The following is a 70,586-nucleotide window of genomic DNA, read 5'->3' as shown; positions in this document are numbered from 1 at the left end:
CGCTCCCTCGCTCCAGCTGCTGCAGGAGAGAGGTTTCATCCATGAGCAGGAACAAATATTTATCAGACAGGCTTTCCAGTCATACGGTCCTAATCCTCGCAGCAATGCGAAACTCCCAGGATGAGGTCATGGTTGTTTAATCCTAAACTGTACTCTTTTTCTAGAGGCCAGATCAGGTAGGTGGGAGATGGAGCGGGCTTATCCCCTCCTGGGGCTCGCCGAGAGCAAACCGCAGGGTTTGAGGGGCAAGATGTGCAAACACACACCCACGAACACGCACAAAGGCTTGCTCCAGAGAACAACAGGGCTGCCAGGGCGCAACACTGAATTTCCAGCACTGACACCCGGCACCCGTTGCTCTGAGTTTTCAGAACTTGTTAAAATCCAATTGTCAAACTCCCTGAAAGTGCCTTTAAACAAAATCCCTTCTCAAAAGTGAAAAAAGAATGAGATAGAACGTGTTTTTAAAGGTCATGAGAAGATCCTCCGAGCTGATTGCTGCTGGGAATACTGTTTCAGGTGGTTGAGGTATCTTTAGTTTGCTCGTTAGCCTTTCACTGGCCTTTAGTGATTTACACTTTAAACTGAAGAACCAGGCAATTCCCTGGCCATTTTCCTCCAGGGACTGTTGGGATCAGGAATTATCCAAATTAGGAATTGTATCTGAATTCCGCCGAGATTTTTAGCTGACAGACTGGCTCATGACTCCCGGACAGAACCTTATTATTTTAGCCCAGATAGTACTAAAAAAAGACCATCTCAAAAACACGAGGCATCCAACGGCATAGTTTAGGACTGCAAGTTAAACACACAGACCAGCTATATTCTTTCAGTTTTGTCCTTACATAAAGAGAGGCGTGCCATGCATATGATAATATTCCAAATATGGTGTGATATTAAGTGAAACAACTCAAAATATGTTGCTCATCAGGACACAATGTATAGCAGCACTATGTCTAGGGATGAGGTTATCTCGAGCAGGACTGAACCAAGGGAAGGAGCACAACTGATGTACTGTGTGTTGCATTTTCAGCTGGAAGGTTCCCAAAACCTCAGACAAGATGAAATTTGGGTCGCTCCCAGAAGAACCTGACAGCCAAGTAATCAAGGAGGTTGGAAAGTCAGGTCATGTCTCTTATTTTGAACCAGCCTTTCACTCTGCAACTTGATGTAAGATTGAATAAATCCTGAGCGTGACTAACCCAGAGCAGCCTGTTTACCTGTGGCCAAGCACTTCCCAAGAGGGGAGCTCGGGTCTCCCACAGCCCAGGTGAGCCCCAACCACCAAGCACGAGATGTGGCTTTGGGAAATCTCTGTTTCTCTGCACAGCTCTTTTCCAGAAATCTTTGAGTTTATGTCACACCAAAATGAAGCCAACAATTAAAACCTCTGGGTTTCTGTGTCTCCCTCATGTCTGCGGCAGCAGGAGGACTCTCACCTGAGGTGCCTCAGGTCAGCGATGGGGTCTGCTTGGGCCATGCTCATGAGCAGATGCACAAGGTTGCTGGGCCAAAGGCAGGGTCACAGGCAGAGCTTCAAATGCACTTGCAAAACCTGGGTGAGAGTTTGTACCAGGTGGTGGTTTGGGGTTTACTTAAAGCTCTGCCCACCTCCTCCCCAAGCCCCAAATGCTCAGTCCCAGAGGGGAACGTGGCCAGGGAGCCAGCATGGGGGAGTCCCTGAGCCCCCCACTGCCCCACAGAAATGCAGACTCTGGGGGGCTGAGCGCATTTGGCTTTCAGCGTGTTGCAGTCACCTCTGATAAACAGCAACAGAAAGGAAAAGCAAGAGAAAGCGGTTGATGCTGCAGAGCTGGGTGGTTTACCCTCTTTCCTGAGCAGGTCCTTTATTTATTTCATGTGTGGCAAAATCAGCCCTTGGATCTTCAGTTTTCTTTTCTTCTTCTACCTCATTCCCTTTGAATCCATCAGCCGGGGAGATTAGCGGTGTCAGAGGAACCAGACCTTTCTGCTAAATCCCTTCCAGATGTCCAGAGCCACAAACATGTCAGTCATTGACAAGAGCCTAATGACAAGTTGCTCCCTGTTCGTTAGTGATGGCTACTGTTTCCTGGCAGAAAAGCTTTTTCTTCCCCCCCAGAAAGCTCTGAAAGCAGTTTTTGCAGGGAGGGTTTCTTCATCCGTCCCCAGGAACAGGGCTGCTCTCTGACGGCTCATGAGATGCTCCCTGTCCTGACTGCTGTTGAGAGATGCTCTCAGCTCCCCCAGCGCTGCCACCAGAAAACCAGGCACCACATCGCAGAGGCATTTTAGGATCTGCAGAGAAACGACAAGTGCCAGACCTGGATGCAGCTGGTGGCCTTTGACAAACCTCAGGCCGAGAGGTTCTCCAAAAGCTTGGTGGCATTAGGCAGTGCTTTCTCTCTGATGGCATTGCCAGCCCCAAGGAGCCAGGCATGAACTTGAGCAGATGCTGAGGTCAGGATGGCTTTGGGAAAAAAAAAACAAAAGTAGAAGGGCTTTCTGGGACCAGTTCAGGATAGACGAGAGGGAAATCACCTAGCTGTTTCTTTCTCCGAAGCAAGGAGAGCCATGTGTTGATGTTCCTATCTTGCTAATGGAGAAGGCCAGGAGCTGTGTGTTGAGGGGCTCTCTCAAGCACAGAATTCAATGGGATTTTGGCTCCAAGCCTGGAAGCCAGGTGCTTTCCTTTCTGCTTGCCCAAAGACACATCATGGTTTTCTCAACCTGTTGCAATACATTAAATTTCACACCCTTCTTCGAGTGTATTTTAATCAGTCTGTGATTGCTACGTTGGATTTGTCTTATGCCCCCAGCTCCTGACAAGCTCAGGAGGTACTTTTCCAAGCTAAAAGCATTCTCAGAAAAATCAATACTACCCATTGTGGAGATTCCTGACGTTTGTATTTTCCCCTCCTTTCATCTCAGTTAATGGATGGAATTTAAAAAGTGCAGCTGGTCAGGAAAGGCCGTTTCTTCCACGGAAAGTGCCAGTCTGCTTGCTGGGATGAGCAGGCGGGATGGGCTGATGCAACATCTTTTGCCATGCTCCCAACCACACCACCACAAGGAAATGATATTCAGCAGCTCATCCCACCTTGGCACAGAGGCTGCAGCAAGATGCCAAGCCAAAGCTTGTACTGAAGTCTCTGAGAAGTGCTCTTTTAATGTAGCTGCTTATTAACATGACCCTACTTGGGAAGATTTCTTCCTTTATCCTTTGAATTATGAAAACCATTTCAAAACTTGATCTCCAAGAAGGTTGGGCATTGTGTCAGCTTTAAGATGCTGAAAATAGTGCTGGGTTCTTTGCAGGGAGCAAAAAAACCCACTTGGAGTCTGTCATTTGGATTTATGAATGTAAAGTCTGCTCTTTTGACATAATCTTCTTGATTTAAGCTTGTGGTTTCCGCACACAGTTTCCATTAAAATTAATGTAAGTCATCTGGGCAAATCTCTCCCAGGTTGACAAGATGAAAAGTTCAGCTCCTGGGGCTTTATTCCTCATTTATGGGTCCAACACTGACCTGTGCAGGATCCAGCCCACAGCCTGGGTTGGATCCTCCTATCCCTGCTCGGGGACCCTCAGTGATCAGGTATGACGTGCCTGATCTGGACAACCAAAGCACCAGGGAAGGTTAGCAAATGCCTCTGGAAACTGTGCTGCTGAGAGCAGAACGAGCACCAGATACATGCTAGATAAACCAGAAAGCCAGACCTTGCTCACCTCTTCATGCTGCAGAGCTCTTATGGGTTGAGATGTTCTGCCTGGTGTGAAACCAGCTTCAGCCATCAACATCACAGCAACTTCCACAGCAACCTACCACAAATGGGTGAAGAAGGAAATAGAGTAACTCATCAAAAATCCCAAGCAAGGAGGTTTGGTTGCAAAACAACACAAATGTGTATTGTAAAAGACCATGCAGATATCTCCTCAAATACATTAGCGCCTCATTTGAAGTCAAACCCGCAGGTTTTGCAGAGGATCACCCACATCACACCCATTTGAAAAGCAGCTGGAGGCCAAATCCTTCTCAGATTCAGGTCATCCATGTGACCCCACCATGGCCAGCCCAGGGGAGCATTGCTTGAGAACCAGCCATCCCAATTTCCCCAGATAAAACCACTAGAAGTTGCAGCTCTGTTTGACGGAGAGCCCACAAGTGCTGACTCAGCTCATTGCCTCCCACACAGTTCCCAGTAATGATTTATGTCCTTTTTTGTCCACTGCTATCACATTCTTGACCCTAGGCAAGGGCCACTAGGTTTCTCCAAAACAAGACCTGTCTCTCCATCCCAGCACATATTAGCACGCATTCGCTGGGCACTCAGAAGCAGGGTGCTTCACGTTTTCCCCAAGGAAATTGGGAGAAACCCATTTCCCAGAGCCCTCTTCCTCCTGTCCCCACCTGGGAGGTGAGTTCATTTCTCCATCCCACAGCCCCCAGCCTTGCCCCACGCTCCCTGTTCCCTTCCCCAGTGCCCTGGGGAGGGATGCCTCTCATGGAAATTGTTCCTTAAAGCAAACGGCCTTCAAGAAAACCTCAAAAAAATCCCACAAACCTGCAATATTGGGGCTCCCCTGTGCTAACATAACAGCACTTCTCCTTTCCTTTGAGCCTTTTGCATCCCCAAGCCTGCACCCACCCATATCTACCACCAAATGCCTCCCAGTTGCTCCATCCTGTAAACCTCAGGCTGTGTCCTCCGCCTCGTCCTCCCACAGCTCATCTTGGTGATGGAGAGCAAATATCTCAGAGCTGAACTACAGCTCAGCTTTTTTCCTGAGGTGTATACAAGTATGGTGGAAAATACAAATGTAACCTTCTTCCTCCCCACAAAGGACAAACCCATGCAATTCTTTCCCAGTGAGTGACACAGCCGGTCCAGAAAACACAGCACCCTTCAGGCATTGGTTCCAGTTTGGGGAGGGAGGTGGGATGGAAGGACAGAAAAACAGAGTGAAAAATGAGACAGGTGAAACCAGGGAGCAGAGCTCTCTGCAAACGTTTCGCTTTGACACTTGCAACGGTCATGATTCATTTTCCAGTAACTTCATACTGCTCTTAATCAAAATATTCAGTGCAAAAAAGATGGCATTATGAGCACTTGAGGATTTACAAGAAGTGTTCATATCGGAGCACCCGTGTGTGGGGAACCCTGCGGTGGCTGCGACTGCTCCGTGGGCTGGGGACAGCCTGCAAGCGGGGACCACTCGTCACCAGGAACAGCGGCCCCGGCACAGGTCCTGGCCACAGCCCCCCAGATTCGCACCACACCTCAGCACATGCCTGGGACTGAAAACCGGGTAGATTACCTCCACCGAGTAAATGTCTTGGATTCCTCGGTCATAGCGGCAAGAGCCTGATCTGCCCATGTATGCTGATTAATAGATTAATGAAAAACTCCATTACATAATTGGAAAATATTTTTTTTTTTAAGAATGATCAATTAAGTATCTATTTTGTTAAAATGTTGGAAGGCTTTAAGTAGCCTAAAGGAGGAAAGGGGTGTGTGTGGCAGTACTGACTTTACTAGGAGGAGAAGTCCAATGCCATTTCAGTAACTGAATTTAAATTAAAAATTAGAAAAGGAAGCACAGTCTGTACCTACCGTGGGCTATTTTATTTCTCGCCACTCTGCCTTCCCTGCTATCCTTCAGCTCCCTTGCCTTTTACATGGCACACACTGCACTATTGTCTCCTAAAAGCCTTAGTTCAGCAAATGAGAAACATATTGCAGAGTCTGACGTAATTGCAGGCCATGATTCATCCGCATCCCGGTACCTACAGTAGACTCCTTGCTGCTGTCGAGGGCTGCTTCTCATTCCCAGCCGCCGGCGGAGGCGTGGAGGGGACCCGAGGCTGCCGCTCTGGGTATTACACGTGGGAGAATGAAATCATCACGGTTAGCACGAACGGTGAGAGGGGAGATGGGAAAATGTCACAGCTGCTTATTGCTGTGCAATGTCTGGAATTAACCTATTACATCAAATTGTCACCTGCAAGCATAGACCCAGCCCGTGCTCTCCACTATAAGCAGGTTCACCAGACTATAAATCCCAACGTAATACCAACACTAACGACCCAGCAGCACCATGAAATGGAGATACCTTTCTGATGCTCACCAACCCACATTTGCTGATGGTAATCGAGTACCTGGCCCAAGCACTGCCCGAGACCCTTGGGCATCTTCACCGAGGATTTTTCATTTTTTATGGTTAGAAATTGACTTTCCTGTTTTGCCTGCCTGCTGGGAAAAGTCTGGCACTAACACTAGTCCCTGATGCTATTGCCTCATGTTCTGCTTAGACGGTAAAAAGCAGAAAAGGAGGAAGAAAAAGTCTTTCCCATTTAAAGGGGAAAAGAATGAATAAGCTAGTGATGAGAGGTAAACTGAAAAGTGTAGAAATTGTGAAATCTAATCTGTAAAACACTCATCAAGAAAATTTCCAGCTGCGTCATAGCTCAAATTTCACTTTATCTAGCAAAAACATTTCCCTTTCTCCCAAGGCCTATCATGCTTTTCAGAATAAAAAGAAAATGAAGAGCCTAATGTGAGAAATCTGAGGTAATGTAAACCCCGCAAGCTCTTAAATAGAGACCTTTGTTGGTATTACACAAAGATAAATGATTCCGTATAATCCAAAGCTGGTCTGTACTCCTGCTAAGTACCTTAGTCTTGGGTAACTGTAGGAATAAAGAAATATTGTATATAAATCTCTCCATAATATTTTCATGGAGAAAAATAAAGTGCAGTCGGTTTCAAAGAAGACCAATGAAGTTGCTCTTTTCTTCTTGTTTTATTATGCAAGTATGCCATGCAGGTACTTGGACAACAAATGGTTTGTGAAACGTAAGAAATATAGTCGTTGGCATTAGAGTAACGAGAGCAGGATTTTTGATCAGTGCTAATGTATTATTCTTTCATATATATATATATATATGTACACACACATATATATATATGTGTACACACACGCATATATGTTTGCAACGTTACCATAAATCATGTGAAAACGTAGAGCAGATGTTCTGTAGTAGCCAGGATTATCGTGCCTTGGTTGTGCTTTCATGGGAACCGACCCGCGGCGGGCTCAGCAGAACATGCCTTGTGGATAGAGTAATGGGGCTACTTGAAAAGAATATTTATACATGGGGCTAACCTAGCTTTTTTAAACACGAGAGGTGACTCACCTTCTTAGTCTGCTCTTAGATGAGTCAGACTGTATACAGATGGTTTCATTAGGAGAATATTTTCCAGTAATTGGTCATTTGTAATTGTCTGCACATCCAGAGGACAGGTTTGCTCAGCCGCTTCCCCAGCCCGTGCACAAGGATGCAGCGGGTCGACCAACAGCCTTGTGTGAAACACTGCTGGACCCAAAAGATAAAAAGCCAGAACAGACAGAGTTAAAAAATGACTGGCCAGAAAGAGGTTTACACCTTAGTTTCTGGTGGGGAACTGCATATCAGGTGGAAACTGGTCCTGTTTATCCCCACTGTGCTCAAGCAAAGCAATTTGTGTATCTGCATCCCAAAAAGGCCGCCTGAGGGAAGACCAGAATAGCTGTTCTTCTGCATAAGCTGCCTAAATTATGCTTGGTTGGCTGCTCATATTTGTAAGGACAACACAGTGACTGCTGCAGAGATGTATCGCTTTGCCATCCGTGTTTCTCTACAGCAGAGGTTATAGGGATTGAAATCATAATACTCTCTCTTTATATATAACAATTTATGAGCAACTATGGATTAATGCAGCAAAACCCTCAGCATTACCAAATAAAGTACAGAAACAAATGCACCTTTAAGTGGCATCAGAGAGAATATAGCACAAAACAATGTAAGAAATATCAAGATCTCTTATAATCCGTGTTTCTTAGATTTTTCCAGTCTAGAGTTAATCTGCCATTGCAGCTCCCACATTTGAAAAATGATCAAAACACCATAACTGGAAATTTGTAAGGAACCAGGCACAATGGGAGACCAACAGGCAGGTCAAATACAAAGATTTATGTATAGAAAGAGAGGTCCCAGCTGTGATGGGCAAACAAAGGGGTCACGCACCCCCAGCCCCTCCGCATGCCGGCTTGGCCTTTGGCAGCATTTCCAGCAACTTTTTCCCTATATTTGGGGATCTTCCCTCAGAGCATGTGAATTTAGGGCTGCCAAGAGCACACTTCTGTGAGACACCTCGCCACGGTGGGGCCCATGGTGCAAGAAGAGGCCATCTCGGCAAGGTGAGGTGGGGCCATGAACAAAACATAGGAGACATTGCAACACCCCTGCAAATATTTTCCATATGTCGGAGCAGACAGTCAGCAATGAATGAAAAAATTAGAAATTTCACATGTGTACATGCTTTGTGTTTTTTTTTTTAAAGAAAACCCCCCCTAGTTTCTGTGCTATGCTTGCCAAGGGGCAGCTCTAACTCATCCCCTTGGCCATGTCTGTTGAATTTTCCTCTCTACAATTTGCTAAACAGCCGGATTTCCATGGTTACCACGGCTCGCTACCGATACGCCTCAAACATAGTGTACATTTTTGCTGGGGAGACACAGACACCAAATCATTCCTGCACAACAGCCCAGAGCGGTGGGCTGCAGCTGAGCCCCGTGCTGGTCCCTGCCTGGGGCACCAAGGTGACAGCAGGGACTAATCCAGGTGCGGGGTGATGGGAGAGAGATGCTTCATCCTTGCTTCTCCTTGCTCTGGGGAAGAGACATCACGCAGCCACCCCACACAGCTTTAAACATTTGACCAGGGCCACAGGAGACCCTGGATCCCCTTTTCTGGCCTAAGCCCCTGTACATGCACCAGCATCTCCAGCTAAGGTCAGTGTGGCCAACTCCCAACATCCAAATCTTTGTCCCCGTTTCATTTTTGGTACACATGTGCCTAAACACACACACATGCATTGCATCGGTGGTGGGTTCATAGGAGGGAATTACTATGTTAAATTCAACTTTTTTTTAAAAAACCCAATGCAATAATTAATTTCCACCAAGAGATCATATATTTTCCTACTTTTGATGTCCAATAAGCTCATTTCAATCAAGAGTTTGTATAATTTCCTGCTTTCGAAGTCTAATGAGTTAATTGCACAAAAACCTCTATAAAGCACAGAACTCGTTAATAAATGTATAGTCCCTTTGTCCAAGACTTCCAACTTTAAATCAGACGCACAACAACCAGATGTTTTTCACATTACTGCATTTCAAGATTTTACTGGAAGTGATCTCATCATACGTACTTAATGTAGGTGTCCAACTGTGCATGTTATTCATATCACGAATCAGACCTTGCAGCTTTAGGACACTGTGTGGCAAACGTAAGTATTGTTTAAAGTGGATAAAATTTATGCTAAGCTTGCCACGGGGATATGAAGGAGACCAAGTTGGATACAATATGCTGATTTTGATGAGTGTCAGAAGTGAGGAAATTATATCATTCAAGCATTTGAACTTATTGTTAGGAAACACTGAGCCACTGTTTCTGGGAAAGTTATTGAATTTAGCCAATCGAGTAAATCAAAGACTTCTCTGTTTTTGTTTGAAGTCAGAAATTAACTGCAAATGCAAAAGATTGAGACCAGGACAGAGACAGAGCTGAAAAAGAGATGTACATTTTTCAAAAGGAACAAAAACAAAGGCTCACTTGCAGGGAGGGGTGGAATAACGTTTCAGTAGGAAAGCATTGCTTCATCATTTTCGAAGAAAATATATACAGTTAAGTTGCAATTTGAACTTTTTGCTAGGAAGCATGGCGAGCCGGTGGAGCAAGGCTTCCTTCCCTGAAGGGATAGGGAGCACAGGATGCAGCTCAGTCGGCGCGCTTGCACGCCATGGTATTTCCCTAATGACCAAAGCAAGCCGAAACCCACTATGGACTCCAACCTATCAGTACTAATTAGTCTCCTGTTAATTTCAGCAAGAGCTGGCTGAAGGTTATTCAGGACTGTTTATCATCAGAGCTGAGCAGTGAGCAGCCTTTTGCCCAGGGCAAACTCACACCTCCAGTTCATTGCAGAAGAGCCCTAGCAACTCGCCTCCTCTTCCCCCCTATGTCTGAATAAGATTTTGAGTTTCTCCAAGACTGTAAGAAGTCTCACAGGAAGGTCTCTCAGGGGTCTTCATACTCTTTTTGGTTCCTTCTCCCACTGAAAACACCATCAGAGCTCTAACCGTGCAGACCACCCCATGGGGCATTTGCTGAAACAGAGTTGCTGAGGCACTCACACACCATGGCTCAACTCTGAACCAAGAGGCCAAGGAAGAAGGAAAACAAATGTTTAATTCGAGAAACGGGTGAAATCATCTCATCTTGCCCTCCCCATGGATTCATCCCAACCTGCTTTGATGCCATCTTCCTACAGAGATCAGGTTCCTCCATACTGCTCTGCCACAGCTTTCTGGGACATCCTCAACAGTGAAGGGAGGGCTCACAGCCTTTCTACAGAGAAGTGACCATCAGAAATGAAAATATTGCCCCTTTCTACTGGGTCAGCTTTGACTCATAGCACGAGTAATGGGGAAACACGAATACTGACCAGCATCTGGCTGGTTTCCTCTTTCAGAGATGTGGGAAGTTCACCCAATTTCTCAGCCCATTTATTGGGAAGGAAAGGAGGAAGCAGAAATGACTCATTTTCTCTTTCTACCAGGAGAACAGCGTTGAGGAGCTGCTGAACTTGTGCCTCTTGGTTGCAGCCAGATCATCTGAGCCCAATGCATCTGAGCAGGTTCAGTGGAACTTGTCCAACTCCTGGTGTAACAACAAGGATCACGTTGGCATATAAACACAAAGAAGTGTCACATTTAAATGAGGTAATTTTCTCCTTTTAGAGAAATAATAGGCTTTTCAAACACCTTAGCAAGCCCTTTAGTAATGTCTAGAGACAGCTCAAAATAAATAGATAAATCAAACAGCCATGAGCAGGAGAACATGTGGTCCCCGGCTGCACCCAGACCTGAGCTGATGTCCTTGGCATGGCCCTAAGGCATCAGTGGGAGCAGCAGGTCTGGATCTGGGTGCCGAATTGCTCAGTGCAGTTCCCACAGGAATCAGATCGGTTTTTGGCCCTCATTAGATTAATGCACATGGCTGTTGGAGCAGCCGAGGCGATGAGGGGTGCTCTGCCTGGGTGCAGCCAGCACACAGCCTTGCCAAGGTCTTGGCTCTCTCTTCCTTTGCAAGAGGAGTAGATTTGGCACATCGCTCACAACACACTCACCGATATCCCGTCAATAATCTTCGTAAGATCTGTAGCTCATTATGAGGAGAGTATAGACTTGAATTAGGAGGCTGAATCCAATTAGGCTGCACTGAATTGCAATTCTCCAGGTCTTAAAGAGACCACGAAAGCCCGATCCTATTTGAGATGCGCTATTTACATGTTGGATGTTTGCAAAGAGCAGATTTTGCAAACCTTCAGATCATTTTTGCAGCAGTCCTCATTATCTCCATGCCAATTTCTGTCAATCATAACCGGCACTATAAAATAAATAAATCCCCATATTGCTGTAAAGGGGTTGGGAAGCTTCTGGAGGCTTGGCACTCGTGTCGCACTGCTCGCCAGTGGGTGAACCTGGCACAAAAGCTCATTGCTATGAGAATAACAAGGCCTTGATCAACTCAGCCTTCAGCATCAAGCCCTGGTCTGCAATCTAGCAAAATTATCCTCTGCCACTGCTCACCGGGCGCCGGCACACAAGGTGTGTCTGGGCAAGCATGTAGCGAGGCTGCCCAACTCGCACCAGCGCTGCTCCTGCCCAAGCAGGGGCAAAATGCCCACTGGCTTTTTGCAGGACCAGTGCTTGGGTCGATTTTTTTTTATTTTAATTAAAAAAAAAAAAAGTGTCAAAACAGACTGCTGGCCAAAGCAACTGCTTGATCCCTGGCAATTCTCCGGCACTGCTCGGCTGACACTTGGTGGCAGAGAAATTATTCACGACTGGTTGATACAAGGATTAAAACCAAGCAACTTCTGGACTCAGTGCTACAAAGGAGGGTTTCATAATTGTGGTACCAAGTTCCTCCTGCCCAACTGTACATATTGTGTGGGCAGTTTTTAAAGCCAGGGAAAAAGCCAGGGGAAAAAGCTCCTGTCGGTCTACACAGACTCTGGAAGGAGCAACCGTTGAGCATAGAGAGAGGTTTCATACTTGATTTAAGGCAGACCTAAACTTACACAGTATTGGCACTTTGAAAGCAAGAGCCCAAATATTCAAATGATGCACAGGGTAATGCTTTCCTGTGGCATCTGTGATACGAGAAAGCAATATCCTGCCCTCACTGCAAAAACACTGGGAACAGCCCACCCCAAAAAGCATTACAAAATTTCAACAACCCCAACACAATTTGATACGTAAAGGCTTTGCAAAAGCATATAAAATTAAATATAAAAGGCCACTTATAAGCCTCCTGACTGTTGCCCATTTACAAGTGTTCCACAGTTGGATGTCAGAGTGTTTTGTGAATTACCTATAATAATGCTATACTTTTGTCTAAAATTAAGTAGAGATTGTTTTTGACATGGGGTTAAATGTTTTCAGCCAGCAAAAGGGCCCTGCAATCTTTTTGCCTTTTAAAAAAGAAAGCAGCAGCAGAAGTGAGGGCTGGAGACATCCTTTCCCCAAAAGCCAGCGGTGCCGACCGGAAAAGCCGCTGCACCCTCTGCCGGACACTGCCCAGAGGAGACCTTCAGCCAAACTTCAGGCAGTGCATCTTTTATGTGCTGTCTTGTATAAGAAAAATTCATTTTTCCTTGTCAACTGTACAGCCACAACATGGCTCAAAGCAACTCTCACCCCAGTTAGAGATGACCAGTGGTGCAAGTTGTGCTCTGGGTACCATAAATCCAGCATCAGCCGCAACTAGGAGTGAATGGGCAGCCAACAAGTTTGTTTCCAGCAATAAATAAAAGATTTTTTAGTGTAGGCTTCCAAAACGGCTCAGCAGACAGCCTTGCAGCAGCATCCATGAGCAAATGGGGGAGATGCATCCAACATTCTTGGTGTGGGCACATCTGGGTCAGAAATGCCAGAGTGGGGCCAAGCACCCCTCGCTGCCCAAGGAGCACCCACCAGCCAGCTGAAATGGCCCAGGCATCCTCCCTCCTGCACCAGGTTTTGAGGATCCACAGCCCTGTGTGAGCTGGACTCACCCCAAAGTCCTTCATGGGATATGGTCTATTTCTGAGGGGCAATGGGGCAAAACCGAGAGGCATCATCCAGCTCCTGAGCTGGACGACCACGACCCGAGATAAAGCGCTCTGGGTTTTCCACAAGAAACCATTAGTCCGTGAGGTTTTCCAGAGCCACAGGTCTCCCCCCATTTCACACTATGACCAACTAAACCAAAGCTGTGAGTCCAAGAAGGACCTTGCGAGCAAGGAGGAATTTCTTCTCAGAGCTGCAGGAGCATGCAGACTATCTGCAGACCCTTGATTGTTTCTTGAAAGGAATAAAGCTTCCCCAGCCATTGTTGCATCAAAGCAACAAATCCTAGGGAGGTTTTAATTAACCCTCACGCACCAACGGAAGGAAACACTTAGCAGGAAAGACTGTTTTCCAAGAGAAGCCATACAGGAAAGTTATCAGCAACCCAAGCGATAAAATACAAGGGCAGGAATGAACTGTGGATCTAATAGCACAAGGAGGAGTTATTTACAAACCCTCTCTTAATGGGGCAGCATATTTATCAAACCTGAAGTACGCATTCAGCAGCCGGGAGCCGATACCGCTGGAAGTGGCATTGAAGGTATCGCAAAGCAGCTGTGACACCTCAAATGCATCAACGGGGACACTGGACATGCTCACGTCCTCAACTCTGAGGTTAGTCACCCAGAAGAAAAAGTAGCTGCTCGATGCTCCTTGGCAGTGCTTAAATTAAATAGGATGATTTTTCTGGTTTAAACTAGAATTAATTTGGATAACTTCAACAGCAAACTCTGGCTTCAGTGTTTGTGGCTCTAACCTAGGATGTCTCCTCACTCAGAGGAACCTGGGCTCATTTTCTGGCTTGTCAGCATAACCACATCACTCCTCTCTCTGTGGCTCCCCTTCTGTTATGTCAAACATGTCGATTCATCTCCATCTCAGGTTCTTCACAGCTCATCCCTACACTGACTATCTCCCACATCCTGTCAAGCCATCAGCGCCCACCTCCAGTATGCCAGCATTGCTTACCTCTGCTGCCAATGGCAAGCTCTCCAGCCTGTCCCCTGCCCTGTTCCCTGCTTGGCTGCATGCAGAAGAGCTCTTCCCCATCACCCAGTGACCCATCTCAAGTTTGCTCCTCCATGACACCTATGAAAAAGCAGGGTAAGCCCTTCACCCATGGTGCTGCTTTCACCCTCCTGTGGGTCCAGCCCACTCGCCCTGTGCACAGATCTCCTCCAATGGGCTTTCGCACAGCCCTCAGCACGAGGGACCAAAGGGGCATGACAGAGATCATCAGCCATGACCGTGGAGCAATAAATCACCAAACACACCAACAGGGCAAAAAAATACTGTGCAAACATCCAACTTCTGGCTTTTTTTCTTTGCTGGGTGAGCAACAGTTTAACGATGCCTTCCCATCATTACCAAGAGACTTGTGTTAAACAACCAAATCAAAGCTCTTGAGCCAGCGCTGCCGCACAGCTGGATTCATGAGCCACAAACAGCCTTGGCCAAGGCACTGCCTGTGGAGGCAGCTCTTCAGCTGCTTGCCTCCACTCTGACAAAAGCAGGTACGTGCAATGGAAGTATGCATGTAAGAGAAATGATATTTAGACAGACATCTATATTTTAGCAGTAGCAGACTTTTCTACTTTGAATGTCAATGCAAGCCGGTTGTTTTTCCTCCATATCCGTTCTCCAGGCCCAGCCCTCTTCCATGGGAAGGCTTGGGCAGACGAATGGAGAGGCTTCATCGTAACAAACATTTAAGCAAATGGTTAATTTTCCCGAATCAGGACCGTAGACTTTAGGAGGGATTACTTGATCTAGAGTCAGCAACTTTTTCCACCAACACTAAAAATACCCTTGAACGAGCTGTGGAAATACGATAGCTTAAACACTTAGCAGTACTTTAGGCTAGACAGTGGTTTATAATTATATGGTTTCCGTTCAGAGACCTGCCAAGGGGCTGTGTTCCCACACAGTCTGTATTTTAGTGAGGGCAGGGCTCCGCCAGCCCCAAGGTAAGGGGGATAGGCAGTATCTACCTTTGCCTATCAACAAAACCAGCCTCAAATCCTACACATTTTTCATCTGCAGCTTTTAAAAATCCAACAACAGTTCCTCTTAAATTGTGAAAGAAAGTCTGCTGAATGCAAAAGAGCAACAATCACCACAACAGCTGTATCACTTCTTTTTATAGTCATCTTTATGTGTTTTCATATTTAAATATCCAGTACATTGCAGTTCTCCATGCTGCTAATGCCAAAGCATTAAGTTGTTTGTGGTCTGATCCTGGAGGCTGGAGTACCCGGACAGGGGAGACTTGGGATCCTGGGCACCACATGACTTGGTTGGGGATTTTGAATTAAACTATTTGTGGTGAGATAAACGTCTCTCTTCCTTCTTCCAAATGAGAGCAAGTGTGTGGGAGCACAGCCCTGGATGGTGGGAGGTGCAGGAGCATGTAGATGTGCAATGAAGAAAAAGCAAAGCAACTTGTCCGTTTCTGCCCACAAACTTCTGTTAGTAGCAGCCACCAGGTCAACATTTCATGTCAGATAAAGTCCCCGGAGGAGGTGAGGGACTCATTCTGCACTATGCACCCCTTCCTCAGCACACAGGCCTGGGAAGGATTGCACACACAAAGCAAGAAAGAAAAAAGAATCACAAGGCATCTCAGCAGCTAGTGGCTGCCCACACCAGTTCATCTCAGTGAGCATCCCCATAAGCCCCAGCACTGGGGCTGGGCTGCCTTTAATCAGAGAGGGAGCAGTACAGGTGGCAAATATGTGCACACACAGACATTTTATCTCTACCTACATACGCAGATATAAAGATGCAGGGATATGCGGAAGGGATGCGGAAGGGCTGCTTGGCAGGACTGTATTTACCTGCTTTCCATCAGAGGGCAGTGGCAGCTCAGCCCTTTCCCCCGGCCCCTGCACCATCCAGCTCAGCTCAGGAACCCTGCAATGCTTTGGGGGAGCAGCGCTGCCCTTCCCTGGTCCTCCCAGGAGGGAACTGGGCTTGTTCAGCCTGAAGAAGAGAAGGCTGCGAGAGGACCTTATAAATGCCTACAAATATCTGAAGGGTGGGTGTCAGGAGGATGGGGCCAAGCTCTTTTCAGTGGTGCCCAGTGACAGGACAAGGGGCAATGGGCACAAACTGAAGCAGAGGAAGTTCCGTCTGAACACGAGGAAGAACTTCTTCCCTCTGAGGGTGACGGAGCACTGGAACAGGCTGCCCAGGGAGGCTGTGGAGTCTCCTTCTCTGGAGATACTCAAGACCCGCCTGGACAAGGTCCTGTGCAGCCTGCTGTAGGTGACCCTGCTTCGGCGGGGGCGTTGGACTAGATGACCCACAGAGGTCCCTTCCAACCCCTACTATTCTGTGATTCTGTGATTCCCGTATCCGAAGCCGAGACCTAGCTGGGACCAGGTTTCCACAGGCTTCTCCTGGATCAGCCCAGCTGTGCTAAGACGAGCTCTTGCTCAATAGGTCTTTTGGAAGGAAAAAAAAAAACCCAGATACTCCCAAACCCAGCGACAGGACAAGAAAAGAGACAAAGCCACTGATGGAGAATACACAGAGGGTGACCATTACCCTGGGGCATGAGGGGCTGATGCACCGCAGAGGGGAGGAAGGGACACAGGACCGTGCAGCTCATCCCACGCTGACGGGGACCCGGGACCCCAAAGACATTTCTTTCTGGAGGAGCCGACAGGCAGCTGTGCACAGTAAACTGCAGGGTTTAAAGCTAACAGCAGACTAAATCAAACACTGGGTGCAAAGCCTCATGAGCTGCACCTCGCCGGGGTTTGGAGGGGCATCTCGTGGGACGGCCTGAAGGCAGCTCCCTGTCGGCTAGGGAAGAGCTGGGGAGACAAGTGCGCTTCCATGATTGCACACGGCGTCTTCAGTTGCTCACATTAACTGATAAAAAACCACTACACGTTTCTACAAATTGAAACAAGGCTTTTTGAGGAACTGCAAACCCCTTCTTTTCCACAGCCTGAACGTTTCTAAACTATTTCCCGTGAAACTCTGCAATTAAGTCTCTCTCTAAATTACACTCATTAGTTAAATTGGGTTTCATTACCATCCTTTCCCTCAGTGCCCATTACACCAGCTGGATGCTGCATTTCAGGAATCCATTACATGCTAACAACAAAAATGTTTCCTCTTGAAAAAAATTAAAAAGTGGTTTAAAAGACTTTTTGGTGATAAACTAGTTCCTATTTCTTTAAAGGTCCAAGATGGTATCAGAGAAGGGGAAACAGATGAAACAGCTGCTTTTGGATAGAGTGCTCTCTAGAACGCTCTGTTCTTCCAATAATTTTTTTAATAACCATAACTAACAGAAGAAATAAGTTATTATCCACATAGACAGCTTTTTGACTAATTCAGGCCCTCTTTTATACACCCAGCAGTCTCTAGGAAACTCAGGCAACACAACCCAGCACAGCAAGGGGAAAGCGTGCTGGCACACAGGATTAGAGCTCATCACCTTGAATGACTCACAGGTGGCCTTTACCACCATCAAAAAAGAGAAGATAAATAAGACATTGATAATAGACATCTGCAGTACCATGTCTCAGGGCTAATTTCCCTTAATCCCATGTTAGAAATTAAACTAGAATCTTGCAAAACCTGGATATTTCCAAAACCTGACGTTTAGGTAATCAAACTGCCCTCTCTTCTTCACTGCAATCTGCCCATACTCAGGGATTTCACTCCGTTTTAATCTGAAGGTCTTTGAAGCATATTTAGGTGTTTCAGGTTGTACTAAGTGACAAACAGAAGAAAGGGACCAGGCTTCTCTCTGCTGGGTTTATAAGTTGGGTAGTTCCAGTAAAGCAAAAACCAGAGCAGGCTGGGAGCTTCAGCATACCTGCATTACCAAAAAGCTCAAAAATGAAGGGGTGGGAGAGGGCAGAGCATTTTTAGTAGAAGTCAGTTGGGCTGAGAATTCACAGTCTTTAGAGAATTGCCAACAAACTCAGTCAGGCCTTGGTACTCGGTAAAACAGAAAGGAAACTATTGCAGCTATTTGCATCCCTCCATAGCAGGGGAGAAGAACCCTCTCCTATTGCTGACAGGCCGAGTCAAACACTTCCTCTTCTGTGAAAACTTTATTGGATCCCAGCATGGTTACAATTCTGGAAATTGCTTTTAGTGAGTTTGATGAGTTTTGGAGCTAGGATTTAATGTCATTATCTTTTAAATTTCATCTTATCTGAATTACCTTTAATTTGACTGCACTGTGAAGCTTACTTGCATGAGTAATTTACCATTTTGCTACTTATTCACTCCTTTGCAAAAAGACACCACCACCCCCCCCCCGGTGTTACCCCCCAACACAGCACAGTGGGAATTCACAAACCCCAGGGTGCCCTGCAAAGCCTACAAATCTGCAGTGTTTGGGGCGTTTTTAGGTCCCCTCCCTCGACATCCATGCTATCTAGGCTCTGCAGCTGCTGCTAAAGAGGATTGCCTTTCCCACACACATACATTTTGCCTCTATTTCTCAGTGGCTCCCAGCACCACGCAGGATTAGGAAAAGCCCTGTCCTGCCTCACTTACCTGCTGCATGGCTTCCTCACCTCCTCCCCAAGAAGCCCCTCAGCACCCACACTGCACAGACGCTACCCTTGGGGTTGCTCATCCTGTCCTGTTTTAACTCCATCACACACCTGCCATCAATGTAAAATTCAGCAACTGCCACCTTTCTGCAAAGAAAAAACAACATTAGCTGCAGCTGGCAACAAGCGAAGTGTGAAGAAATCGGTAGGTTGTGTGCACTGCTTCAGTCCTTGAAAGGTTGTTCAGACACAGCATGAGGCTGTAACCCCCTTGGATTGCAGCGTGGTGGGCGCAGAGAAGGCGAGCGAGGGATCCGCTGCTCTCACACAGTTCACACAAAATCTACACTGATCACGCATTACCTCCCTGATCTTTATCTCAAGGTAAAACATCAGGAAATAGTTCAGTCTTTACCATGTTTAATTCACTCAATTAGCTCTGTAAAAAATTTTCAACTCTGTTAGCAAAATTAAAACAAACCCAAAAAATGTCATGGAGGGGTGCAGGGAGTCAAGCCTTGCAGACCTTAGCAGTCTTCCCATCTTCCACACACCAGAGGCAGCAAGGCAGTATTTTATTAAAAGACCCTGGAGAAACAAACGTCCAACCCGGGAATCCAGGTTTGCAAAAAGCTCTTCACCCAAGTTGCCCAGTATGACACAAGGGCAGGTGCATATTTTCTACAGTCCACATGGCCAAGTGCATTGGTGACACCACGAATTTAGGACATGAGCAGAAGTTAGCTGCTGTGGCTGCTCTCGTGACTCAGGGAAACACCAGAGATGGCATGGGCCAATGGCCAAGAGACCTTGCTGTTGTGTTTGCAGAATGCCCTTGAAGCTGGTGGGTTTTCCTGTTACATCTCACCATGGCACGTTCGCCTCTGCTACACTAAACTGAGCACGCAACTTGAGACTGGATGGGCTGTGAAAGTATCTGGCCTTCAGGACATTCATTAGTAACAGAATTAGGAAAAAAAGAGCTCATTTTCTGAGCTTCTGAGGAAATGCACAGAATTACTTCACTGATTCTTTTGTCCTCTTTGATCTGGATTGGTAGGTGTCGAACAAAATTAGTAATTAACAAAATGAATTTAAGATAATGCAATTTATCTGGATTGGTTTGGCTGAGTGCTGGGAACGAGAAGCATTGCGCAGAGAGCTAGGTACTGCCATTTTTTCCCCTACATACTCTGTCTAGGCATATTGCTTCAAAACATTACTGTCAAATAGATTTTTCCCCTCTCTACATATAAAATCTGAGGAGCAGGAAAACAGTAAACCAGGAGTGTTTCTTCTGGAGAAAAAAATCCCGCAGGGATTCAAAAGGGAGTGTGGGGTGTAGGAAGGCAGTGGCAGGTTTAAAACCCCTCGTGTGGCAGGACCGGCATGTCTCTCCCCCTTGTCTTGCTGGTTCGCGGTGGGCTCTCTGGAGCTAACATCCTGACGGGGTCACCTTCTTTGCCCACGAAATACAGCTTCTGTGGAGCAGCATCCATCGGCAGCACACGTTTCCATCTCTGGCAAAGATGGGTTTGAATCCTGTGCAGCAGAACTGCTCTTGGTTCGGTTTCGGGATGTAAGGCCGGTCTTCACCCATCTGGTGCCACAAGAGGGACGGCAAGGGCACAGCATCCTAGCTGAGAGCCGTGACCCAAAGCTGTACCTACCTTGGGCTCTCGGGTTTTATTGCACAGGGAAACAAAACAAGCAGTGGGTCCCAGTGGCACAGACCGGGTGGATGAAGAGCCGAGAAGACAAACAACTTCCAGCTCCTGGCTGTAAACCAGGGCACTGCGTTCCCTCCCCTCCCAGAAACAACACTCGAGGTGGCCTCGTTCGTGCTCCAGTGTTCTCTTCTTCTTCAATTTCCTGTAATTTTGCCCAGCCACAATATTACAGGGTTTATAGCATTTTCCATTCGAGCTCAGAAAAGATTGTAAACATGTGTCTCTCCCACTGTTAACGTTCACGGCTCATCATCAGCAACATGACAGTATCTGGGATGCATTAATGAAGTTGGCTAATAAAAATGGGGTACAAAGGTCTCATTTCACAGGTTGCCTAATCCAATTTTTCCAGCATGAGCTTGGGTGTGATGCATGGTACAGAGCTGTGCCCACCTGGCTGAACTCCTGCTCCATGAAGCAACAGCCATGGTGGGAGGGCAAGGTATCTGTCTGCCCAGATATTTTTTTAAGTTCATTTGAACTCTTTTCCCTTTCTCTGCCCAAGTTATCTTGTTAAACTTCAGGATTGTGCAATAGGCAGGAATGAAGAAAAAGTTACAAATTGTCCTTAAAATTTGGATTTAATATTCATGGTTCCTTTGTAAACAAAAGCAAACCAACCCATGTAGCCGCTATTGCTAAATAGGTCGGAGCCTCTGCAGCGCCAATTAGCCAGGCTGATGGCACACCTCGAGGGCTGCTGTCAGTTCTCGCTGCTGGCCTGAGTCCGCAAGCGAAAGAACTGAGGCCACGTACATTTTCTGATTGGCTGGAAAAATTTGGATACAGCCTCTGTTGGGATGTATAAATAGAAAGCAAAGTATTTTAGACCTTTCACTTTGAAAGCAGAGCTCTCAAGGCACATGAAAATGCACGGAGTCACAGCAGTCGTCCTCGCGATTGCGATCTCCAGTGGTGAGTTAGCTGAATTTTGGTAAACCTTGCTCATTATAACTTGCCTTCTTTTTCTTTCTCTTCTTTTTCCTTTTTTTTTTTTTAATGAAGTGTATCTGTACAGATTTAGCAACTGATTTGTTCCCTGCCATTTTTTCCTTTTGAATATAACCACTCTGCCGTTGCATAGAGACCTCCACGGAAAAATTCTTCTTAGATATGGTAAAGCATTGTGGCAAAATTTTGTTGGAGTAATAGTGTTGATTGAATAAGAAAGACACAGCTGAGGCATATCAATTACTAACAGCATGCATGTTTTCTTAAAAGCCTTTGATTTAAAGTTCGGCCTGCTGAGCACAGAGTGTTCCCAGAGATGTTTCTGTGTTTAATGTCATCACCTTTGATTTCACAAAGAATACAGAATACATCAAAATAAATGAAGACTACCTAGAACAAAGGGTTGCTTTGCTTGAGGAAGGCGTTAGAGATTTCCTGCACCCTTTTACCACCAGACCTTCAGTGCCAGCACATCATTTCCCCTGCGTGTGCTCCCAGCGCCCATCGGGCTGGTGCCTGCCGAGCTGCTCCCACACGTGAAGAAACCTCAACTTGCTCCTTCTTGCTCGATCAGTCCCATTCTTGCTGGAGCATCCCATGGGAAACCCCAGTAGTTTTGGTGGGGATAGCAGGGCTGTTAGAGGGTCGTAGGAGGTACCAAGTCAGGGGTTGCCCTTCCCCCCTTCTCCCCTGTAAATGTCTTCCCTCTGTCCACGCTGGGGCTGTAGGATCAGCGAGGGTTTGACTGTGGGTGACGATAGCTGGAGTCTGGAATAAAAACATGGGAGGATGTTACCCTACTGACTTCTGCTTTGAAACAGTGATATAGAAACACCGGGAGATAGAAAAACAATTAATAAGAGGTAGAGGACAGCTTGTGTTTGTGACTGGATCCCACATTAGGGAACAGGAATGGACTTGGTGGGTCTCTCAGCCTTGTTTTTTACAGTTAGAGTTCAGCATCCGAAGATCCTGGGTGGCTGAGGTCACCTTCCAGGCAGAGACACCCCAGAGCTCCAGCCCAACGCCTGCCCTGTGAATGCAGCATAGCACATCTGCCTGGGGCGATGGGAGAGGAATGGCTCACTCCGTGATGTCCCCTCCAGGTCTATTTGTTCCGCATTTTTGCTTTGAAGTTGCTGCTTTAAGTACCATCAAACGTCATTGGACAAAGTAGAAAACAAAAAAAATGCTGTTTTATTGCATCCCTAAAATTAACTTGCATTAAAAGGCGAACAACTTTCTATTTCCCTGAAGCCTGATCCATGGTTACGGCAAAGTGCAAAGGGGCCTTAATATTGATTAAACAACACAGGCGGGGAAATCCCTGTTCTAGCTTGTAGGTCTCATCTTCTGTTCTTCTCTTTTGTTCTCTTCTAGCTGCTTCAGCACAATGGGCAAAAATCTGCTCAAGTCAACCTGCAAACAAAATCAGAGGCTGTGACTCCCAGGGCTGCGGTGGATACAATGACCCCAGGTCCTGGGCTGGGATGATGGGGGATGGCTGCACTTGAAACTTTCTTAAATAGAAATAAGCACGATAAAATGGGAGAGAGGAGGGTTTCTAGCTGGCAGGGCGCACCGACGCAGGCTAACCTGCCTTGCTTTGCTTCTTCAGAGGATCGAAGCAGCACAGGGGAGTGGACGTGGTGTGCCAGGACGGCTCGGTGGTGTACGCGCCCTTCACGGGCAAGATCGACAAACAAGCCAGGCCCTACGGCAACGGCAACGCCATCGACAACGGACTCCAGCTTTCAGGATCAGGTACCGGAGCTGAAACACGTGCGTCTTGCAAAGCCTGACTGCAAAGTGCTCTGATTCGTTTATAGAGCTGTAAACTGAGCCAAAAACCGTGAACCCAACCGGAACCGCAGTGCGCTTGCACGTGGATCCGAGGGACAACTGTAACTTCAACATCCAGGTCCTGTTCATGCAGGAAAATGGATTGAAAGGATTACAGCATTTCACCTAGATTAAAAAAAAAAAAAAATCAAAGGATGAAGCTGGTCTCTTTGCACATTTTGGACAATTAAAGGATCAGCCTCTGCCTTGCTCCTGCAGTTTCACCCACCTTAATCCCCTTCCCCACCCTCTTCCACGTTCGTTTCTCTCTTTTCCCATTCTCTCCTCTGGATGCTGTAGAAGCATCACAGCTTTACCCGTAACTTCTGCTGCTGCTGAATCCCTTCTCATTTTGCTGTCATTTGTATTTTGCTACTGAACATTCTGACACTGCCAGGCTTTTAAACCACTGCAGAGGAGCAACAGTTTCCCCCTCTCCTCTCTCCCCTGTTAACAGGATTCTGCATTAAGATGTTTTACATCAAACCCGTCAAGTACAGCGGCCCCGTCAAGAGGGGAGAGAAAATCGGCGTCCTGCTGCCCATGCAAAGGGTCTACCGGGGAATTATGTCCCATGTCCACATCCAGAACTGTGACTTAACAGATCCTACGCGCAATCTGTAAACGGGAGGCTGCGCACGCGGGGCAAAGCCTTCAGCCCCGCACTTGTGTATTCACTAAATTGCTTGGGCATAGGTAGTCACTCTAGTATAAAGTGGAAGCCACTGAGCCTCACATAGCTGTGCCACCAAAAAGTGTCCACGAACAGAACGCTGGTGGTTATCCGAACAGCAGCAGCCTCAGAGTAAGGCACAACACGTGCTTCATAGCCGCTATCGTATCGTGCTCCTCACTGCGCTGGTAGGTGAAGGCCGACGCGGTGGGGAACGGACGAGTGGCTGGCAGGCGCGGGATCCTCGGTGCTCAGCAGCACCGCAGCGAGCCCTGCTCCAGCTCACTCGTCTTGGACTGCTCTGCTCTCTTTGCAGACAAACACGAAGATTTCTTCAGTGAGCCAGAAATTTCACTTGTCCTTGCATATGGAAAATCCCATTATTAAAGGGCTGCTTCACTACAAACTGCTTTGAATTTCTTTGGTGCTGTCACAGAGTTTGGGCTGGGTTTGGCACTTTTAGTGCAGCTGGGGAGAAAAAAACCCATACAAAGCTGAAACCCATACTATTCTAATGATTGCAAGGTTTACGGACACATGCATGGCAGGTACCATCTATCCAAAGGCTCTGGCAAGTGCCAGTGGACCCTCCTGACACGTGACATCACGTACACAGCAGAGTCACAGTAGCTTTGGAAAGGCTAAACAGCAAGACAGGGATTTCTCCTGGACACCATCACGCTCAGCTCATTCACTGCCTGTTGGCAGCAGCCCCAACACTGCCCATTGCCCGCTGCCCTCTGGCTCAGCCCATGAGAAGACCTCGGTGGGACTTACACAGCCAGGGAAGACACTACTGACATGAAAGGGGCAAATCAGGGAACTCACACAAGAGCAAGAAGTCAGCACTCCCCAAGCCACCCGCCCTGCTCTCGCTGTGCTCCTCGCAGTGCTGCACGCTGGCCCCTCTCCATCTCCTCGCCCGCTCCCCACCACGGGGAAGGAAATGCTGCAGCCGCGGCTCCCGGGGCTCTGCAACGCCGGTGGCTGTTCCATATCCTTCGGTTAGAGTGTGCCAAGCGGCCCGTTCGCGTCTTTCGCAACCGCACCTACCAACTGTTCTATTAACATCTCCGTAGCCCAACACAGGAATCCCACCAACTTTGGGTCAGAGCTTCCTCAGGCCCAAAGGAAGAGCTCTGCACCCTCCAGCTCACCCAAGAAAGATGGGGAACACACGGAGAAATCTCAACAGCTAGATCATACGCTTGAAAACTGTTTCATTAAATGTCCTTTACCAGAAGTGCATTAGAGATATTATTGTAGCAAATGGCATCTTGACATGTTTTAGAAAGAACAGAGCCAGGTACAATGCTGTTAAGATGTCTTAAGGACAAAACAGAAATATGCACATAGCGATGAGCAATTTGCAGTCAGCTCTGTAACACAAAAGAGATGGAAAAAAGTTGCTAAGAACAGGTAACTTAGAGCCATTTTACAAAATACCAGACTGCAAAGGAGGACTCGGAGTAAAGCTTCTTCAGTGTCGGTGCACCTATAACAGTTTCTAGCAAGGGTCACACAAGGGGTGAGCAGTGTCCCCAGACCCTGAATAACCACTGGGAGCTCTTACCAGCACCTTGCCTCGTTTGCAAACCTGGGCTCCATTATCTTGAGAAAATTCCAGCCAAAAGCTCCATCAAAACTAGACTGAGGGGACATAGCATTTGCAGAAACATTCATTCAGTGGCTACGAGTGTGCAAGCAGTTTTTTCTTTCTGGTATGACGAGGGGGAAAGCCGCAGGGGTAAAATCAGCAAAGCCATTTGTAATAACCCCAGGGAGGGCTAAAAGATTGTTTGGGGGTTAAACATTGGCTGTAAAAAAGCTTGGAACCACAAGCAAAAAATCTGTCTCCAGCTGCTCGTTCCGTGGAGATTTCCAGAAAATGCAGTGTGCAGATGCTCTTTGCAAACCAGAAGGGTGGCACAGACACATCTGTTCCTCCTCTGAAGAAAACCTGCAGGACTGCCAGAGCTTCCTTAACTTGGAATGTCAGATAGTTTGTGTGAAAGCTGCAGGACTCATTTTAATTTCACATCAACTAAGAAAGGCTCATAAAGAAAATCTAAGTCTTTTCTGTAAGTAGTACAGAAAAACTCAACAGAAAGAACAACTACAAGAGACCCCAACCAGCCTGCTTAATGGTACAATAACTGGCACTGAGCAGGGACCAAGTGAACGATTATAAAACTTACTTGTTCTTCATTCCATGTCAACTGTGCCATGCAACTGCGGTTTACAACTGTTTGTGTCACAAAATGTTTTAATAAGAATTTTGTCAACAAAAATTAGGGGTTTGGTGAAAAGACTTCATGGATTTAAATACAGACTGGGTGAACATTTCAAATGAACGGGGGAAAAAACAAGCCTCCTTGCAAAAGCATCCACACTTCTCAGCCTAAGTGAAGCTCATGCTACCCCAAGCATTGCACCTTCCTCTGTTCTCTGTCACTCTGCTCTCACGGGCACGTCCACCTGGGGAGGAGGGAAGCACTGGAACGACCAGGGAAGGACACGGCCGTCACCTACACTGCAGTTTTGCCCACCTGTTCCCTCCAACTCCATCCTCTGGACCACATTCTTGCTTCCCAACTTTTGGCCTAAGTGTGCCCTTGCTTCAGGAGAGGGAAGAAAAGGTCTTAAGAAACGGTTCAACCAGAGCTTCCTGAAATGTGGGATTGCTCCTTTCCATCCGTTCCTGTGTGCTAAGAGACCAACGATTTTATCCATCTTTCCCAACCAGCTCTAACAACAGTTGAAGAGTTTGTAGACAACCTCAGCACCTAATATGGCAACACCGTCCACCCAGAGCTGTAATACTTTGCTCAGAACTGGTTGGCCAAGGCAACAGACCAGGGCTTTCAAAAACACATAAATACCCTAGGCAGCTACTGCTCGACGTCTTTGATTCCATCAAAGAACACCGGTGAAGCAGCCACAAGATGTCAGCTCTCAGTCTGGTCGCTCTGGTCACCTTGGTGTCCACTGGTGAGTTGGGATGGCTACATTGCACATCGTCTTGACTGTTTTTAGGCAGATGCTAATGAATTCTTGACATTTGCTCCAACAAATAATGTGAAGTTTTGTTAGTGTAGTTTTATAAAGAATTATGGTAATGTGCACAGTGATGGCTATTATAAAAGATGGAATGGGGTGTGCATTTAGAGTCGTATATTGAAACGCTTAGAGGTTTCATGAAGAAAGTGAAAACAGTTTCTGTGGTTTAACCTAGCAGCCAGCAACTAAGCACTAGGCAGCCGTGTGCTCCCCCCTCTCATTTTCCCTGCAGAGTGATGGGGAGGAGAATGGATGAAAAGTGAAATTCATGGGTTGAGATAAATACAGTTTAATAAGGAACTACAACTACTACTACTAACAATAATAATAATGGATATGGAAAGCAAACTATACACAATATGATTTTCTCAATACTCGATGATGATGTGCAGCCAGTCCCTGAGCAGCGATTGCAGAACCCAGAACATGCAGATTCTGCGAATTTTGCGCAACTACCAAAAAAAAAAAAGAAAAGAACTCATGAAAAAGTTCAAACTCTTGGGAAAAAAAGGACTCAAAAGAGGATTCCTGCCCCACGGCCATCGCCCATCTATAAACTGAGCATGATGCCCATGGTATGGAATATTTCTGTTGGCCAGCCTAGGTGAGCCGCCTGGCTGCACTGCCTCCCAGTTCCTGCATATCCGCTCTTAGCCAAACATGGGAAACTGGAAAAAGTCCTTGATTTCTTAGCAACAACTAAAACCAGCAGTGTTATCAACATTCCCCTCATACTAAATCCAAAACACAGCAGCTACTGGTAAGAGAATGAAGTCTAATCCAGTCAAAACCAGGACACAGTTTGACTTACTTCACAAACTAATACAAAAGTAGACCTAGCTTTGCTTCACTTTTTAGTGTATGCATCTTAACATGAGACCTCCTATAAACACTCATGAGGCATTGTCCACAGTACATAAGGAAGAAACCTCTTTGCTTTGCTTTTAGTGTATGCATCTTAAAATCAGACCTCTAGAAAAAGAGATCAAATCCATAGAACAGGTTGTACAATGTTCTTTTACCTACAGTTTCTGAAATTATAAACACCCATGAGGCATTCTCTACACTATATAAGGAAGAAACCTCTCTTCTGCGTCAGAAGAGTATTCTCTTCCACTTTCAATACCCTATTTTGCACCTTAACATTTCCTGCTGTACTGTACTGACAGCATGGTTGAATTTTGCCCATTTTCCTCTTTTGCACGTGAAGTTTTTGCCAATCAGCTGGACGCACACCTGCCTCTGCAACAACAACAAGGACACTGGGCACAGATCTGCAGCGGGAATCCCACCAACAAAATCCGGGGCTGCGACAGATACGGCTGTGGCCATTTCGGCGCTGGCAGGTAACGCAGTGGGGCATGGGGAGTCTGGAGCAGTGGGGTTTGCTGTTGCTTTCCTAAATAAAATGGTCACACCAGAGAAAGAGTAGAGATTAAGGAGAGCTGACAACTACAACGAGTAAGATTGCTGTCTGCGGGACCTCTTACTCATTTTGGGGGACTTTAACCAGCAATCTCACTGAATTGCAGTGATACCCCCGCTACTAAGTGACGCATGGGTGAATGAGTGAGACCACTACACGAATTAGCAGCCAGAATAGTAAAGGAAATGGGAAGTATTTCAAGGATTTGCGTCATTCATTCTTGTTGCTTATATACACCAGACATTTAACTAACATTCAACAACAGCTTACAGGCAGCTAATTACATTAATTTACACGAGCTAAAGGTCTGCCAGCATCATTGTCTTTAAGCAAGCACCTCATAACAGAACAGGTTATATTTCTCTGAAAACAGCTTTTTGGCAAAAATCTGCTGAAGTCAATCTGCAAACAAAATCAGAGGCTGTGACTCCCAAGGCTGCGGCAGACACAACGACCCCAGGTCCTGGGCTGTGATGATGGGGGATGGCTGCACTTGAAACTTTCTTAAATAGAAATAAGCACGATAAAATGGGAGAGAGGAGGGTTTCTAGCTGGCAGGGCGCACCGACGCAGGCTAACCTGCCTTGCTTTGCTTCTTCAGAGGATCAAGGAAGCACAAGGGAGTGGACGTGGTGTGCCAGGACGGCTCGGTGGTGTACGCGCCCTTCACGGGGAAGATCGACAAACAAGCCAGACCCTACGGCAACGGCAACGCCATCGACAACGGACTCCAGCTTTCAGGATCAGGTACCGGAGCTGAAACACGTGCGTCTTGCAAAGCCTGACTGCAAAGTGCTCTGATTCGTTTATAGAGCTGTAAACTGAGCCAAAAACCGTGAACCCAACCGGAACCGCAGTGCGCTTGCACGTGGATCTGAGGGACAACTGTAACTTCAACATCCAGGTCCTGTTCATGCAGGAAAATGGATTGAAAGGATTACAGCATTTCACCTAGATTAAAAAAAAAATAAAAATCAAAGGATGAAGCTGGTCCCTTTGCACATTTTGGACAATTAAAGGACAAGCCTCTGCCTTGCTCCTGCAGTTGCACCCACCTTAATCCCCTTCCCCATCCTCTTCCACGTTCGTTTCTCTCCTCTGGATGCTGTAGAAGCATCACAGCTTTTCCCATAACTTCTGCTGCTGCTGAATCCCTTCTCATTTTGCTGTCATTTGTATTTTGCTACTGAACATTCTGACACTGCCAGGCTTTTAAACCACTGCAGAGGAGCAACAGTTTCCCCCTCTTCTCTCTCCCCTGTTAACAGGATTCTGCATTAAGATGTTTTACATCAAACCCGTCAAGTACAGCGGCCCCGTCAAGAGGGGAGAGAAAATCGGCGTCCTGCTGCCCATGCAAAGGGTCTACCGGGGAATTACGTCCCATGTCCACATCCAGAACTGTGACTTAACAGATCCTACGCGCAATCTGTAAACGGGAGGCTGCGCACGCGGGGCAAAGCCTTCAGCCCCACACTTGTGTATTCACTAAATTGCTTGGGCATAGGTAGTCACTCTAGTATAAAGTGGAAGCCACTGAGCCTCACATAGCTGTGCCACCAAAAAGTGTCCACGAACAGAACGCTGGTGGTTATCCGAACAGCAGCAGCCTCAGAGTAAGGCACAACACGTGCTTCATAGCCGCTGTCGTATCGTGCTCCTCACTGCGCTGGTAGGTGAAGGCCGACGCGGTGGGGAACGGACGAGTGGCTGGCAGGCGCGGGATCCTCGGTGCTCAGCAGCACCGCAGCGAGCCCTGCTCCAGCTCACTCGTCTTGGACTGCTCTGCTCTCTTTGCAGACAAACACGAAGATTTCTTCAGTGAGCCAGAAATTTCACTTGTGCTTGCATATGGAAAATCCCATTATTAAAGGGCTGCTTCACTACAAATTGCTTTGAATTTCTTTGGTGCTGTCACAGAGTTTGGGCTGGGTTTGGCATTTTTAATGCAGCTGGGGAGAAAAAACCTATATAAAGCTGAAATCCAAATCTTTCCTGGGGCTCATCAGAAAAACAATAAAACAACATTAATGAAGTAACTCATTCCTGTTCCCCAGACTCCTGCTTCAGGGTTGCCTTGGCACACCCAGGTTTCTTTCTGTCCAAGTGAGGCGTTTCTTTCCATTAATAAATCAGGTAAAGACTTTCCCGGGACAACAAGCTCTTGTTAGCAGGACAGGGCTTTTCAGGCCAAGGCTACCAACATGCTACTGGGAGGCTCAAGGGCTAAAGTGCTCTACAAGGGCTGCAGGCTCACGCATTTTCTAACGCAACTGCAGCTTGGAGTAAGCAGGGAAGCTGCTTCCGTGGGAGCTGTGTATGTCCTGACAGCAGATTTGTCTTTTCTAAGAAACTACAAAAACGTATTTGCTACATCTGTGTAAAGCACTTAACCTCCCGTGTCCCATTCACCTTCCCCAAGAACCACTTAACTGTGCTATAAATGAAACATCAGCACGTCCATACAAATATACAGCCCAAACCCACAGAGGCAGACTACAACCCAACACTGATGGTGAGTCAAGACAACTGAGTTTTCTGTGAAAAAACCTCTTCCTTAACCTGAAAGCAGAAACATCTCAGCAAAAGTCCCCAGGGTTTTCCAGTATTGACCACCTTTTTTTAATTTTTGTCATGAAGGTGTTTGCCTGCAGAAAAGAAACACTTCCACCTAAGTTTCACTTGGTTAAAATCCCAGTTCTTAACCCAGTTATCAACTTCTCATATTTGAACAGGGAAAGTCCCAATCAAGCCCCCACTTCTCTGTGCAAAGCCTAACGAAACACTGAGCCGACCTTGCTGACTGAGCAGGGCACCGAGCCTCCAGCCTTAATACACTCTATCGCAAAATTAACATTTTCACTTGCTTTTAGTCTTTGTATGGCAAAGAAAACATGATCCAACACTTTTTTTCCCTAGCAAAGACAGCTAAGCTCTTCCCTGGGTCACATTTGTCTCCTTCCCCCTCCCTCAGCTGTTGTATGCATCAGGAACCTGTTAACAGGGACCAGAAATCGCCTTGCCTCCTTTCTAAAGCAGAGCACACGGGTATGACCAGGGCCCTGGGAGGGACGTGAACGGCAGACCAGCACTGGGAGACCCAAGTCTGCCTTCTCCCTGCCCTCAGCATGGCATCCTGCCCTCCTGCAGCCCAGGGGACCCTGCAGCGGGGCTCGCTCCCAGGGACTCGTGGTCCCCCAGCTTGGGACGGAGCTGCTCCCAGCTCACCAGGTTTGCTCCTCCGCAAGTCTCGTTTTCACCTGTGCATTAATGACACTTTTCTGGTCTGTCTCCACAGACTGGTTTCACAAACCTCTTCAGCCACCTATTTTTTAATCTGAGTTTTTCTGGCAGTGTGGTGAGGTGCAGTGCTTTGGTACAGGGATGAGGATGCTCCTGCAGGTGCCTGAGAGAGGTAGAGAGCAAATGCTAAAACTTGTAGGTTTAGCTGGGGCTGTCACCTAGCAGAAGAGGAGAAAAAGCAAATACCACTTTCTGTTCTAGGTTACAGAGCAGTTGGTGCAAACACTCTGAGTAAATCCAGCTTTATCTTTTCAGTCTAGTAAAAAACTAAGTGGCTGTAGAAGAAGGGCAAGTACAATTTGTAGCTGACTCTGGGAAGGAGATAAAGGGCTGGTAAAATACATGGTTCTCGAAATATTCAAGGTGAGGGGAAAGGGTGCTGGGGGAAGTAAAGGGGGCAACTAGGCTTTTCAGGAAAGAGCTGGCAAACTCGGGTCATGCAGAAGTGCTTTTTTTCTTCCCAGAGAGATAAGCTGGAATCACAAACTGCAAAAGTCCCATCTGCCTAAGGCTGCAAACCAAATCTGCACCGTTCCCTTCTATTTCGACAAGCATTAAAGGACTTTTGGAGGGTTCAGCCAGAGCTTTGTCCTCCCCACAGGACAGGACATCGGTTGCAAAAAGAATTTATTTTGTTTTCCTCCCTCCTCCCCATCCAAACCTGCCTAACTCTGGCTTAGCAACTATATTAAAACGGCAAAATAAATCTGAGATGGAGTCTTCAACCAGAATTGTGCACCAGCACAGCTTCAGCTCATACTGAGCTAAGAAGAAAGGCAGCATGCTCACATCTCCTGCAGCCTGCTAGCTGCTTACCGTGACATGCTCAACCCTGCCTTTTGGCTGATCAGCGAGCGCAACCTGCTGATGTCCCGGCGACACTGCAGTAAAAGCCGCGTACACAAAGCTTCACTAATCTTTGTGGCAAAATTCCTCCTATCTCAGCTTCATCAACTGACCAGAAGCCTGAATGGACAGCGGGTGCAATTTATTTTACATTGTGCCAGTCTGATTTTCACCATGAAAGCCTGTGCTGCTAATTGCACAACTAAATTCTTCGACAGTTGATTTTTAAATCACAATTTAATTTTTAATGATGAGCACAAAATATGTTATTTATTTTCCAGAGAAACAGCTTTTAAGATTCTGTAATAACATATTGTACACAGATCAGCTGGGAGGTGAGTGCTCAGCATTGACTTGTTCCCATGCTGAACACACTGGGCTAGCCAAGAAGGACAAAGCCAACTGTTCTGTAAAATACAACTAGGAAGATGATTTACCTTTTCACTTGCCTGCTAACAAACCTGGAAAACCTACAATTATAATACTATAGCATTACCAAGAAATAAGATGTGCTCCTCTTATTTGTCCAATGCCCTGGGGGCTGCAGCCCCACAGAGGTTGCAAAGAGGAAGGGCTTTAAGGACCAGATCATCAGGTTTTGAACGTTGGTTGAATCCCATTGAGTTGAAACGTGAGTAATGGCAATGATGGAGAAACCAGCCCTCACTTGTGGGCAACAAGCAGAGGAAGGCAGCACAGCTGGAAGAAAACCATGGGCCTTGGCTGGGGGTTGGATTTGCCCAGGCACAGGGTTTGGCCCTGTCTTTTTCCAATGTTGCTGCTCAAAGGCTCCACCACCAATACCCAGATGTGTCTCTCAGTTTTCTGGCTTTTTTTCATCCAAAAAACTTCTTCTATCATTCTATCATTTTCTCATTTAGATATAATGTTAAGATAATTAATACATTAAGAGGGAACAGTCTAACGATTGCAAGGTTTACGGACACACGTGTGGCAGGTACCATCTATCCAAAAGCTCTGGCAAGTGCCAGTGGACCCTCCTGACACGTGACATCATGTACACAGCAGAGTCACAGTAGCTTTGGAAAGGCTAAACAGCAAGACAGGGATTTCTCCTGGACACCATCACGCTCAGCTCATTCACTGCCTGTTGCTATCAGCCCCAACACTGCCCATTGCCCGCTGCCCTCTGGCTCAGTCCATGAGAAGACCTCGGTGGGACTTACACAGCCAGGGAAGACACTACTGACATGAAAGGGGCAAGTCAGGGAACTCACACAAGAGCAAGAAGTCAGCACTCCCCAAGCCACCCGCCCTGCTCTCGCTGTGCTCCTCGCAGCGCTGCACGCTGGCCCCTCTCCATCTCCTCGCCCACTCCCCACCACGGGGAAGGAAATGCTGCAGCCGCGGCTCCCGGGGCTCTGCAACGCCGCCGGCTGTTCCATATCCTTCGGTTAGAGTGTGCCAAGCGGCCCGTTCGCGTCTTTCGCAACCGCACCTACCAACTGTTCTATTAACATCTCCGTTGCCCAACACAGGAATGCACACAGCTACAAGAAATTTGCAGTCAGCTCTGTAACACAAAAGAGATGAAAAAAAGTCACTAAGAACGGCTAACTTAGAGCCATTTCACAAAATACCAGACTGCAGAGGAGGACTGGAGAAAAGCTTCTTCAGTGTCGGTGCACCTGTAACTGTTGTCCTTCCCTACTTCAGGCCTACCAGCCTGGCTGGCTTTACACCCAGCCTTTCCTTCGCAAGACTCCATGGAGTGGACTGAGGTGCTGCAATTCCTTCCCTGGTAAAATTAGGAGCATGACAGTTCACAAAGGTCTATAAAAATCATTAGATTTCAAGGCAGGTCTGCCCCAGGTAAAATTTGTATAAAGAGATATTGAAAACACTACTAGTGCGAAGCAGCAGTCAGGAGTATCCCAGGGATAAACGCTGGTGTAGAGAAACCAGTATTGCAGAAACCCTGCTGGAGATCCCACAGCTGGGAAGGGCCAGACATCACCCAGATGAAGTCTTTATTTTGAAATGGTTTTGATTCCAGTAGGAAAAAAGTTTCTTGCAGCTAGTATGAAGCTCATCAAGCTTGGAAATACATTACTATCTCTCTGCTACGGTATTTTCACTAAAACATGCCACCCATACTGAAAAATTTGTCTCCAGCTGCTTGTTCCGTGGAGATTTCCAGAAAATGCAGTGTGCAGATGCTCTTTGCAAAGTCAGAAGGGTGGCACAGACACATCTGTTCCTCCTCCGAAGAAAACCTGCAGGACTGCCAGAGCTTCCTTAACTTGGCATGTCAGATGGCTTTCTCCAGGACTCATTTTAATTTCACATCAACTAAGAAATGCCCACAAAGAAAATCTAAGTCTTTTCTGTAAGTAGTACAGAAAAACTCAACAGAAAGAACAACTACAAGAGACCCCAACCAGCCTGCTTAATGGTACAATAACTGGCACTGAGCAGGGACCAAGTGAACGATTATAAAACCTACTTGTTCTTCATTCCATGTCAACTGTGGCATGCAACTGCGGTTTACAACTGTTTGTGTCACAAAATGTTTTAATAAGAATTTTGTCAACAAAAATTAGGGGTTTGGTGAAAAGACTTCATGGATTTAAATACAGACTGGGTGAACATTTCAAATGAACGGGGGAAAAAACAAGCCTCCTTGCAAAAGCATCCACACTTCTCAGCCTAAGTGAAGCTCATGCTACCCCAAGCATTGTACCTTCCTCTGTTCTCTGTCACTCTGCTCTCACGGGCACGTCCACCTGGGGAGGAGGGAAGCACTGGAACGACCAGGGAAGGACACGGCCGTCACCTACACTGCAGAGTTTTGCCCACCTGTTCCCTCCAACTCCATCCTCTGGACCACATTCTTGCTACCCGACACTTTTGGCCTAAGTGTGCCCTTGCTTCAGGAGAGGGAAGAAAAGGTCTTAAGAAACGGTTCAACCAGAGCTTCCTGAAATGTGGGATTGCTCCTTTCCATCCGTTCCTGTGTGCTAAGAGACCAACGATTTTATCCATCTTTCCCAACCAGCTCTAACAACAGTTGAAGAGTTTGTAGACAACCTCAGCACCTAATATGGCAACACCGTCCACCCAGAGCTGTAATACTTTGCTCAGAACTGGTTGGCCAAGGGAACAGACCAGGGCTTTCAAAAACACATAAATACCCTAGGCAGCTACTGCTCGACGTCTTTGATTCCATCAAAGAACACCGGTGAAGCAGCCACAAGATGTCAGCTCTCAGTCTGGTCGCTCTGGTCACCTTGGTGTCCACTGGTGAGTTGGGATGGCTACATTGCACGTCGTCTTGACTGTTTTTAGGCAGATGCTAATGAATTCTTGACATGTGCTCCAACAAATAATGCTAAGTTTTGTTAGTGTAGTTTTATAAAGAATTATGGTAATGTGCACAGTGATGGCTATTATAAAAGATGGAATGGGGTGTGCATTTAGAGCCGTATATTGAAACGCTTAGAGGTTTCATGAAGAAAGTGAAAATAGTTTGACTTATTTCACAAACTAATATAGAAATAGTCCTAGCTTTGCTTTGCTTTTAGTGTATGCGTCTTAAAATCAGACCTCTAGAAAAAGAGATCAAATCCATAGAACAGGTTGTACAATGTTCTTTTACCTACAGTTTCTGAAATTGTAAACACCCATGAGGCATTCTCTACACTATATAAGGAAGAAACCTCTCTTCTGTGTCAGAAGAGTATTCTCTTCCACTTTCAATACCCTATTTTGCACCTTAACACTTCCTGCTGTACTGTACTGACAGCACGGTTGAATTTTGCCCATTTTCCTCTTTTGCACGTGAAGTTTTTGCCAACCAGCTGGACGCACACCCGCCCCAACAACAACACAGACACTGGGCACAGATCTGCAATGGGAATCCCACCAACAAAATCCGGGGCTGTGACAGATACGGCTGTGGCCATTTCGGTGCCGACAGGTAACGCAGTGGGGCATGGGGAGTCCGGAGCAGTGGGGTTTGCTGTTGCTTTCCTAAATAAAATGGTCACACGGGAGAAGGAGTAGAGTTTAACCACAGTGGACACTTAGAATGAGAGAAGACTGTTGTCTGCAGGACTTCTTACTCATTTTGGGGGACTTTAACCAGCAATCTCACTGAATTGCAGTGATACCCCCGCTACTAAGTGATGCATGGGTGAAGGAGTGAGACCACTACACGAATTAGCAGCCAGAATAGTAAAGGAAATGGGAAGTATTTCAAGGATTTGCGTCATTCATTCTTGTTGCTTATATGCACCAGACATTTAACTAACATTCAACAACAGCTTACAGGCAGCTAATTACATTAATTTACACAAGCTAAAGGTCTGCCAGCATCATTGTCTTTAAGCAAGCACCTCATAACAGATCAGGTTATATTTCCATGCAAAGTTTTTATACGTAGAAAAACTCCTACCTTCCCTGCGTTTTCCTCTCATTTCCTCTCCCCAAGCTCTATGAGAAGCCTTCCTCCTCATCATGCAACTTCCGAATTTCTACAGAGAAAATGCCAAACACAGGATTCTATTTCATACCGGCAAAGATGTATTTTGGGATAGAAGAGTAGGTACTTTTTTATAAGAGTTTGAAATATCCCATGAACTTGCGAAAATAAAAATATACTTAAAATTTGAAATCTCATCCCTCTTTGAAGAGGGTCAGAGTAATACAAACATTTTGCAATACTAAAAGGTGGGCTGAAGCCACTATTTTCTCCAATTTCATTGCAGATGCAAAAATTTTGTTGGACAAGCTTCAGATATTGTACCGTGTTAATTGACCTATCTCTACATAAGTTAAGCCTGACAGTTCTGTAATTATGCATTTATGTTTTCAGACACAGTGGTAAAGGAAAGCACACAGGTGTAGATGTCATCTGTGCTGACGGAGCGACAGTGTACGCTCCTTTCAGCGGCCAGCTCTCTGGACCCATTCGAATCTTTCATAATGGAAACGCCATTGATGATGGAGTCCAAATCACCGGATCAGGCAAGTAGCAACAGCAGAGATGTTGTGAGGCATGCACCAGTCATCATTTTATTTACTTGAGTAAGGTTTCTGTGGTTCTTCAATTCAAGCAAAGTGTTGATTAATCTTACACCCTCTCTAGTTCCTACATTGAAACACAACTAGACTGCTGCTCAGAAATATCGGAAATCGACACCAGCAGGATGCATTCCTTTGCCTCTGCTTTTCTGGGAGAGGAACAGGTTGCAGGAAAACAAACAATCCCAAATCAAAAAAAAAGGAAACAGTAAACATAAGGTATCAGAAATACACCCTCAATTTTGCTGAGAGGATGTTTTCCTGTCCCTATTTTCCAACTCCCTCTTTTCCTCTTTTTCCATAGCAATCTAAGTAATTTTCATTTCAGGACTGTTGGTACCTTGACTACATTTCTGCTTCATCATTACCGTCTCCAGTAAGACTAGCATGGAAGGTTTCTTGCTCACTGCAAGAACAGATGCAGCTGATGTTTCCTGACCTCGCTTCCTCCTCCGTCTCTTCCAGGTTACTGTGTAAAGCTTGTCTGTATTCACCCCATCCGATACCACGGCCAAATCCAGCGAGGGCAACAACTGGGAAGGATGCTACCAATGCAAAAAGTATTTCCTGGCATTATCTCTCACATCCATGTTGAGAACTGTGACCACTCTGATCCTACTCAACAACTTACACCTGGTAAAAAAAAAACAAACCCAAAACTCAGAATAAGTAGCATAATGAATGAAAATTACATTACTAATTAATTTCAAGTAAGGACAACAACATCAAATAGCAATAGTTCCCTCTGTCTTCGGTTTTCCCTGAAAGCAACATCTGAAAGAACAAAAATACACATTATAAATACAGCATAAGAAGACTGCAGACAGATTTACAGCAAGGAGAATATATCAGCTTATCAAGTTGTATTTCTCGCCTCCCCATGACACAGCAGTATCAAGTCTCAGCAACAAACTGAATCAGACATCTCTTCTGTTTATACCTTTTTAACTACTAGCAATGATTTCAGTATTGTGTCTGAGCAGACTTTAGGATGATTCCTTGCAAATACAAATACTACATTAGCAGTAAGGGAGAAGACTTGAAGAGTCCAGTCCCCTCAGCCTGGGCATAGAGTAAGAAACAAAACTGGGTCTTTTCCTACCCTCAGATTACACCCTAGGAACCATGATACTCTCGTTGAATTTGTGTCTTTAAAGCATGTTCATTATATGAGATAACCCTAATCTAGAAGCATTACAATCCAGTCATAGGTGTACATTCTATTTACATTTCCTAAAGGATGACATTTTATGGAGGAGACATCCAACTACATGCTGGGATGTAATTCCAGTATGCTCCTACCTAACTAAAACACAATAGTTACAAGCACACAATGCTTAAAACAGAACCTAAAAGTTAATAATGTTGTGCTATGTTTCTGTATTTCAAAGTTGTTCCACCATTCCCACAACAAGACAGCCGCTGGGCAACACTGTGCTCCGGGAATCCTACAAACGAGATAAGAGGCTGTGATAGATATGGCTGCGGATACTACGGAGCTCCAAGGTACCGTAAAAGTGGAACACGTAGGGTTTTGTTGCTACTCCACTGAAATAGAGTTGACCTGTTTAAGCCATTTAAGAATTACAGCTTTGAAGGTTTAGGTTGGACATAAGGCAACATTTTCACTACAGGGGTAATGCAGCACCAGAACAGGTTGCCCATATTGTTCATAAAACTTCTGCGCTTGGAGGTTTTTGTGACTCTGACTGAGCTGTGCCAGACCTGACCTGGTGTTGGGAATAGTCTTGACTCAAGTGGAAGGTTGGACTTGATGTCCTCCACAGGTACCTGCCAAGCAACATTTCTGTGACTCCACAGTTATATTTAAAGGCTTGGAAGAAAGGCGCTTTTTTCCTCCATTTTGCAGAACTGCAACTCTACCAGATCATCAGCCCTACACGGCATTCCATTATCTACACCAAAAAACTTTACAGGTTCTTCAGCCAGCCAAATATGTCAACGCTATCTCAGTACAAACAACCCATTTCCAGATCCTGTAGCATGCCAACTGATCTCTCTCTGTGTAATGTTAGGCCTGACAAGAGACTTCTCTAATTACATATTTGTGTTTAGACAAAATGGTAAAGGAAAGCACAGGGGTGTGGATGTCATCTGCAGTGATGGAGCAACCGTGTACGCTCCCTTTTCTGGCCAGCTCTCCGGACCCATTAAAATCTTCCACAATGGAAATGCCATTGATGATGGAGTCCAAATCAGGGGATCAGGTAAATAGCTATTTTTCATTTAATATTTCTTTGTCTTGAGGTCACAGAAGATGTATTACCTCACAGCTAACCAAGTAGTTAAGCAAGGTACATGCTGTGAAACACTGCATCTTCTGTCCATTTACATGCAGAACTTCTTGCTCCTATGTTAGAATGCGAATAATTGAGTTCAGTAGAATGCCTTTGAGCCCTTCTCTTTTAGTAAAGCAGTAATTCTCACCTTCTCCCCGACTCCCATCTTTCCCCCCTCCACCAAGCCAACAACTCCAACCACTATGTTTATTTTTTATGACCACAGTGTCTTTGCTATTTTGGTATTTCCACTATTGCTCTCTCAGTGGAAAGGACATGACAGAAAATGTTGCTATTTCTGAAACAGTACAGATGAACAAATGCTTCACCAGTCATCTGATGTTTTTCCTCCTCTTGCTTTCACCAGGCTTCTGTGTGAAACTAGTCTGCATCCATCCCATCAGATACAGTGGTACAATTTCTAAGGGACAAGTCCTCGGGAGAATGCTGCCAATGCAAAGAGTGTTTCCTGGGATCACATCTCATATTCACGTGGAGAACTGCGATCGCTCAGATCCTACTAGCAATCTTGAAAAGGGGAAATGGCAAAGAGAGTGAAATGGGAATGCAGTAAATTCCAAATAAATTCATCTCAGCATCCAAAAGTTATTTTTTATTCTCATGCGGACAGCCTCAATGAAGAAATGAAAAAAACTGTATTTCACAGAATTAAGAGTTATACAATATGCACAACAACAGTTTATAATTCTACCACTTCAGTACTTTGGGCCTTAGATAATACTGCAAGGTTCTAACATTAATATACACTCCAGATACTATTTAGGGACTGTTTAAGTAGCCCTAATTGTTGTGAACATTGCATCTTAGGCTACCTGACAAACTTTGCTACACCTTGGCAAACAAGGTTACTTTAGATTTTGAAGGCCCCTGAACTAAGCAAAAGCAGAAGGAAATTTGTTGAAGCACTCCACAAGGCATAAAGATGCTGCTTTGAGTTGTCATGCCAGAACCAGTGACTCTACTGGATGGCAAAAGGGACTCCACACACGGAAAAAAGGTTTGAGCTGTCTGTTAGAATTTGCCTTTACAAAAGTATCGTGAAATTAGCAATGACTAATTACAAGCTTTCTTAAGGAGTCTGAAAAGTCAGCGAGCATGAAAACTACCTCACCCCCTCATGTGGCAGGGAAGGCACACTACTGTGAGCTGCTCACTGTCACTCGGGACTATTTAGAGACCCTACAAACCTCCTTAAAAGATCAGGTGTAAGTTCTGTACTTCATTTCAAGGGTTTTAGTTACTCCAACAAACTATCATTGTGTTATACACTCCAGAGACAGGGTTTTAGAAAGCCTTTGCAGGGCAGTGAAACTAGGAAAAGCAGTAAAATAGACAAAACTTGCCTTTGCTGGGACAAGGCAGCGCTCTGAAGCACAGGCTGCTGAAGGGACGGCAGGCAGCAAAGGCAGCAGGCAGCTATCTGCAGGTTCTCGCCAAGCGCCAAACCTCCACCACTGCAGTGCTTCAGGACCGCCTGCTAAAGAGGGAAAAGAACCAACACTGCTTTGCACGCAGCAGTGTTGTGACACTCCTCCCCAAAGCGCAATGCACGTACCTTAGCACCAACACATGACACTAAACAAATCCAACACTGAAACTATAGAATTCAACACTAACATGATGTCAGAGGTTACCTTTCAGTTAGAATTGGCTTCCCACACTACCAGTGAAGAATCAGAATTTCACAGACTCACGTAATCAATTCTGTTGGCGTTTAGTTACAAAATCAAGTATCAATGGGTCTTACTTGCTAAGATCAGTGAACAAAAAAATCATCGCATCAAAGTTCACAACATTAATAAATGCAGGCCCATTTTTCTAGAAGCTTGGAGCTAGAGCAAGCTAACACTCACAGCTTCACAGAGAAGCTGCCTTAGTAAGAGGGTCGGAGAATGGGACAATATTCCAAGCAGCATCTTTGCAGTTTCCTCCTGAATTATAACTCTGTCCACAGCCACTAGTGTCTGATACTTCATCAATGCCGCTATGTTGGCTAGAGAGACACGAAGGATTCCAGGAGTCTACCAACCACCTACAAGATTTGTCCACAATGCATTTTACAGTTTCAGCATGTCAAAAATCCTCAAGTTTGTGGCACAAACATGAAACGACAATGACTAATTCACTATTATCCAGGAGTTAAATGTGTCTACTGCCTCTCCCCAGGTTTGTCAAGTATATGGCTTCTAACAGGGCAGAATCTTGCCTAACAGGAGGACGTGGTGCAACAGATAGATGAGAGTCTGGTGTCAGTGCATGTATTCGATCACTTTATTATGTTTACATTTAAAGCAAATCACACATCTCAAACCAAATACTGTTCAGAAATATTTCAGTCTTTTGTTTAAAAGTCAATTATAATCCCTTTGATTATGGAAGGAAGTGCTTGGGTAACAGGTGCTAGTAACCAGCCAGATGCTTCTTAAGTGCGCAAGTCAGTACTGCGTTACTGATTCAGACAGGCACGACCTGTTATCTTAAATCCTTTAGCTTGCAACAGGGAACATGTCTGTCCAAGACAATGGTGGTTTAACCCTTTAACTGTTACTTTTGCAGTTAAGTGTGGAAGAAAGTGACATTTTATCTGATGTGACAAATACTACCAGCAAATCAAATGCAGGCTTCTCATTAGATATAGGGAGCTACAACAACTACAGCATAAAAATAATTACAGCAAAATTTGAATACAATGCGTTTCAGTTTACAGCGTGTAAAAAACCATCTACATAAAAATACACATTCGAATTCATCAACTCACTATTTCTTTCCACTTCAAAGAAAACAAATAAAGTAAAATCTTCTTCCTCAAAAACCAATTAATCACAACAAGTATTAAGCAGCTCTAAATTAAACATTTCAGTGTCACCTCCAGCGACCCTTACTCCAGAAAATCAGGGCTTACAGCACAGGCAAGGTTACTACAGGCCATTTTGGCCTCTAACTGGCTAATAATTTTTTTTTTTTTTTTTTTTTTAAGTGCTCTAAACCCTTGATTCCAGACAGAAAGTGATCGAAGACAACTGTACTCCATTTGATCTTTCCTTCTCACTATCCACATTTATGAGGTCCTTCTTATCCCTTAATAATGAAAGCATGGAACAGCATTCAGGTATCAACCTCTGTAATCAAAGACTCGAACTCTCCCAAATCCAGAAGCTATTCCTATACTCTGTCAGTTTCCAAAGTGCTTTGTAATTCACCCAAGCAATCAACCTAGATATAAACTTTTACATTCATTAGTTTTAACAAGGTCTTTTTTCCCATCCATTTAATGCATAAGACAGAAAAACAACATACTGTACAATGCAGTCTCTATAGTTTAGCTAGTCTGACAAAATTACTTAAAGTGCAATTTAAAACTGGAAAGTTTTTTTGTAAGCATAAGCTTATTTACCACAACATTTTAATATACTGGCATGAGTTCAAGCTAGATTGTATTTGAGTAACCTGGGCTAGTATTCGTATTAAGTATTTTAATGTACAAGCTTTTACATTTATAACATGAGTATCTTGAAAAATAGCTGCATAAAACATTATGACAAACCATATGGTTTTCCTGAACTCCAAGTTGTATCCAGCGTCCCATAAAGTTAGATTTGATAAAGGAAAAAAGTTTCTCTAGTCCTCTTCTGACTACATTGGAAAGACTAAACAAGGACATGAAAAAAAAAAACCTTCAATGTGAATGGAACATTTAAACTGAAGCTCAGAGAAACCCAAGTTCACTGAAGTTTGAAGCACCCGTAAACCACAGCCATACTTTCAGAAAGTGTTAAGTACACTTCATCTATTTTCTGTTCCAAGATACCATTAACATTCTAGAATGTTTTGCTGTTACACTGCTAGAGGCTCTCATGGTAGAAAAAATTCAAATCAGGAAATAAAGTCCCCACATTTCATTTTTTAAATCCTTTATTTGCATAGAAAGCAACACCCTGATTCTACAAGTTGACCCAGAAATGCAGAGAATTTACCATGTTGGCATCATATCAGGAAACCACATTCTTCCAAGGTGTTTGGAGACTTCCAAATGAAGTCGATCTAAGCTATAATCATTATCTGGAATCAGTACCTCCTCCATAATAGAAAGCTGGGTAAGCCTGCCCCCACACATCTTTACAAATTCAATAAAACCTTTGCAAGTTACTTCACATTCACCAAGTCCCATTGCTGTTAAGTTCTTACAGCGCTCTGCGATCCGAATAAGTTCATCGTCCAAAGGTTGAAGTCCATTAGCACACACAACCAACTCAATTAGCCTTGGGCAATTCATGCCAATACGACCCAACATTGCTTTGGTTACTGCACGACCAAAATAAAGGTGCGTAACAGGGGTCTCCTCTCTGAAGAAAGCATCAAATTCTTCTTCATATAAGAAGAAATACATCACAATGTTGACTTTGGGGGAGTGTTTGACAAGAGCATCCCAGCTTTGCTTTTTAATAGGGTGAAATTCAGCCTGTCCGGGATTTTCACTCACAACGTCTATGCGAAGGTGCTCAAGATCAACATGTTTTTCACTTGAAAGAGCCAGGAGCAGTTCATCACTTAATATGTAGTAGTTCAAAGCCAGCTCCTTAAGTCCATGACACTGGTCAGCAACACAAAGAATTCCTGAGGAACAAAAACAAAGATTACTCTGTAAAATGAAAAGTGAATATAAGCACAGTTGTCTGCTGTAAAGCTCAAGCAAGTACTAATTCTCTTGGCTTGAGTGTTAATGCCTATATTCAGAACCCATCAAATATGATAAAGTTCTAGATCTCCACGTCCTTTTATGGGGTCTTGGCCAAAACCACTTATCAGTAAAAGCAGCAAGTCTAACGAGTCGCATTCATCTTAGACCTATATATCTTTCTTCCTCTTTGCCCTTCTCCATACAGAATTTCCTCAACTTGAAGAGGCAACTAAAATCAGGTAAGATTCAGCTGAATTGGCCGCTGTTCCCTTCTCCAATATCCCTTCCTTCAGCGTTCATCTAAGCATTCTATTTAAATGACCATGACCAGCCTAGTTTAAGAGCTATGCTAAGACAAACCCTTCCCTGAATCAAGACATGAACAACATAACTGCTCTTAATCTGTTGAGAACACAAAGTACACAGATTAAATCACCTTTTGTGGACTCTGGATAAGAATACAGGAAAGAGACCAGACCAGGATTCCCCTTCCCCAGCAGAGGAGTTTCAGGAGAAAGGTAAGTGAGAAAGGACCTAAAAACACTCTAAACTTTCTGTATTTTGAAGGGAGCGAGTCCTACACCAACCAGTGCTGCAAGTTCATACTACCAGATCTGGACACACGAGGGCACTACAGAAACTCAAAGTGTTTTTTTTTTTGTTTGTTTGTTTGTTTTTTTTTTTTTTACTGTAACTTTGAAGTATTAATACTCTTATTCAGTAAGTTAAACTCACAGCACCTTGTGGAACAGTTATTGACAACTGCTTTCACCTCCTTTATCCCACCAAGCAGTAGCCAACTCATGGAACAGGGATCTTACAGGTGTGTTCCCACAGAATGCCAGTTCGTTAAGTTTAGAGTTGCACACATTAAGCAGCATGCATTTGGTTACCCTTACACAAAACTGGCAATGAACATCAAGTCCTTGGAACATGTGTTAAAGGCCTGCACTAATTTTGGAGGCTTTTCCTCCTCATGGCCTATCTTCAGAGGTACTGCAGCAGCTGAGAATAATGTAAAAAAAATCCCCAGGATTCTAGAAGATGCAGTCAAGCAAGGAGCACCTCCACCTTCATTAATCCAACTCATTCAGTAACACACAGACATTATTATTCTTCTTCCCATTCCAATTCTCCACAGCCACAATTAGGTCAATAAAAGGCCTCTGCTAAGAGGCTCAGAAGAGCACTACAAGTTTTATCAATAACTTGCTTCGAACTAAGTCTTGCCTACTGTTTTATGATACTTTACTACTACATTTTTCACATATATTCACCACTCACCAGCAGGTGATACATGAGGACAGCTGCTCATTTTTAGCAGTTTTAGAGTGTCACTATTGTTAGCAACAAGAACCTTCAGGGAAGGATCATCAAGAGGTGTGTCATCTATCTTGATTGATGATAACGACTTGGAGTTTACAAAAACCACTGTCAGTGCTGAAGCAAAATGAGCCTGTTTGGAGAAGTCAAAGCAGGGAAGAAGAAAAATCTTATGAAAAGACAAGGCAGAACTTCAGCATCTAAAACTCAGGTTTAGTACTTCAGAAAGAACAAAAATAATCACTTCTTAGGCATCCCCTTTCTTGTGTAGTAAAGGAAGGCTTATTTGAACATGAACATAGGAAATCTGTTTAAAAATATGCTGCTGCATGTCACAAAAATTAACTTTAAACTCAGCAGTTAACTCATCCACTCTATCTTTTCACTGTAATGAAACAGGGATAAGTGGACATAGTGATAAGCCTGAAGCATCTAGAATTTAGCTGCAAAAAAATGAAATGGCATTTATTTTATTTTCCAGAAAGTAACTCTTCTGAAACCTACAGAGCAAAAAAAGAAACCAAACCAAAAAACCCTCCCAAATACTTTAATGTTGCAGCACGTGATCATTGTATCTCTTAGTCTAGAAACGAGGCAGCTCAAGCATTCTGATTCCTCACCTCTACACCACAAAATATCAACACTACTAAATTTAATGAATGAAATCAGTGTTTAACTATTTTTCTAATACTAATGGATGTCACAAATTAAAAAGATATGCCAATAAATACAGACTGTTTCATACAAATTACCATGAACTGAATAACACCACAATAAGAAAGCTAAAGTGGTTTAAGACTGAATTAAAGTCACTCTAGTTACAGTTTGCAGAACATTACCTTAGAGACATTCATGAAGCTTGGTTTTGCTGTAGAAATCAAACCCAGTGTCTTGATAGAACAGTTCACCAGCTGAGAAAGGATGTCACAGGCTGCTTCTGCTGACTCAGTACTACTATCAACCTACAAAAGCAATTTAAAAATCATGAAGCCATTCTTTATTATTATTTAGAAAACAGCATCATGGATACCCAAGACTGCAAGGTCCACACCCACTTTGCTGTATGGCACCAGACTGCATTTACCACAATGACAAAACACAACATTAATTAGAAATTTCAAGACAAGAAAAAAATTCAGGAAAGTTACTATTAGAAAATTTTCCTGAGTACGACTGCTGGGTATTTCCAATATGAACAGAGAGCTTAAACCTAAGTCTTCTTTTCAAATACCCTCATGCCTTCCTAAACAACATGATAGACAGTGCTATGCATGCATCTTCTTTAAAATGCCAATTCTAGAGTCCTAGTCAGAAAAAAAGACTTCATAAAGCCTAGATATACTCCAGCGAACTAATCCATTTTACCTGCAGGGACAACACCCTAGCATCTTCAATAATGAACTAATTCTCAATTCATCTGTAAGCCTGATGACTAACTTTGGACAATCACTATTTCATCTCACCTTCCTCCTCTGCAGTAGCTGAGATGATAAAAGAGTAGCTGAAAAAGCATAAAAGTTGCATTAAGACATTATCATGCAAATTCATTATAATCAGCCATACAAAGTGCAGAAGTTACAGGTATTTAATAACTGATTATCCATAAACTGCTGTGCAGTCAAATCACGATGTCTCCAAATGTAAAACTGCTACCAGTGCTAAGAAAAAGAAGCTTCTGATTTTCACCCTAGCTTTAATATCAAACTTTTCTTCTGCTTTTCCTTCACACCTTAGAATTGACATGCTCTGAGAAGAAGCAACTGCAAAGTGAAGCACCTGTAATTCCAACTATGATCTTCTCAGATAAACAGAGTAAACTGTACCAAGTGTTCAGATGAAAGAAGTCCCCGTTCATGCAATCCTCAGACTGCAAAGACTTCATTTAAACCACGCTTACCGTTACTTATGTGTCAATCACCTGAACACAGCGCACAGCATCTTTCTCCCTTACTCATACTTTTTCAAACATGGTTCTAAAATTTCAAGACAACCTTCACTGTATAGCCTGATTTGTAAATAAATTATACACACAAAACAAGTATTTCTTACATGTGGAGGGATTTGAGGAAATAAATTTATCTGCACAATAATCTGTTCAGTGCTCAAACTGCCACTAGCACTGATGCACAGAAACAACATGTTCTATATATCTGAAGACATATTGTTCAATCTTCAGCACCATATTGCATGTTAGCTCTTTCTTTACTTCTTAGAGATTAGAGAGAAAAAAAATTGAAGGAAACTGTGTACATGCATGGAAATAAACTGTTGCACTAGTTGCATTTTTAAACATAAGACTTCCCAGGTATAACACTTAGGCCGACTGACACAGAGAAGCTGCTTACATTACACACAGTAACGTCACAGAACAAGCCTCCACTCATCCACGACTTACCTTGAAGCTGACGTACTGCAGATGATCACCATGCCTCTTGATAATCTGCTGAATGAGATCAGGATGTGTAGACTTTAAGTAAGAAGTAGCTGGCTGGCTAAGTTCAAATTCAAATCTCCTCCAGAGATCTGGGATGTGAAAAATTTCATTCCACCTTCGACAAACAGAAGATGCCCTGGCTCGATCTACTAAAGGTAGAAATTGAAAAATACGGAGAATGACATGGTGCGGAAGGTTTCCCCAGTCCATGGAGGCGTGCAAGTCAGATCCACCGAACACTGAGCCATATGAACACGTTTTCTGTTTCTTGCTTTTCTGTGATGTTTGAGGAGCTTCATTTTCAGCCACAACTTTCTGCCTAGCTCTCTTCATTGCGAAAGCTTCAGGTATTGGAACGATCCAATGTATTCAAACTGCACAGTTTCTTGAAAGGTCTCACGTACAGTAGGTCTCTAGAAAAATACAGAAGATTAGGGAAGGAAGGGATAGAAGGCAGGGGAAGCATAGTAAGAGATAGCAAGTTAGTAAAATTTAAATATAGCATGTTACTGTGAAAAAAGGTATGTCCATATGTCAATACCCAGTGCACAGACATTAGCCAGGACCTCCTTTCTCAATATCTTATATTTTGTACAATTTAATTTGAACCTGGAGAACTTGTGTAGTTTCATGTGTTAGTGTTCATAGTATACAAAGCACTTTTTAGGGGAATAAAAAAGTATTTAACAACAACTTAGGAGTAGGAAATCGTGTAGGTACTCAAGTCAAATTACAAAAGCTACTCATGATTTCTGGAAGAATTTTATGAACTACAGAATGCAATTCATAAACTTCCTTTTTAAACACTGATGAACTTGGAACAGACGTGTTCAGAACAGTCAGAATCAAAAGATCTGCCTGCCTCCCCCACTGCTTTGCTGGCTTTTTGTTTTGTTTTTAAATCATGCCAGGCAGAGGAAAAGCGTTTGTACAACTAACAACAAAAAAAAACAACTTCAGAGGCCACATCAAAACAGGGCAAAGTAAGGTTCACATGCTGTTTTTCAGCAGGAGGAAAGGACAGTGAACTAGGAATACAGCAAACCATGAATACACTTCACTGAGGAATGTTTGCCACATGAGCCAGAGTTCAGAAAGACCAGCATACGGAAAAGCTCTGCTTTCACATGCTGAAGCAGTGCAATCTGCTCAAGTCAATTCTCAATAACTATCTTAACTGTTTCAAATGCCACTTTATTTTACAGCAAGATGGGGTCCCTTCGCAAATCATAAAATGGTTTGGGTTGGCAGGGACCTTTAAAGGCCATCTAACCCAAGCCCCCTGCCATAAGCAGGGACATCTTCAACTGGATCAGGTTGCTCAGAGCCCTGTCCAACATGATCTTGAATGTTTCCAGGGATGGGGCACCGACCACCTCCCTGGGCATCGTAAGAAATTTCTTCCTTATATCCAGTCTGAATCTCCCCTCTTTCAGTTTAAAACCATTACCCCTTGTCCTACCACAACAGGCCCTGCTAAAAAGTCTGTCCCCATCGTTCTTATAAGCTCCCTTGAAGTAATGGAAGGCTACAAGAAGGTCTCTCCAGAGTGTTCTCTTCTCCAGGCTGAACAGCCCCATCTCTCTCAGCCTTTCCTCACGCAGAGGGGTTCCAGCCCTCGGATCATTGCTGTGGCCTCCTCTGGCCCTGCTCCAAGAGCTCGCAATACTCAATGTCCTACTAATGAGATTTTTGGCCAGACCTTATCTCTTCCCAACCTGTCTGAAGCAACCACGCATTCTTCAAGAACGAACAGAATACATTATCTATTTTTGCTGAATAATGTTCCACGGCAACCCTCACAGCATGCTTTTTCTAGACCAAAAATTTTCCATAGTATCTTCATTGGGGGGAGGGGGGGGTAGGGAAACAAAATCCAGAAACAGTTGCCAAAAACCAGAATATCCTATCAAAAACTTATCCGGCATTTTCCCCAACTTATAAAACCTGATCTGTATGGCTGATGCGGTGTCTGACATGCAAGTGTAACTCCATTTTTGTGAGAAGAACGCATGTGCATTATATGAGAAGCGGGAAAGAACAACCTAGCCAATTAAGAGCTGTTCATAGGACCAGCTTCACCACTGTTTGTCCTCCTGACAAATCGTCTCAACCACCAAGGAAATTATCTTAGCAGTCATTACAAATCCTCACTCGGTCTCTTAAAAGTTTCCTTTATGACAGTGATAGGTAATACATGCAGAAGGATAACTTAGCACCACTCTATAAATTATATTTAATAATAGGTGGTTTTCTTCCCTGAATAGACACGTGTCTTACATTAACAAGCAAAGGCAGCAAGTCAAAGAGAATGAAGAACAATACACTCCAAAACAAAGCCACATTTCTAAACAAGTGTTACTCATGTAACGAAGATGCAAGCTCAGCATAAATAAACATTTTTGCTACTAGATCATTTTATCAAATTATCATCCACAAGACCACGTTTTATGACTTGAGTCCTTCAAGTCACACAATGAATGGGCATTCCAAAGCATTATGTGTGGATGTAGTAATTAACCATTACATAACTCTCTCCCTGTTGCTCATAGCCTTGCTAAATTTAGCAAAGGCTAAATACCTTTTGAGTCAAATATCTGCTTTTTTTTTTCCCCCTTTCCTTGGGAGGAATTACAAATTTAGCTGTTTACTAAAATTAAAGTCCAAAACAAAAAATGAAATCAAACAAATGTTGTTGTCCAAGAAGCTCCTCTGTGCTTTTTCTATTCTCATACAAATCTGCACTATCTTAGTAAAATACGAGTTTCTGACAAAACCAGAAATTTTCATTTTCTTACCTGAAATTTATTTGAGCTTCATGGGTGCTGTTTTGGCTCCCACAAGGAAGTTCTGGCACCCGAGAACTACCAGAAGGGACATTCCCCTAAACCAAAGGCCAGGCTATAGCCCAGGTGCAGCACATCCAGTCCAGATGTATGAAGAGATGTGACAAGGCACCCATGGTGCACACAGCATCTACGCTCTCGCTGACAGAATGTGGCCACAGCTTGTTCTTGTTGCTAGATCCCTTTAAAACTGATAACCCTAGAATTTCTCTTTTAGTATTCTATATCGCAGTACTTTGTATTTAGCAAAAATGTGGGATGCAAAGCCAGAAAAAGGTTCCATTGGTCATATGTCAAAGTTTTTACCAAACACGAAGCCCTAATATTTACTGTGAAAATGTGAATGCTTATTTCATTCTGAATACTTAAACTATTAACAGCATGTATTTCAAAACGCAGCTGAAGTTAACTAAATTATAGTTCCATGTGATATCATCCAGGTAGTATTCAATGAGAGGTTTACATGCACACATACCTCCAAAGAATGTGGAAGTTCCTGTCAAGTTACCAGCACCTTTCTGGTATCTGAACATCCATCCCACTGTTGAGTCATCCTGTATGTGTGCATGGATTCCTTAACCAGAAGGCAGGGATGGGTCCCAGAAGATGAACTGACCTGTGAAGCCACCGACCAAATTAAAACTGTTCTGCCTTTGTCTAGGAGACCCACTGGAGGGACTAACCTCAGTTTTGGAACAAAGACTGAGATGAACAGTACACTCTGCACTGCAGGGCAGCCATGGAAGCAGAACAACAGAATGTGACAAGTAAACTAGTTTTACCAAATGTTATCTGAAAACTATTGTTTAACTAATGGGAAGGTGTGTAACTGTTCGCACAAATCTAGTTTTTGCATTACCTATAACTTCAGTCACATCAGTACTCTTACGCAACACAGATACACCTCTGGATTCTTGAATACTACTTAAAGAAATTAAAAACCCAGATAAGAAACATTAATTTTTTTTCAGCATACTGTATACTAAAACTACATGAATCAAAATAGTTAAAGTTATGACTTCTAATATTTTAAAGTTTAAAGACTCTTGGCTTTAAACATTACTCACTTTTACTCCAAAAGTATGCTTATTGCATCACAATAATCTTGACAGTAAACAAACTACTTCAGCTAATTAAACTCTATCCAGAAAAAAGATACGATGTACAAATACACTCCCATGTATTGATAGGAAAAAAACTATCCTGTATCTCAGCATGAAAGATTATCTTGATCTGCTATAAGAATGTATATCCCAAACCTCCAAATTCAGTTACGTATTTACATTATTTGAAGATGGTTTAATGGAACAGCACCACACACCTTAATCATGACAGATTTGAAATGAAAAAGTAGATTTAGAAACTGAAGATGTTTACAAAGTATTGTGTTCAACCAGTAATAATATTTTTTAGAAACCTTCTAATGCTGAGCATGTTTAATTTCCTTTAAAAGATGGGAGACATGAGGCTTTAGATTCTCCCAAGTCACAACAGCACCTTTTGAAAAACTACCCAGTTAATATATTTTTATCATTGTAGTTTAACACAGGTGTAGTGCATGTGTTAATTAGAAACACAACAAGAGAAGCAGCCCCTATCTCATAAGCAAAATCAAACTCAAGTACTGAAATCTGTGCAAGTAATGCTGTTGGCTCAGCTCACACATCAGAAAATTTAAGAGCTGCATAGTCATGCTTGTCTATAATTAGAAAGTTGATATACACTAGTAACACTGCTCGTAGATGGCATTTGAATAAGTTTGTAATTTATGGTGGCCTTCTATTGCACAGACAGTCCACAAGTATTACATGTTCTTCTGTGAAACGAGCAGACTGTCCCTTTGCTAACTCTGCATAGCATATAAAAATTACTTGCAAAAGTGCTGTCAGTTTCTAACACATAAAAGGGGGGCTTATAATGACATATGTAAACAGAACACATAAATAACATTAGAGTGCAAAACATTCAGATGCAAATAAAGATTCAACACAGAAGCGTATTAAGTTTATAAATCACGTAACATATTTTGAAGCAGCCTTCTTACCTAATGAATGCTTCCAAGTTATAATAGGCAACAAGGGAATGAACCGAGGCAGCTGCAGCCATGGGGCACTCACAAGCATCTGTCTGCTTTCCCCTGCTGTCCAGATAAAATGCCACAAAAACCTTTATTAGTTTTGAAAAAAAATAATCCCAGTATAACATCTCATGCAAAAATGACAGGAACACATGTTGACACAAATTTATACATTTTCTTGCTTTAGTAAAGATGCTTGAGGTCATCATTTTAACACAAGGTAGCTTATCTCACATTGCAAATACTGTGTCACTGATAGAAATGTGAGGTCAGATCAAGTATAAAAACAGATGGGAAACAAGTGTTGCGACTGCATTTACATTGTACTGGCCAACAGCACAATGTAAACAGTACGTTATTCAATATTTGCATTATCATTACCATTAGTAGTGAAGTTTGGTAAATAACACCTAGTGTAATCTAAGGCTCATGGAAAACATATGGGAAAAAAACAGAATGTTTTTTCCTGCCTTCTTCCCTTCATTGGCAAGGCTGCATGCTGACCTGGGGAGCCACGTGACAGATGATCACAACACAAGCCTGAAACCACCACTGGCACAGCCCTGGGTACACAGTCACACACAGGGAGAGAGACAGGCGTGCAGTCCATGGCCAGCAAAACACCCCGCCTGCAGCCTCCTCCCTGTCTCTGAGCTCCCCGGGAGCGACGCCAGTTTGTGCAACCTGACAGGAGTATAGCAAACTACCACATCGGGAGGGGGGGCAAGACTGAAAGTCCCTACCTGCCTGTACACCGTCTTCTTTTAGTATTACATTACAGAGAAGTTTGTGTTTCAGCGTCTTCCATCATCATCATCATCCAAAGCTCTACCCAAAAGCATATCAGTAAGTTTACTTTTGTAAGAGCACAGCGAGTAATTGACAACTTATGATAAAATTTACATCCCTGTTAGGGTGGGGTGGGGGCAGAAGGTCTGCCCTCCCATCTGTTCCCAGGATTTCAGTATTATTCCAAACATTTCTCAGTGTGGCTGCAAGCAAAATGATTGTCAACAGTAAAATAACACCCGAAAACTAAGAAAAGGATAGTAATATCTTTTTATAGCAAGAAATGTGTCAAATACATTTCTACTAATGTAGTCAAAGACCAGTTACAATGTTCAGAAGGCTTCAGGACTTCACAAAGATTTTAATTGCTTATCTATATAACAGCTGAATACTCCCTCCTGACCACAGCCTACCTCCTGATGAAATGAGCTTCTCTAACAGACATGTCCTAGAATCCCTCAGTGCAGAAGGAAGCTTATACTTTTACATTGCAGATAAATGTAGCAACATTATAGATACTGTACTTTTTAAAAAAATTGCTGAAAGTTCTTGTTAACAAAAAAAATTTAATTACATGTAGAGTCTAATGATGCTTTCTTTAAGTGTCCAAGGCCACAAGAACCATTTCAGCAGAAAAGTTTGTAATAAAAAGTAACTAGTTATCACAGATGAATGAAATACAAGCTTGTTATGTAAATAACACTGAGTTGTTAGGCTAAGGTGAAGATACCCAAATCATCACCAAAGAGCAGCAACGTAGTCATTGAAATAAAACACTTTGATAAATAGTGAGGTTTATCAGATCTATTCATATCTTCATTCATGCAGAGCAAAGCATCAGATATTGGTGCACTACCCTATACAGCTGTTTTCCTCTATAAATTCTCTGACTTCCATGTCCTCTGACCAAGTATTTTGCACAGCTGCATATTATCCTACTCAAACAAACTCAAATCCACAAAAACCAACAGGGATCCAGAAAAAAACAAGTTAAATAACTGCTTCTGCAGCTTATCCTAGTAACAGCCCCGTAAACTTCTGTGAAAATCAAGACATTAAAATCTCTCCCATGACACGGGGTCTCGGCAGGGGATTCCAAGCAGCGGTCAGCAGTGGCTCAGTTAAGCCAGCAGCTGCTCACTACTCCCCATGCTACAATGTCAGCTACAAATAGGAGGTTTTATTACTATAACCTAGCATATCACAGATTCAACCCACAAAGAAATAACTGCTCCTTGCTCTTGATTTGTAGATTCCTCTTTCAGTTCTCAACACCAGGACTCAGCAGGAAAAAGTAAAACACCATAAAACCATGTTTCTAACAGAGACAGTAAAAAAAAAAACAAAACAACAAAAAAACCCCCAAAACCAAAGCCAGCAGAAATGAAGTGCGCGAGAAACAAAAAAACCTTCCAAGTAACTAAGCTTGGAAATCCACTTGGATAAAGTGGACATCATGATAATTAAGCTTTAACTTTCCAACAGTTGGAAATTAATGTTTACGGATCGGCCTTTAACAGCTGAAAAACTTGTCACATTAATCATGGTGTCTTTAAGAAATCACAGTTCAGTGACAGTAGCAAGGTTGGTCGCTCCCTCACAATGTTAAGGAACTCGGAGTCCGTCTGGGGAAGGAGCGGAGCAGATACTGCAGGCAAGAACAGCAGCGCTGGAAAGCTGCTGGAACTACTGTGCAGCCTCAGATTCAATCGCACAGTATGTTTCAAAACACAGATCAAAAACGCATTTTAAGCTTAAGCCTCAGAAGATCTAGTCCTTCAGTACGATGAACTCCACGATTAAGCTTTTTCTTCATTTAGGGCACAGCGATCTTTTAATGGGTGGCATTTTTGCTTCTGAACAGGATTTCTTCCTTTTTAAATCAATCCTCATCTTTCTCAAAACAGAGCCTCTGAGCCTCCCTCTCAAGGGATTAATCACATTTTTAATTTGTTTACGACAAAACCTCAGAGACCTAAAAATAACAGCGTTCAGCTGAATGCCTTAATGCTTGCATTAGTTTTACCCGAAGAAATGCAAACGCACTGCCACTTTTAGCGTTATTTAGGTGAAGAAGTTTAGCTCTTCGTCTTCTCCTGACGCACTATTTTCAGCAGAAAGCCACCCCTATTTGAGCAGCTTTCAGCCCATGAACAACACCCGAGACTTCCACACCACCACACATTCAAAGCTCCGCAGCTTTTAGAGCTCTCGAGGGCTTACCCAAACGTTACATGGCAAAAACAAAAGAAAAAAATAAAAACCAAAACGACACTCTTTCTACAAGTTTTCCAGAAACGTTTCCACCCGACTTTAAAGCCATTCAAGCTGTTCACACTCGAAAAAAAAAACCTTTTGCAAGCGACGGCGCCGAGCGTCCCCTCCGCAGGCGCCCACTCGCCAGGTCCCTCTCCAGTCACCTCCCAGCCTGAGGGCAGCCGGGAGACCCACGCGTGGGTACAAAGCCGCTATAAATCACCTCAACGCCTTCCTGCTCGGGGGCTTCGGAGTCTGTTTCCCCCGCACCCGCAGCGCACGGCGGTACCTCCCCTCAAGGCGCCCTCCGCAGCTCTCCTGAGGGGAGGGAGCGCGGCCGGGTCCCCGACCGCGGCCCGGGGCGGTGACCTCCCCTCAGGCCGAGAGTTTACGAACGCCACACGTACGCGGGAGCCCTGCTGCGGTCAGGCCTCCTCACGGCTGACGGAGAATTAACGTCTCTGGGCGCGGTGAGCGGCTGCCCGCCCGGCCCGGCCCGGCCCGGCCCGGCCCGCCACCGGGGACCCCCGCGGCCTCCCCCCGCCGCTCACCGCCGAGGCCAGCCGCAGAGCAGGGGGCAGCCGCCGCCAACAGCGCCGAAGCCTCCCCGCCCGCCGAGCGCCCTGGCCACGCCGCCGCTCGCCGCGGGGAGGAGCCGGCCGCCTCCCCATCGCTCCAGCGCGCAGGCGCCGTGCGAGGCCCCGCCCACGGGGAGCGGGGGAAGGCGGCAGCGGCACGTGACGGCAGGCGCCATTTCGCGCCCGGGCGAGCTTGGCCTGGCGGCTAAAATGGGGACCCCCCTCCTCCCGCGCTCCTGGTCTCCTGCCCTCTGCTTTCCCTCCCTGGAGAATCAGGGGTGGTTGCTCCTCCTGAGGCCGTTGCTGCAGGCTCTGCCTCCCACTCATTTTCTGCCCCCTGAATTTCGCATCATTTCCTGAGGTGAAGTACCCGTGGCCCCGTGTCGTCCGTGGGCTGGGACAGCCCTGGCCTGCGCAGAGTGCCCCCTGAGCCTGCTTCTTCCAGGCACAGCTTTTCCTCATGACTCCACTGAGCGCTAGGCCTGTCAAAAGCAGTTTGGTGGCTCTGCAGGGAAGGAGCTTGGTCCTGTCAGCCTGGAGGCCCAAGGTAATGAGGGAGGAACACCAGCTCCCTGCAGCCTTGCCCCTCTCAAGGGAAGCCTCAGCCAGCCTAGGCTGCTCAGTCCCCGGCTGAATGCTTACACTTCAGAAGAAGATGGAGTACAAGCAGCTTTTACCAATTTTTAGCAAACTGTTGGCCAAAAAGAATCCCCTTCTGAGCAGCAAGGCTTTGCCCGCTTGCTGTGTGTATCCTCCCACCCTGCCAGGGACAGAGGGCTGAGCACCGCATCATATGTCCAAAGCGGAGATGCCAAATCACACCACTAATTTACTACCTAAAGCATAATAAAATTCAGATTTTATCTACACAGACATACTGCACAACAGCTCATGACCAGTCAGTGTTCCATTATGTTTGTAGTTATATCTGAGCAATTCATTTTTTTTATTACCACCTGCTACAAAACACAACCACAAATTTCCTGGCTCTGGCATATAGCAATAATTAACCAATAACAAGTCTTTACAGCATCTTTTTTTGAAGAGATAATACTAAACATAGGAAGCATTTCAGTGGTAGATTCTATCTGCCCTGTATTAAAGCAGAGGTGGCAAAAAGCAAAGGAGTATTTGTGACATCAAAATACAGTTTCTTCAAGCCTATCTGAAAAACTAGAAAATGAGCATGCTAAAAGGCTAACGAAACAAACTGAATGGAATAGTTATCATGCAGTGACTGACATCTTCAAAGTACACAATTTCTTCAAACAAAATAACAAAACACACTACGCATTTAAAAATCAATTTAGTTTAGAAAATCTACAAATCCACTCTTACCTATATGGTTCTCAATTGTTTTATTCAGACCCAAAAGGAAGTAAGAGATTAAGTTCAAGGTAATTTTTTCAAGTCTTTTGTTCCTGGCATATGTTCTTAAACAGATTTTTCAGTAAATAGTGCTGCAAAAAGCACCTTTAACGTGGGAGTTACTATCTGTAGGCAGTAATAGAGATTAGATTGTAAACAGAGATTAATGGAGATTTGCAGCCAGTATCTAAATCCGCCAGTCATGGGTTTCTTTGGTGCATTGCCAATAACCTTTTGGGCTGCTGTACGGGAGCAGGTTCAAATGTACTTTAGAAAGATTCATATAGACTCATCTCTGAGGCTTTCTGTATAGAAGAGTTTCCTCTTTTGATCTAGTCTAGCAGAGACATATTCTATAGCTAATTTAAAATGACAAAGTAAAGAAGAATTCTGTGCATTTTATAGCTATACTCATTATTGCTCCAAAAGGCTTGCAGGTATATACAAACAAAAAAAAAATGTCAGCTACAGATTTGTAGGCCCTGGAGAGAAAGAAGCATGAACGTGGGAAACATGGGCACACACCAGGAGCTTCTATGTTCTACTCATCTTGCTGGTATCAGATAGGTGCCTGGCACAGAGCTTCTGCTTGCGTTTCCACATCCTTCATCTCATACGCAAGATGCAAAGAGCTGAAGGCAAACTGCACCGCTGGATATATGCCCTCCTCATCTAACCCATTGCTATGGGCTGCCCACATCATCCAGCCGCTCAAAGTCAAGCTTAGCCTTCCTCCTGTGGTTGTCTCTCCTGGTGGGAGATTTACAGGAAGAGATATTCTTCTCACATCTCATGTTTGTGGTGGTTACAGGAATATTTTGCATAACATTTCACACAGGTTTCATAATATACTCTTTCTGTACTTTGATCAACAGTGATCTTCACATTTTTTGTCATTTGACTTTGAAGTAGTAATCAAGAAAAACAATTTGAGTAAACCCATGAGTTAATTACTATAAGAAAGCTTTCAGGAAATCAAAAGTTTCCTGAGACCAAAGAATGAACATGTGTCAATTCAGAATCAGTACGCCACGCAGTTGAAAGATTTACAAGAACTGTGCGAAAAGTTGAAGACAAGTCTCCTGAGATTGTTGGCCGCTTAACTGTTTTTTAACAGAAGGACTCCAGGAGAGGAGAGAGTTGTGGAAAAAAAAAAAAGAAAAAAAAAAGAATAAAATAGCATCAAGGATGTTTATTGTCAGATCAAGTAGGAAACCATGCAGTATATCGTGCTGTACAACAACAGTCCATACAGATAGTTCTCACGAAAAGAAATCACTACCAGCTTTTTTGATGTGCTAACTTCACCACAACTGAATTTCATAGCAGGACTTCTACATTTAAATGCAAGCCCTGCTTCATTTTCATTATGACCATGATTCTAACAAATCCACATAACCAGAGGATACTCATGGTTGCACGCTTGCTGTCTTCAGCTCTTGGGTGATAGCATGGTGTGGGGCTTTGGCCAAAGTTTTGCACAGACGTCATTGTTGCCATGCTGAATGATACTCAGTCTAGCTTTTCTCTGAAAGTGTATCAGCGTGCTACGTCAAAGTACCACCATGGTGTAGCTCCTGCTTTTAAGAGCTTGATTATAGAAAGAACCATGTATTTCACTAACAGTATTGAAAACACAATGACATACTGTAGTTCTTGATTTGAAACCCAAATACTCAAACTTTGTGATCAAACGCTGCAGCTCAAACAATTGGAACGTAACTGAGCAGACTTAGAGTAGCAAATGAGACATGCCCAGAAAGTAGGTTAGTGTGTCAGCTGTGCTGGAGGCTCATGGGCTGCTCTGCTAGACACCAGCTGCTGCACAGGCAGGCAACAAGAAACAACCTGTCAGAGGAAGAGGAGTCACCCAAGCTCTTCTGTAAAAGTTTCTATAATCCACATTGAGTCTGAAATAAAATTAGTGAAAACAATGGCTTATTTGCACTCCTGTTTAGAAATGCCTTCCTGTCTGAGTTCAAACATGGGTTTGTACGGACAAATCTTTATGAGATACTATGAAGTTTTTAGGAATACAGTAACAGTTCAATATGATCACTCCAGAAATAAGCATAAATCACTAAAGGGAGTAACCCCAAGTATATTGTAATCCCAGCCTTCTGTTTGATGGTGTAAGTATACGAGATGGCACGTTACAGTTATTTTATATGTATGCTAGACATATGTCTTTCAAGCTAAATCCATAATAGATACAGTTAACAGTACCTACTAAACTGAAAAAAAAAGTGTAAGGAAATTATTATATACAGATCATGCTGGTACCTTCTGTGGAAAGGGCAACCACAAAGGTATATTAATAGGTTTTTTTCTGAAAAAAGTTATGTGGAACAGAGATGCTCTATTCCTTTGATATACTATAGGCATGTTATTAAAATCCCACTGGACCAATGTGTTTTAATCTCTAAACTTAATAAATAAATTGTGTCATCTCACAGTAGCAGAGAACAGTTTTTCTACCATCAACTTGGGTAAGCTTTCCATCAGAGCATCACAAGGGCTGGCCGGGAGCCGGGCGTACCACAGCTGGCAGGGCAGGGGCCTCACTGACCAGCTCAGCAGGACAGGTCCTGAGATGGCAGCCAGGTTCAACCGAAGGTCCACATCATCAGGCACATCCCCAGTGATGGGGCAGGTCCAGGGTTGGGCCAGGCACAGGGCAGGCAGCAGCTGCAGACCAGCACCACTCCAGTATTGCTCCTGGAGGGGTTGAGGGCCAGGGCTGAGCTTAAATGGGCACCTGGGGCCAGGAGATAGGTGAGGCCCCAGGTGAGGCTGCTCAGGGCCATCAACAGCAATTAGGCTAATAATATATTAGCACCCTGACACTTCCCATAGGCAACTCTGCCCATTAATCCATAAAACACAGGTTATTTGATCTTCTGGTTGAATATTATCTGAGCAGCATTAAAAATAAATTGCCAACTAATTCAACTTCTGTTTACTGGTGTTGATATATAGATTGTCATTTTGGGGAAAAGAAAAAAATAACCAATTCTCAGATTCAGATTTTTTATGTCATTAGCTATTTGGTAAATACCACAGTGTGGCTGACTTGAGTAATGAAATCCTAAGAAATGGCTGTATTCACTTGAGTGCTGATAAATGTCTTTGAGCTGAGCACACAATGCATTATCTTTAAGATGTCATCTGTAATAACTGCGTTTCTGATGAGCCTTTTCAATAAATAGATGCCCTCCAGACTGAAGAAAACACCAACTTTGGAGAACTAAGGATGTCCAAAGTAGGCAGCTGAAGATTTGGTTTGATCGGGAAAACAACTGAAAATAGAAATAGCTGATAATAAGTTAGCAGCTGAAGTAGCAGCAAACATTTTCAGTTTTAATACTAAGAAAACGTTTGTAGGTTTATAGCTAGTAAATGCTCAGACAGGCTACACACAGAGGCTGCAGAATCCTCCCTGGCAGATTGCAGAGCAGGCAAGCAAAATTTTGGTCGAGAATGGTCGAGATGTATAGAGCTCCAGGGCAGAGGAAGGCGTTCAGTGACCACTTAAATTCCCCTTCAGTCCTATGTTTCAATCATTCATGCTCTCTCTGTGTCCGCATCTCTTTTTTCTGCTACTGGCAAGTGCCCATTTTGCTCACAGACCTGAGGAAGTCCGTTCACCCAGTTGGCAGAAGGAGGCAGTGGGTTTGTTGCAGTTGTTCTGCCAGGAAGGAAAACTAGAACAACAATAAAGCTTATAAGAGGGGGCTTGACCAGTTTGCTCCACCCTCTTTGGATTTTGTCTGTGGGACCTAGGATTCATGCATAGATAAAATAAACTCTTAGCTTTAGCAACCTTATCTTCCTTTTTGATTCATATTTGTGACAGTCTTTTCCAGAGACACATTTTCTTAGCTTTAGCAACCTTATCTTCCTTTTTGATTCATATTTGTGACAGTCTTTTCCAGAGACACATTTCTGTTGATTTTTTTTATACTGTGTGCAGATGGTGTAAACATTTTTTAAAAGTGTTAGATCAATGGCCAGTGAACAAAAAATGTGCAACTCGCATGTTCTCTGCAATTTGAGTTGTTTTTTTGCTCTCTGAAGGTCTGGTTTTTTAAACAGGTTTACTTCCAGGTATTGCTATAGCATCACTTGGTCACAAGAGGGAACTCGCGTATCAGACTTTGATTTATTTTTTATATTAAAACTCTTGAGGAGTCTGCAGACTAATAAAAAGAATATGTTAGGATATGCACGTCTGTGAGATGTGGGTGCATATATAAATCTATATATATTTATGTACCCACGCCTTTTAGTTACCAAAGAGGGGAGACCATTCACAGACATAAGGAACAATAATCCCAGCAAACATGACAGCAGAAAAGAGCCCTATAATGGCCCAGAAATAACTTGCTTAAACTCATGGGTATGTATCTTACGCTTATGGGGATATGCTCATGGCTTGTGGCTTGTCTTTGTTCCCACACTGTAGTTCTGTAAATGTCAAAACTTGTATTAACTTAGGGTGTGGGCACACAGATGGAGCAGGACATGCTCCCTCCCAGCAGAGCCTGACCAGCAGGGATTACTCTCAGCAGTAGTTCTGAGCAGCACTTAGAATTAGCTTTCTGTTTTGAACCCAGGATCACCTTTCACCTTTGCAGAGAGTCATTTGCCAGCCAAAGCTTGACTGTACTTGGGTTCTGTCCCAGAATTCATAATATTGAATGTACATGCGTATTGTTTGATTGTTAACTGTGTTCATTAGAGGCAACGACTCAAATATTAATTAATTTTCAATTTCTGCTACATGTCAGTGGCAGCAGCATGGATTGTATCCAATCTGCTCCAGGCTCATTTTTCTGAAAGAAATAGACCTATAAACCCAAAGCTTTCCAACCTGAGAATTAACGTTGTCCTTGGAACTTAGTGTCACATGTCTTCCTACCCTGATGCTCCCACTGGCCAAGCAATTGGCCAGAAGATGGCTCTGCGCATTGCAGGGGGTTTGGACTGGATGACCTTTAAAGGTCCCTTCCAACACAAACCATTCTATGATTCTAACGTTTTTGCAAGTTCTTTCCACAAAAACATAGTAAATGCCCCTAATAAACTGAGCAGAGCATGGGAACTTTTCTTGGAAACCTTGATGCTGTTTCTGTCCAGCTGCTAGAGAAGACAGCCCATGCACAGCTTACAAGGTGACCCCTGACAGTTCAGGAGCTGGATTTGGGTCTGGATTTGTTGGTATTTGAGTTGTAGCTGCTCAGGGTGGTTGGTTTCATAGGAATCAGTAGCAACCTTCCTCTCTGAAAGTGAACTACCTTGTCTCACCCCTGGGGTGTGTCTGGTCCCTCATGCACATTCGTTAAGCACTGCTGTCTCCAGCAGAAATTGTAGTGGTCCTTTAGCTTATTCCATGGCTGTGAAGCAGTGCAAACCCACTGCACTCTGCCAGCAAGAGTTGCATGATAGGATAATAGTTGCAGCAGTTGTGAGTTCCGTAGTTCCTTTCAAGCTTTCTTTCCGTACAACTGCTACCTTTTATATACAGCATGATGAAGAACGTCCCCACCATGGCTGGTGGCACTGCTACAGATGCAGTGGATGTCGGGCCACACATCAGTGATGTGCTGCAATGAATTTGGGGCCCTTGAGAAGAGGTGTCTTGCGCCACAGGGCGGATTCCTAGAAAAACTCTTACGTATTTTGTTTGAGATCTGGGAGTAGATGTTTGGAGGGATGTGCAAATTTCAAAAAGCACAGAATGGATTGTGTTAAGCTGATTCTTGTTTATATGGTGGAAGACGCTGCAGATAGAAGGAGGCAGCTTTCCTAACCTGAGCTTCCTTACTGAACCACAAATCATGTGAATATCTGTCAGTTTTGATAGATGGTAGGGCTGCTGGTCTTGAAACCAGGTTTATGAAGGTTACGCATAACTAATCATTATCTGTGATCTGCACATCTGATTTATTAAACAATCTAATTCTTAATTGAGTTCCACCACACCTGCATACTGTTGTTCTGTTTGTCTAACTTGGTGGGTTAAGAAAGTCTGCACAATCGAATTTTGAAGATCTTAAAGGTCTGGGATTAGTCCAAGAAAATTGCAAATAATAAGGTTAGAGCTCAAGCCAGATGTGCAGTCATGAACATGTCTCATGCTGTTAGGACTTACCACATGGTACCACAACCTGGAGCTAAGCACAAACACGCTGTCAGAAAGGTGAAGACCTTCTCAAGGCTGTATCTTCCAACTGCTGTAATATTTTTGTGTGCTGTTGCTGATTCTGGACTTGGTCTGTGTCTCGATATACTTTTAGATGCCATTTACTAGTGTATGTGCGTCTTTTTGTGATAAATATAGCCAAATTATAGGACTGGATGGTCCTTCTTGGAAGAGAGTAGGTGATAAGGTACAGCAAGGCTTTCGACACAGTCTCCCATGATATCCTCCTAGGGAAGCTCAGGAAGTGTGGGCTGGATGAGTGGTCGGTGAAGTGGATTGAGAACTGGCTGAATGGCAGAACTCGGAGGGTTGTCATCAGCGGCGCTGAGTCTAGTTGGAAGCTGGTGACTAGTGGTGTCCCTCAGGGGTCAGTACTGGGCCCAGTCTTGTTTAACTTCTTCATCAACGACCTGGATGAAGAGTTAGAATGTACCCTCAGCAAGTTTGCTGATGACACCAAACTGGGAGGTGTGGTAGACACACCGGAAGGCTGTGCTGCCATTCAGCGTGACCTGGACAGGCTGGAAAGTTGGGCAGAGAGGAACCTGATGAGGTTCAACAAAGGCAAATGCAGGGTCCTGCACCTGGGAAGGAACAACCCCATGTATCAGTACAGGCTTGGGGCGGACCTGCTGGAGAGCAGTACTGTGGAGAGGGACCTGGGTGTCCTGGTGGACGACAGGTTCACCATGAGCCAGCAGTGTGCCCTGGCTGCCAAGAAAGCCAATGGGATCCTGGGGTGCATCAAGAAGAGTGTGGCCAGCAGGACAAGGGAGGTTCTCCTTCCCCTCTACTCTGCCCTAGTGAGGCCTCATCTGGAGTACTGTGTCCAGTTCTGGGCTCCCCAGTTCAAGAAAGATGAAGAGCTACTGGAGAGAGTCCAGCGGAGGGCTACGAGGATGATGAGGGGACTGGAACATGTTCCCTACGAAGAGAGGCTGAGGGAGCTGGGCTTGTTCAGCCTGAAGAAGAGAAGGCTGAGAGGGGACCTTAGAAATGCCTAAAAATATCTGCAGGGTGGGTGTCAGGAGGATGGGGCCAAGCTCTTTTCAGTGGTGCCCAGTGACAGGACAAGGGGCAATGGGCACAAACTGAGGCACAGGAAGTTCCGTCTGAACATGAGGAGGAACTTCTTCCCTCTGAGGGTGACGGAGCACTGGAACAGACTGTCCAGGGAGGTTGTGGAGTCTCCTTCTCTGGAGATATTCAAGACCCGCCTGGACAAGGTCCTGTGCAGCCTGCTGTAGGTGACCCTGGTTCGGCAGGAGGGTTGGACTAGATGACCCACAGAGGTCCCTTCCAACCCCTACTATTCTGTGATTCTGTGATTCTGTTGTTATTCTGTGAGTCTGGGCTCTAGCCACTCTCATCCTTGGGGATTAATCTGCAATAACTGGCTTTCCATCTTGATCAGGAATTTTTGTAGGAGTGACTGCAAATTTACAGTCACCAAAGTGTGAAGTAAAACCAAAGCATGGTGATAACTGAACTTCATTTACTACTGGAGCCAGAAGAGTGCCCACTGTAGAACCATGTGGAAGTGTTTGGTTGTTTCCAAGAAACTGTGAGGAAATGTTGAATGGGAAAAAAAGCATTTAGTCTTGGCTATTAATTCTTCTAAGGTTTTCTTGGAACACCTAATTCAAAAATAGGAGGTTTTCCTTAGCTTTCAGTTACTGAAAATGAAAAAAATTTCCATAAGTTTTCCAATGGGAATATGAATAGGTAGATACTGCTTGAAGATATTTCTGTTTTGAGGACACAGTCATATAGGTCGTACATTTATTATGAAAAAGATTCAGTTAGATCTTGTAAGAATTCATTATAGATCCATCCATTATATTTTTCATGTCAGACGAGACTTGTAAGGAGTTGTAGTTATGCCAGGTTTCCTTTCATTATTGATGAATCTGAAGATGATGAATTATGTTGCCACAAGGACTTACCTGGGTGTTGATTGAAAAGATACCTTTAATGAGTGCACTTAGAATTGGCCTTTTTGGACAGAAAAACTGACAACTTGTCCAAGGGCAATTTAATGATATGCCTAAACTTACTTAACTGAGGGCACCCAGTGCAGGTACAGTCCTGTTCTTTGCCCTCTCCCAGCTGTATGAAGAGTCGGATGGAAAAGTAAGGATTATTTTTATGTTGGACAGTTTCCCATCCCACACAGCCCCGTGATTCCTGCATAGGAAACTCTTTAGCACAGCCAGGTTGTTCCAAAGCCCAGATATTTTCTAGTCATTGGATCACGTCCTGGGGACAGTGAGTGTCAAAGCTGTCAGCACTGGTTGGGATCTCCTAACCACCACTTTAATGGAGAGTTTTTGGACCTTCTGTTGATACTATAGTCAGTTTACCTGCCAAGAAGGTCAGTTACCTTGTTTATGGCAAGAATTCTGTCTGTATTTTGATTCAGTACATTTTAAATGCCTTCATAAGGTGTTTGTATTCAAGGGAATGACCGCTGCTAGGACATGTCATTTTGATAAAATATCTCTAGTATAAAACAAGTATCAGACTCGACTTCCGTATTCCTCTGCCAACTACTTCCTGATGCATCTCTCATGTAGATGTTCAGACACAGGTTCTCCTCATTCATTTTTTCATAGTTCCTCTTTCTTATAGCAAAAAAAGTGTAAAATAAGAGTAAGGTAAAATTCTCTGCTCATTTCTGTAGCTGATGTTGCCTCGCTCTCTGCGGTTGTGGGGCTGGCAACAGAGCGTTCCTGCAATACGCACCTCTTGCCCCTGCTTCACCCACATACTCCACTTCCCTGGTGGTTTCCCCTCATGCAAGGGGATTTCTCAGTTTACTGTCTGGGAAACTCTGATTCCCCAAAACCAAGTTGTTCCAATGCCCAACCATTTTCTACCTGCTGGACCCCTCCAGGAGGCAATAAGCAGAGAACAGAATTTTCATCAGTCATTGGGATCTTCTGGTCTTCTAGTCTGTCTCAAGGTTTGACGCAAAGCTAAGCTGACACAGGGTGGCAAGAACAGCTACAGACAGCAACACTGAGCAGCAGCTCCCACCTTATCCAAAAAGTCTGCTAGATTCCTGCCATGTATTTTTTCTCATTTTAGTGCCCCATGAAGATGGGGTCATTGTATTGAAATATGCAGAATGTGAGCGATATACACATAGCTTTTCTTAATTGCGCGTAGATCAGTAAGCGGATTATTGGAATGGTGAAAGTTGCATAAAATTGTCCTTTGCCTGCCCATCTTCTCCTCCGTGGCCCATCAATATCACAGAGTCTGCAAGGAGCAGGGAGACCGTACTTTGAAACACCTAAGTTTCCCTTCCTTGTTCCCCAGAACTGTTCCTCAACTTCTACTGCCTCAGTCAGCCACCAGTGAAGTGGACCAAAGGGTCCTGAATGCCGGTTTTCTTAAAGCATTGCGAGACGTCCTAAGGAAACTAGTCCTTGGGGGTGCTTGCCTCTGAATAGGTGATAGCAATTAAATGCATTTTTGCACTTTTTCTTCCTTTCAAACACCATAACCTTTATTTCTTCTTGCGCTATGTTGCTGAAAATACCTTGTGATATGTCAGTGGGGATCTTTGAGTCTTCGTGCTTTCCTTTCTATGGCATTTTACTTAATAATATGATGTTAGGTGTATGGGAGCACGGCAAAATGAGAGTGAGAAACTTTTTTCTGCCACCGTGGAACAATCTTGTATCTCAATGGCGGATTTATATCCTGCCTGAAGTCGGTGTCAGACAGAACATCTCTCTTCTCTCCCACAGGCTGCTTGCAAAGTCAGAAGTAGGCTGATCATTATCTGCAGCTCTTAAGTCATGATTTCCCTCTTATTTTGCTCTTCTACAATTCCAATTTTGTGGGGAGTCAGGGGAAACTCCCCTTACTCCTGGGCTTTTTGTTGACCTATTACCCCTGGAAAGTATTTATTTAGCCTGAAAGTTATCAAATTAAAAACTAGCATTATGAATGCAATAAACAAATCAAGGACATCTGTTTTCTTGTGAAGTCTGTTGATGATGCTGTTTCTGACACAAGTAAAAAGAAATCTCACTGATATTTTACATGGGAAACTTACTGTCACTTTTTCTAGATTAGAACCTGATATAAGCGTAGGATTGTTTTGTGTATCACTGCACTACTAGATTGAAGATAGCAGAACCAATCCAGACACATTGCGCATTTGTAAGCATCTTTGATTTTTAAAGCCACTGTGCAATTCAGGAAAAAAGGCCATTATGGCAATCTAGATGTTGGGTTGGTGAAGCATTTTGCCTTCGCTTTCCAGCCCTTTCACTCCTTTGGTTCCCTGAGCCCTGCTGCCGCTGAGCTATAACCAATTCGGTATTTCAACAGGAAGAAGACAACATTTATCTTGTATCTCATAACAGTAGTGTGAACATTCAGGATTATTTACAGAAATTCATATAAATAAAAGATTCCTCTCTGAACTGGTGCTTGGTGCGTGACTTGCACTACAGAGTGTGTGTCCATGAAGAGCTATAATTTGTAGATCACCATGGCTGCTTCCATGAGAGATGCACATAAAAGTCCCTGGAATTTTTATTTCTAACTTTTGGAGATTTTTTTAGTTGATTGAATCAAAATTGGGAGACCAATAGAAAAGATAGGAAGGGAGCTATAACCAGCTGTTGGCAAGTATAGGCTTATGTGGGGGGAAAACAGACTGGAAATGGTAGTTACTCTGGCTTTGGCCTTCGCAGTAGCACCACCTGATATTATGTGTGCTGTCATTTGCGTCTCAGCGATGTTAAACCCTGGTGTGTGTTGAGCTCTGGAAGCAAACACTATCAGTCTTCAGACAACTGTAAAATGCAGAGCGCTGGGGAGTTCTCCATCTCACCAAACTCTTGTTTCCTTACTTTTCTGCACAACTGGAAGAGTGAGGCTTGTCCACGTGCCTCAGGAGGGTGTTGTGAGGATTAGCCAGATAAGATCAGCTTTCTCATACAAATATGTGAAACTGCTTTTAAATACCGAGTGTGATTTATGACTGGGAAGCATTTGAATGGGAGCCCAGTGCCTCTCCTCCCCATAGCATGACATATACCAGACTTGTTCTTACAGGGGTGCACGAGACTCAGAAAAAAACAAGGACATGCTGCACCGTACATGCACCGGGGCAGTTACAGTCCCCGCAAAAATATCTTCTAAACCAGTGTTTGCCTACCTGTCATTGGACACGGCTTCTTAGTAGATCTTTGACACTGCCTAGACCTTGGGCTTGTCCTGCAGCAGGTCCTGGAGTTATGTAGAATCAAGGGTAGTGGACTGGGGCATGAGACCTTTGGCTCTGCTGCTGTACTTCTACCTTGATACGTATCGTAGCAGAGACTCAGGTGTACAAAGTGTCCTAGTCCGGTTTCTGAAGACAACACTGGGGGTTTTGTAATAGCCATGCTACGAAGTGGGTGCCTGAACTAAGAAAATACTACCATGGAACTGCAGATCTTGTGAATGGGTTTCTGGCTGACTGCTGTCAACAAAACCTTTCAAAGAAAGGATTGGGAGAATTCCTCCTTGCTGAAGAGTGAAGTAGCTTCTCAAGTGTCTTTGTGTCACTCCTAGCACACAGTGTAGCATTACTTCATGCTAATGGGGAAAAACCCATAGTTGTGGTGATACGTGGTATGGAGTTGGTCTGCACATAACTTTACTCTCATGAGACAGCCATTCCCGAAGAAAGGGATACTGTGTACAGAGATAATGGTGTTTCTTTCCATTTTGCAGAAAGCGTCTGCTCCTGCCCTGCATCCTCAGATATCCAGGGTTTCTGTCTCAGAAATCATAAAGCAAACAGTGTTCAGAGCCTCCTTTTCGTGATGTGTCATAGAAGCAAGGCAAGCACCTTGCCATGGACACCTGGATGGGTCTGAACGGTTGGAAGAAGGGCTTTTTCCTAAAATCACGGTTGATTATCAATTCCCCATTGTAAATCTATTCCACAATATAATCTATTGTGCAGACAAATCATGTCATATACCAAATGTCTGACCTTCTTCACCTCCTCTGCCCCCTGTGTCCTATGCCACATCATCTCCATCAGAGCATAATGTGACACATCCTGCTGGGGAGCTGCCAAAGAAAGATTAT

At 44.3% G+C, this 70,586-nt stretch overlaps 4 protein-coding genes across 9 annotated transcripts; 3 read left to right on the top strand and 1 right to left on the bottom strand.

Moving 5' to 3' along the window:
* Window positions 1-21,322: 21,322 nt before the first annotated feature.
* Window positions 21,323-23,876, top strand: LOC142363938 (leukocyte cell-derived chemotaxin-2-like). Of its 2 annotated transcripts, none has more exons than XM_075441525.1 (4): window positions 21,323-21,371; window positions 22,791-22,887; window positions 23,029-23,174; window positions 23,710-23,876. In XM_075441525.1, exons 1-4 carry the CDS (start codon window positions 21,323-21,325, stop codon window positions 23,874-23,876), a joined length of 459 nt encoding a protein of 152 aa, XP_075297640.1. The 2 variants fall into 2 exon arrangements, with proteins under 2 accessions (XP_075297640.1, XP_075297639.1); XM_075441524.1 differs by having other exon boundaries at window positions 21,323-21,374.
* A 2,994-nt stretch (window positions 23,877-26,870) lies between these two features.
* LOC142363945 (leukocyte cell-derived chemotaxin-2-like) lies at window positions 26,871-29,846 on the top strand. Its single transcript, XM_075441623.1, has 4 exons — window positions 26,871-26,916; window positions 28,196-28,331; window positions 29,013-29,158; window positions 29,680-29,846. The coding sequence occupies exons 1-4, from the start codon at window positions 26,871-26,873 to the stop codon at window positions 29,844-29,846; spliced, it is 495 nt and encodes a 164-aa protein (XP_075297738.1).
* A 5,932-nt stretch (window positions 29,847-35,778) lies between these two features.
* LOC104326905 (myeloid protein 1) lies at window positions 35,779-40,464 on the top strand. The gene is made up of 7 exons (XM_075441523.1): window positions 35,779-35,824; window positions 36,368-36,500; window positions 37,398-37,549; window positions 38,072-38,242; window positions 38,998-39,112; window positions 39,683-39,834; window positions 40,274-40,464. The coding sequence occupies exons 1-7, from the start codon at window positions 35,779-35,781 to the stop codon at window positions 40,462-40,464; spliced, it is 960 nt and encodes a 319-aa protein (XP_075297638.1).
* Window positions 40,465-42,176: 1,712 nt separating this feature from the next.
* FBXL21 (Putative F-box/LRR-repeat protein 21) lies at window positions 42,177-56,987 on the bottom strand. 5 transcript variants are annotated; one of them, XM_075441567.1, is made up of 7 exons: window positions 56,882-56,987; window positions 53,253-53,348; window positions 51,684-51,824; window positions 48,324-48,775; window positions 46,768-46,890; window positions 45,890-46,061; window positions 42,177-44,541 (listed from the first exon to the last, which is right to left on the bottom strand). In XM_075441567.1, the coding sequence occupies exons 4-7, from the start codon at window positions 48,693-48,695 to the stop codon at window positions 43,898-43,900; spliced, it is 1,311 nt and encodes a 436-aa protein (XP_075297682.1). In that variant the 5' UTR covers window positions 48,696-48,775; window positions 51,684-51,824; window positions 53,253-53,348; window positions 56,882-56,987; the 3' UTR covers window positions 42,177-43,897. The 5 variants fall into 5 exon arrangements, with proteins under 5 accessions (XP_075297682.1, XP_075297686.1, XP_075297685.1 ...); XM_075441571.1 differs by having other exon boundaries at window positions 53,253-53,345; XM_075441570.1 differs by lacking the exon at window positions 56,882-56,987 and adding an exon at window positions 56,738-56,803.
* Window positions 56,988-70,586: the final 13,599 nt, after the last annotated feature.

The sequence above is a fragment of the Opisthocomus hoazin genome, chromosome 22, assembly GCF_030867145.1.
Source record: "Opisthocomus hoazin isolate bOpiHoa1 chromosome 22, bOpiHoa1.hap1, whole genome shotgun sequence".
Lineage (NCBI taxonomy): Eukaryota > Metazoa > Chordata > Aves > Opisthocomiformes > Opisthocomidae > Opisthocomus > Opisthocomus hoazin.
The sequence above is the reverse complement of the archived record's forward strand: the minus strand, read 5'-3'. Positions and strand labels throughout refer to the sequence as shown.

Coding starts and splice junctions, on each gene's coding strand:
- LOC142363938 (XM_075441524.1), top strand. CDS start 21,323: ATGAAAATGCACGGAGTCACAGCAGTCGTCCTCGCGATTGCGATCTCC. Junction 21,375..22,790: donor CGCGATTGCGATCTCCAGTG/GTGAGTTAGCTG, acceptor GTTCTCTTCTAG/CTGCTTCAGCACAATGGGCA. Junction 22,888..23,028: donor GGTGGATACAATGACCCCAG/GTCCTGGGCTGG, acceptor TTGCTTCTTCAG/AGGATCGAAGCAGCACAGGG.
- LOC104326905 (XM_075441523.1), top strand. CDS start 35,779: ATGTCAGCTCTCAGTCTGGTCGCTCTGGTCACCTTGGTGTCCACTG. Junction 36,501..37,397: donor GGCCATTTCGGTGCCGACAG/GTAACGCAGTGG, acceptor TTATGTTTTCAG/ACACAGTGGTAAAGGAAAGC. Junction 38,243..38,997: donor TACTCAACAACTTACACCTG/GTAAAAAAAAAA, acceptor TGTATTTCAAAG/TTGTTCCACCATTCCCACAA.
- LOC142363945 (XM_075441623.1), top strand. CDS start 26,871: ATGTCAGCTCTCAGTCTGGTCGCTCTGGTCACCTTGGTGTCCACTG. Junction 28,332..29,012: donor GGCCATTTCGGCGCTGGCAG/GTAACGCAGTGG, acceptor TTGCTTCTTCAG/AGGATCAAGGAAGCACAAGG. Junction 29,159..29,679: donor ACTCCAGCTTTCAGGATCAG/GTACCGGAGCTG, acceptor CCCTGTTAACAG/GATTCTGCATTAAGATGTTT.
- FBXL21 (XM_075441567.1), bottom strand. CDS start 48,695: ATGAAGAGAGCTAGGCAGAAAGTTGTGGCTGAAAATGAAGCTCCTCAA. Junction 46,062..46,767: donor GCTTCATGAATGTCTCTAAG/GTAATGTTCTGC, acceptor TTCTCCAAACAG/GCTCATTTTGCTTCAGCACT. Junction 44,542..45,889: donor TCCTCATGTATCACCTGCTG/GTGAGTGGTGAA, acceptor TTTGTTCCTCAG/GAATTCTTTGTGTTGCTGAC.